We start from the raw sequence: 71701 nt of genomic DNA on the forward strand, positions 1-71701 counted from the left end.
TAACTCTCTGATGATGAAAGTGAGGACGACTGATCAGACACGTCTCAGGACTCCAGAACTGGTGGAAAGCTGTTTGGTGCCTATTAAAATCAGTTACATTTTTAAGTGGATTTCATTGTAAACTGAGCTGCGCGCTTTTTTAGGGTGTTTTGAAAGCATCTCTTGCTATAATACTGGATATCAAGCTAGAAAATGGAAACAGAGTCTTGTTACGGTGGTGTTATGGATGACAGCGTAAGCAGTAGCTTATAATGTTAAATATTTACTTTGTGATAGTTTTGAGGAAAAGCTCAGGAATTTGCAGCAAGCAACAATGGATCACTGAAGTGCATTTAAAGTACATACAAAATGTATGGCAAATTTTAGGGGAGATTGCTGGATTGTGACTTTAGATAATCTCAAAGGAAATTTGGACATTGTTTAGATTATTTTGCTTTTTACTAACTTAATTTTTAAAAGACTGAATAAAAATACTGGGAAATTTCACAGAAGGGCAAACGCTTTTTCTCTTTTTCACACACAAAACCACCAACCAAGGTCCTTTAAAAATGCTCTACTAATGAAATATATGATGTTTGAAGTATGGAATGAGTAAGTGTCCCACATGAAGATTGTATCTGGCTCCTGCAAGGTAGATTCTTCTAACACAGAAAGCAGAGATTTTCTAGGCCTTTTTTGTTTAATTTCTCTAAGGAAAATGGTGGTAAATATGACATTCAGGCACAAGTACCTTGTGCTCTTCAACAAGTTATCATTGTATGAAGTTTGTTACAGAGAAAAGCATACAAATAAATGTACGAGTTTCACCAACAGGCAGGTACTTTGTTAAAAAAGGGAAATACTAAGAGTAAAGAAGCAGGAAGGATGGAATAAAAACTGGTGCACACTGGAAAGGCAAAAAACATGAATGGGGAAAGATGAATGGTTGTAAAAATAGGTTATGTAACTGAAACAAATTCATGTGCGTTAGAAATGCCATTGATTATCTCTATGGCCAAAAACCATTCCTGATCCTGTGTGTACTTTTAAAGTCTGACTGTTGCTTTTAGTTCTCCTGGCAGGATCCAGCTAAATGGGATATAGCAATAGAGATGGAAAGGAAGAACTGATTTCCTTTCATTTTTTGGCCAAACTGAAATACTGAAAACTTTTTCTCAGGAATAGAATTTTTTTTGTTGAATCCATCAGGGGTTTGGATGCTGGTTTTAATCTTCTAAAGAATCAAAAGGCAAGATTCAGCTACCACCTGGGACACTCAGTTTGGGTCTCTCTCTCTTAGGTGTCCACATGGGCTTTAGGGGCCTTCCTCAATCCAGTGCCCCTACACAAGTGCCTGGCACCATTTGAGAGGCACTGGGTCATCTCCACATGGCTGGTGGTTACCGTGTGGGACCTACTGAAGTCCCGTGGCCTGCTGGAGGCAGCTGGAAGCTAGACAGACACCCAAGGCACCTATGGTGATACTGGATGCCTGTGCAGCTGACATGAGCCTCAGGTCAACCCAGTCAGTGGAGCCTGGTGGTCCAGCTCACCCTAACATAGACACTTACTCACTGTTCAGCTAAGCAGCAGTACAAGCTCTACCAAATGTACTAGCTAGATATCTGCTGAACATGAAGGAATTTATACACCTAGAGCACACACACACACCCATTACACATTTAGGTGTCTCAATCTTACGTCAAAATGTCATTTCCAAATGAAAAATTGCAATGATGTAATTAGATGAAATGAAGGTCAAATATTTTTTAATTTTAAAAAGTCTTGATTTTTTTTTTCTGAATCAAATTGGATAAATTTTATTTTAATGTGAGTAAATGAACTGCTGATGGCAACTCAGATGTTAATTTTAGGTAACAAAATGGTAGATTTTTGCCTCCACTAACAGAAATGCTTTCTTTTTTAATCCTTTATTTCAGTAGCTTAATTTTAAATCAAACATTTTGTTTCTCAGCCTTTTCATTCATATCCAAATGAGCTGGAGACATAGCTCTAAGGCATTGGCATATTATCTGAGATAGCTTATTTCCAAAACAGACTTCTTGATAAGTAGCTTGCACATGTATGGAAAAATTACACATGTACTTGGAAAGAATGTCAGGAGTGACATACAGACTGACAGCTTCGAGAACTGGGTGTCTTTCAGTGGGAAAGTCAATAAACATCTCATGCATGTAGCATGCATGTTTTTGTGGTTAAAGTAACTTTTTTTTTTTCTCAAGAAAGTCGATTTTTTTGAAAGAGGAAAACATGCTACTTTGTGTATGTGTGTGTAGGGTGCTCACCGTGGATGAGAAAAAATCTACTAGCAAAGCACATTTATTTCATCTATAATCACTTTTTTTTGGTAATAATACATGTTACTGAGGTAGCTGACAAATGTATCTAAAAGAAGAATGCATACTCACTTGCAGTTTCATTTTACATGCATGCACACAAGGAAATCTGTCTAGCTTTATCGTAACGTAACTCCTGTGGTTGCTTACACATTTCCATTCCAGGCTCCTCTTTTCATGAAAGGAACAACTCACACTTCTCAAAAACGTTTGTCTTTCTATTTGCAAGTGCCTTGAATTTGGGCTTTCAAACAAATAAAGACTATTGGAAGTATTTCTTGTTTGCTGGCTGAGTTTTATGGGGAGAACGAGAAAATAACTTCACCATAGTAAGTTCACTCACAGTTTTTTGAGTAGAGCTGGCACGAAAGAATCAAAATGTATGGAGAGAGACATAAGCCCCACTGGAGTGGAATATCTTATACTATGCCAGTGAAAACTGGGCTTGATTTCATTAGTTATAAGCTTCTGAAAATCTGCTGCTTGGCAGGCCCACAAGGCACTGGCATGTGGCACGACATTGCTGGACAGAGAGGTGTCCAGTCTAAGTGTGTAGTGGGCTGGTGAGGTGGCAGAGGAGGTGACTGTCCCCCAGTACACAGGTCACCAGGTCATTGGTGATGCTGTCCCTGCTGCAGGCGCATTTAGTACAAGGATGTGATGCCAAAAATTTCCTTTTTAAAAAGGTATTTTTAGACCAATTAATTGAACTCTGGCACTTACAAAGGACCCATTAACATGGCCCAAAGGCCAAATCCCGCAGCAGAATAAGGAACTGATGCCTGCTCATGCCAGGCTAGCACTCTCACTCTGACTAAAGTTTCCTCTCTTCTTTTTTTCTCCCCCATAAGTAAGCTTCCTCCTACCCTCCTGTGGCAGAACCTTTGTCCCACCTTTTCCCCCTTTTGGGGTGGGGCTAAACTTAATGGCTTTAGGATGTACTCAAGGTATGACAGCTGACCTGCAGATCTAGAGAATATCCTTTATAGGCATTGTCACCACTGTAACTGTGGAATTAAAGCTACGTGCAAGTGGAACAACAGTAAGTTTGCAACAATAATATGGTTTTCTGTAGCCTGTTCTGGACTGACTCTACACAATACGTGCTTGCTTAGTACCTTGTATTGTGGCACTACGGTAACTATAATTCTGGCAGCCTCCTTCATAAAGGTGTGCTGTTCAATGATCTCTGCGGAGAAGGAGTGATCTCTCTCTTGGATTAAATTGTCCATTGGGCTAAGTAGTGGCTTTTGTTTCTTCAGACTCACTCTATGTCCTCTAACTTTGTACCCTCAAAATGACTTTGGGGCAAATCCCACCACTTACAACTAGTGCTACTTTGGTGAAGCTGAAAGGGAAACATTTTGAAATGTGAATAATCCATAATTTAAAGGGGAATGTAAATGACACACTGAAAGGACACCTGGAAGAAAGATGATGTTGCAGGAGTGATATTAGAGCAGGTCGTATAGAGTCAAGCACAGACTGAAGCACTCAGAAGAAAAGGACCCAAAGGGGCTGTCCCACAAAACAGTTGGATACAGCTACCAGGAGTCCGGCAGGTACCGTGAGTGGAGGATATATGACATTGGAAGAGAACAGGATAGGATCTTGAACTAAAAAGCAATGTGGTGCTTCACTTTGCTCTACATCTGGCAGTTCAGCTCTTTGCCCGGAAGTGTCATGTCAAATTTGTTTTCACCTTCCTACTGAAACATCATGGTTTTCCGCGCTTTAAATTGTTCTTTAAAAAACCTCAAGGGCTGGCTGTATTCTCTGACTCATCTTCTGCATAAGTAGAAAAAACAAGCAGGGAGAGATAGAAGTAGAGGGAAAAGATCAAGGGGCCCAAAAGGAAGACAGAATGTTACTTCTCAAGACATTTTAATCACACTTATATGTTTGTATGTCACTTTTTTTTCTACTGAGTCTGTTGTTTTTTCTGGAAGAATCACATGGTCTTTTGAGAACATGGTAACTAAAGAAGACTTCTGTCTTGCATTGTGGCCGTATTTATGATGACAGTATAAGGTAACTGCTTTCAAAGCCTCTTAAATTTGCTTGGTATAAATGTAGATTGCTAGGCCTGTGAGACAGGACTATAACCACACTTAAAAACAGGTCAGCAGAGAAGATACTTGGGGAGGTGATTTTCCAGGGATATAAGTTAGCTCTATTTAAAACAGGTTGTGGAAAAGCCTCATTTTGAAAGTATGATTCAGATACGCTTGCACACATGCTTTCACTTCTTAAAGCAGTGAGATAATGAGGCTTAAAGTGGATTTATCATTGCTCAATAGCCAGCATTTCACAATCTGAAATAAAATTACCCAAGGCTGCCATAGTGCACACTCTGTTGCATGCACCTCCTAGGTGAAAGGCAAGCCGTTGAAATGATTTGAAAGTACAGCAAAATTGCATCAGCCAGGTGAGAGGCTGCTGGAGATGAGTCTCAGCCCTGAGTCAGCAGAGAGTGGCGTGGTACCGGCCGTGCTGGAAGTGGTGCAGAGCCTCCCTGCCTCAGCAGGAGCCTTGGGAAGTGTTCTGGCTGAGAAAGCTCTCCTGACACCTACTCCCTCTACAGTTCTTTCCACATTTCCACAAATGATGCAGCTGCCTGCCTTTGGGGGAACCTTCCCTAGGGTGCCCTGAATGATGGGCATGTGGTTTGTCCAGCATTTACAGGGATCGTGCAAAATGGATATGGGAAGACAGGAGAAAAACGGATGTGTGCATGACCTTGTTCCAAACATGTCCATTAAGGCACATAATGTGACAAATTAATGTTCTGGAAAGACTAAAGACCTTAGAACTGGAGACAGTACAAATGCTATGCTGATCGATGTGGACTGTTGCATGACCCAAATTTTGTATTTTGCAAAGCAGGTTTCTCTGACTTGCTTAGCACATCTGCTTGGTGGATTATAGGATAAGTAGACAAGGGAGAAGTGACCATAATTTTTACTTATAAGACCACAAGGGATCAAAACCAACTACTCTTACAGTAGTGTGAATAAAACTGTAATCCTCAGCTCCTTGCCCTTTACTGTCCTGAATAGGAATATCCACATCGGCCTGGTTTATCCTTTCACGGCACTGCGTCAGAGAGCAAAAGTCTCCATCCAACAAGTCAGGTGCAGTATTTGCTGATGGAAAGAAGACAGCTGCTCTATGCTCATTGCTCCAAGGGGAATGTAATCTGTGAAAGAAGAATGTACATCTGGGGATCTCGGCATTTCAAGAGGCATCAAAGTCAAGAATTCTGAATGCTGCTCTCTTAGAAAAGACATAATACCTCCTCAGAGAGCTCTTTTTTCATTCTCTCCTTCTACTCCACAGGACAGGGACAAGCCCTTTTGGTGTGACTTACATAAATGTACGTGTGTGAAAATTCAACCCTTTTAGAAATTTTGTTTCTTCAGAAACCCGAGTGGCTGTTCGGACTAGTGATGAGTTATTGAACACTTCTTTCTTTTGTTCAGCCTTTTACTGATTTTGCTAGATGTGCTGCAATAAACACGCCTCTGACCATGTGAGATAGCAAAATGGGGTGATGACAGTGCTGGATTGTGAATGGAGGAGTCCAGCCACAATGTCACCAACCTACAGAATGCAGTCTTCAATAGTGACATGAAAGATGCTTTGTGAACCAATAGAAAAGATGAGAAGGGACCAGATGGGTACAAAAGCTGACTCTAGCTATATATCCCAGCGTTGTCTACATGGGGAGATGTCATCACAGTGAGCATTACGGCCTCAAACGATTCCTTAAAGCCACAAAGCCTGCAACTGTTCATTTTTTGCATATTTCTCCCACATCAGTGGAAAATATATATTGAGGCGAACAAACACCATTTAAACTAGAATTGTTAATACAAGTATCTTTTTATTTTTTTAACTGCTTGAATGGTTAGGACATGCTTTAAGTGGTTATGTCCACCCTGGTTTTATGTACTTAGACTCCTTTGTCTCCTCTCCACATTCAGAGGCCTGCAAATTTGCTGGTATTGGTTTGCATATGTTGGTGTGGTGTAATTTGTACCATTTCCGGACTAAGTGCTGAAATTCTGTCTCATTACTTCTAATGGATGTGCTGTCTTTTAATTAAAGGCAAATGCAATGCAAACTGCAGTAATAAAATAGATGATAGACTAAGTCCCTAGCACCTAATCTTCATGCAGTAGGCAGCACAAGCATATGGTTGTTCATCTCATCTCCTCCTGGCGTTGCGGTGTCCTGAAGACTCGAATTTATTCAGGTGTAACTTTTAAAAGATTTGAATATTTCTTGTTTCTGCTGGCTTTTTGACCACCTCTGAGAAGTCCCTAGGAAAAGAGCCAGGAGAAGGCTGCCATTTTCTGAGCAATGAATTCAGCCCATTCTCACATGTCACCCTATGATGGGAAGGATCATGGGTCCTGATGGCGGAAGGCTGGTGGGAAAGGCTTGCTGGTTGTGCTAGACCAGTTGTTTGGCACTAAAGAGCAGTCCTCTCCCATCACTATGGGAGCTTTGGGAAAGAGAGCAGGAAGAGCTGGTCCGGATTAACCAGCTTGTCAAGCCAGATCTAGTCAATGGTTTGAGGTTTGACACCTCTGTACTAAGTAAATTAGTATTACACCCAGTTTAGGCTGTATTTAGGAGGTAAGTGATCTTAGAAACACTATAAATGGAGATGTTTCACGATATATTGGCGCTTAATTGATGCATATTTTTGAGTTTATGGCAAATTATCAGTACCAAAAAATTTATGCCAATCCTCATCCTGCCTTTGTGAGCCTTATCACAATCAATCCCACTAAAATTGTCCCCATTTTTTACAACATTCTGGCTTGAAAAATATTCAAGTCACACTACATAGCTGGAAGTCTGGATATCTTCATGTTATCTTTATCGCTCTGTAATAACACCTTGCTCTTTTGTGTAGTTCTTCTTTTGGTCTTTAGTGCTATATTAGAATTTTATCACTGTTACTCTTTTATAGGTAGGGAAGAGGTATAGGGAATGTTAGTTAAAGTGACATTCCCAGAAGCTGGTTTCAGTGCTATGAAGAGAAGGTAGGTTTTTACAGAGTTTTTTTATTCTCTAGTACCACCACTTCAATTACAGCAGAACTTATGAACTTGATGTTGAATTTACAGGAGGACTGATATATAATATGTGTTGTGCAAGTTAGATCAGAAATTAGCTGCTTTTTGGCTTGCAAAGTTTAGGAATTGAAGAAAACTGCTATTGCAAGACCTGGGAAAAAGTACTGTTTGGGTGGAACTTGAGAAACGTGCTTATTTCTTTTTGTGACAAAACTGACGATGCTCAAGAAGATGTGACTGAGTGTCTAGGTTCCTTTATCTAGACACAATTTACAGCTGTAGGTTTGCAAGGTGGAGAACCCTCATCCAAAACCAGACACTGTCATCCCAGGCCATGGAGTATAAACACCAAGAAGAAAGCCTTGTCTTGGTAACATTTGGTGAACCATTTTGTTTTGCAGATGGTTGATTGATTGACAGGACTTTTGAGATTACTTAGGATTTTGAAACAGTAACAGTAGCTGCCCAGAGACGGTTTAATGGACAGAACTAGAACATGGCATCATACAGATGCCATGTTCTTCTATTTGGGATATTTTTAGAGAGGAATAAGTTTCTTCTCTTCTCTAAAATGTGTTCAGAAGAGTGTCACTGGAATGTGGCTTTTCCCGCAGATTATTTAACAGGACTTGACCTGTGAATAGAAAGTACTATTACGTTCTTTGCAAAAGCTGTATTGAAAAACAACAAAGGCAGCAACTTTCTCCAGAACTGAACTATTATCTTAGTTCTTCACCCTACAGGGTTGTCAAACCCACTAGTATGCCTGGTTGTCTGGAGTATAGCGGATCCTTAGTAAAAAACTCAAAATGTATCAGGCAAGTGTGTACCTACTTAGAGGAGAATGCATGAGAAGAATGCATGAAAATAATGCGAAAGGGTTCTTCAAGTGGTTTTTTAAGAACAGGTCAGCGTAATATGATGATGTAATTCTACAAAAGTATAATTTTGACCACATTACAGGGTTGTGTTAGTCAAACTACATGTTTCTGTGTTGATCCTGTTAACAAGCATGAAGAGAAAAAAAGCAATTTGTCATTTTCAGTGAGGCAGCTTTTACTGGTCTGTGAAGGATGGAGGCTGAGTTATCCCTGCTGGGCTGCCTGATCCCTACAGTTTCGTCCAAAGTTCAGTTCAGTTTGTGGATCGAGTGGAAGTAAGACATAAACAAAGCAAAATTTAAAAAATGGAACCCAATACTAGTGAGTTAGAGGGGAGGGGGGAAAGAGGCAGCAGGTGAACTTGGGAGCGATTTCTCTCTAAATGTTTATAAAATCTCAGTTTAATCCTGAAAGCTTAGGCTGAGAAGTACTGAGAACAGAACTTTGTCTGGGTAAACTGATGTTTCCAGGGGTTTTGGTAATGGGTTTTACAGGTTTCATTTAATTGCTCTCTGTCTGGGAAAGCAGCCATGAATTTGTGACTGATTGGAAATCCAGATGCAAAGTTGAGCCATTTTTTGCAGCTGGGCTCCAGTGAATGTAGTGAACAGTTAAGGGAAAGTACAAAGTGTTCCTGAGGGAATATTTGGGGAGGGAGGAGTGTAGACTGTTTCCATTTTGACGAGAAAGAATGTCACTAGGAATTAAAAACCTCTTACTTACAATGAAATATAGAATTGTTTCTGAAGAGATTTACCATGTTCTTTTTTATAAAGAAAGACAAAAAACTGCGTTTGTCTCAGGAAAGGAAATTAATGTGGGCACATTTACTACAATGTTATTAGTTGCCTTTCTTGCTTTCAAAGTGCTCTAGCACATCCAGGTGGAGACGTCTTTTTGGACATCCTGCAGGAAGGACTACTCTTACAACGTCATCTGATGAACAGAGCAGCATGGCACCAAAGCAAAGAAAGAGCAAAGGGTGGCAGTCTGCTCCTCTGCCTATTAATAGGCCAGGCCTGCCTCCTCAGGCCTCTTTTGTAGTTAGGTATGCTTTTAATATATATGAACAAAGAACTCTCAAGTAAGAGAATAGAGCCCAGGAAAGGAAGATATTAAAATCGTTATGGCAAAAAGAATGATGCCTTAATGTATGATCCAATTCTGTCCTAAAGAACATAGTGGGGGTTTTTAATGTAAAAAACATTTTACATTAAAATGTGTATACATTAAAATTTAGATTGATGTAGTTTTTGCTTGCCACTTTTTATCTTTTTCTTCTAGAGGTTCTTCTTCCCTCACTGTGAGGGTGGTGAGGCACTGGCCCAGGTTGCCCAGAGAAGCTGTGGCTGACCCCTCCCTGGCAGTGTTCAAGGCCAGGCTGGATGGGGCTTGGGGCAACCTGGTCTAGTGGAAGGTGTCCCTGCCCATGGTAGAGGGGTGGGAACTAGATGGTCCTTAACCCTTCCAATCCAAACCATTCTGTGACTCTATGATATGATTGTTCAGTGAGTAATTTCTCTGACCTTCACAGCAAACCATGCCACACCACGTGCTGATCCCTTAAACAAAATGGCAGAGACACATCCTGGGATCTTCAAGTCTGTTCAGATGGATTAGTTTAAAGATTATGGGCTGCTGTAATCTTGTACAAGAAACAGAAATGTATCGTTGAAACGTGAGAGCCTTTGCTAATATCTACAGAGTTCAACAAACTATGTAATTTTGCAAGTCCTTCGGTGTTTTGTCATGTTTTCTAGTACCCCCATTTTGTATCTATTATGCTGAAATATTTTAAATGCCCCTTGTGCTTCTGCTGCAAATGGATAACCTAAATAGGGTAGTTAAGGGATAACTGCTCTTGGGAGGGGAAGCAAAAACCTAGCCCTCACTTGCAACAGGAGCAGAAGCAGAAATCCCTGCTCACCATTCCTCTGCACCCTCTGCCCTTTCTGCTCCTTCAGCTTCCCTCTCTTCACCTTGCAATAAGGTGCACCCTGGGTCATGGTCTGGAACTTTCCTCTCTATTGTAATGGTGGTGCCAACAGAGGAGGGAGCATTGGGGTAATCGGAGGAGCAGAGGTTCATCGCCCTCAGGACAAGGAGGATTTGACAGCTAGCGGATGGGGACATTGCGTGCAATGATGGAAAGAGGCATTAGTGTCCATGGAAGGGGGATGCAGGAGGTGACTGTAGAGCTTGGGAAAGCCTGGGAAAGCAGGAGAGAATCTTCTTCTTGCCCCAAATTCTATTCTACTTCTAGAAATGTCTAAAATAGTGCTACCTCTCCCCATTTGTCCATGTCTCTCTGCAACTTCCCCCCTATTGACCCCTCCCCATGCCTACCTTGTCTAAAATGTTCTCTGCCATGACTGCAAAGTGTAATTTGGCACACCAGGAGTTCTGAGACCAATGCTGAGGCTTGACTCTGTCTGTGTGACTGAGGAGCCTCAAGCAGGCTGGGGCAGTGTCCCATCAGCAACCATCTCTCTGAGCACTTCTGTTGCTTCATGGAGTATGTGGAGCTGCTACAGGTATGTACTGTCTGTAGTGGCATCCATGTGAGACAATTTGGAGAGACTGGGACATCAGTTGTAAAACAAAAATTTAAGTCCTGTGGAGATAATTAAGAACTTTATGATTGCCTTATCAAGCTAACATACAAGCAAATCACCTCAGTTTGTGGTAAAAACATTAAAGGTCATCTGCCTACATTTTGCCTGTCATAGGAAGCATGTAATCAGAGCAGCTACTGTCTCCTTCAGGGTCTCTGTAGATTACAGAGATCAATGTCCAAATACTGACCAGGTAAAACTTTCTCTCCTATAAAGCAACAAACAAGGTACAACCTGGAAGTTAATGGTGCTTCTGTAAAATAGTTCCAGCTATGTTATGTTCCTCCTGCTCCTGCCTTGCCCCTTTAACTAACAAATCCTCAGAGAATTGCACCAAATTTCTTTACCAACTACCTCAGCATGAGTTAAAGGGTGGATGGATGCGTCTCTGAAAGGCTGACACCAAGGAGGAGGTCCCTACTAAAACACAGTCACAATTATGACAACTATGTGTCATATTATATTTGCAAAATACTGTTAAAATATGGCAAGGTTTTATTGCAGGAAAAGGGACAAAGAGTCAGAAATAGTTGCTGCATTCTGTTAATGACAAAGTGTCTTCGTTCCCACATACAGCATTGCTATAGTTAGTAAGAAATCTAACAATAAGAGATTCCCATAGCAATAGAGTTTACTTTACAATAACATTTTATTACTGCAACAGCAGAGAAAATACTCGATGAATTGAGACCCACTACCAATAAGAACTGTCATAGGCATTAACCTTTGTAACTGATTTTAGTCATCTGTGACCTGATTATGAAAATGCTAGACTTTTGCAATGCACTTCAAGATAGTGGGCTGGGCACAAGAATGCTACTATAAGTTGATGATTATATTTTACCCTACCTCTTGTAACCCTTGGCCTATTTGAAGCAAATATCAGATGACCTTTTCTGTTTTGTTTCATCAGCAAAGAAGACTGTATATTTTATCGAGCCTTTAATAAGCAGCTTCATGCCCCAGCTGCGATTCAGGAGGGTGGATCAAAATGATATTCAAGGTGGAAATGTATTTCATCTAATTGCAGGCAAAGAAATGGCCTGTGTGAGTTCAGCACAGTCACTGAGGCTCCCTCTATGGGCAATGGACAAGAATCCCACCAACCCTAAGCAGCTGTTTGCAAATGAGATCAATTGTCCTCCAGCGATTTCTGGTTTTCCCTGTTTGTTAGAGAGAGAGCACAAACGACTAGGTTATACCTAGACAACTTCCACCAAGGCTGACAAGGTCAGGAAAAATTAAGTCCACTGGGTAAAGAATAAAGATGAACTGAGATCTAACAGCGTGCTCTCTCTGTACGGAGTACCGAGCAGTGCTACTTAAATGGCCTGTCAAAATTCCTCACTGATGAAAAGTAGTCTAAAACTGAGACAAATCATATAAAACTGGAACTGAGGAAAAGTCAAGCACTTGAAGCAGACATAGCTCTGGCTTGGACAACCCTTTGACAGGAGGCACATACCCCAAAGGAAGGCAACTACATCATGCTGCTCTTTAGTAACCAGGTTTTGGTGGCACTTGAACGGAACTGGTACGTGGGTATGAAGCCTAATATTTTTTCTATGTACATTTTTGGTACCTTTTTTTAAAAAAAAAATGTACAGCACTCTTCATCTGTCTGATAAAGGGGTAGCCTGGCTTTCATTTTTGTTTTTCCTGAAAGAGATAATATGCTTCATGTATTCACGGTGTTCTTCAGGAACTAAAGAGGTGATTGATTCCTGCTGCATTTCCACGGCATGCCCATGCAGTCCTAGTCCCCATGCCAGGACACCCACCAACCTTCTTACTGCTCTCTTGCTGCAAGTCAGAAGCGTTTCATCCTTGGTGATGTCCTCAAGCTGAGGAGCATTGCATCTCTCCATGCTTCATACCGCCACACCCACTGGGCTTTCCCTGAAGTCTTCTCAAGGGGGTTACCAATACAGCATAATACTCCTACAGCATTGGAATGGCCTAATGGAGAATAGGGGGAAATAGTTATGATTACATCATGGCTCCAAGCTATCTGAATCTTGCAAATCTGGAAAGCAAATGTTGAACTCAGGAAAACCTCCATGTCGCCCATTGTTAAGAGAAAGCCTGGGAGAAAAAATGAACAAATACAATGCACGTTTGCCTAAATATTGTTGACCTGTTCAGAATAAATGTTCTAAAAATGCTCTCATGGAAGAATAGTGAATATAATAGACACATTTTTGTTGGGACACATTCATTAGCATGGGGAACTGTCCGTTTCCTGATTATTTCCTCTTTTACAAGTACATATTAAACCTTTCCAAGCATGTTTGCTTTGTTGCCATTTGACCTGTTCATTGAGGAGAAGCGATTTAGGTTTCATGTTTGCAGGGCATGTATGAAGGCTTACATCAATGAATCACTGGGAATCATGTGTCATTCAGTCTTCATAATAAATTAAAATATGGAACTACTAACTTCCTATGTAACGACACACATGCTGATTTTTAGGTTCGCTCTTGATCTTGCACAATACATCAAAAGAGACAACTTTTCTATATTTAACATCCAGATTTTTTTTCTTGTGCAGAAGAAGTTCATAGAAGATTTCAATAGGAATTGAGGACCCTGACATTTTCTTCAGCTAGGGATACTTTCAGATGCTTTTGCAAGCACCCTCAGCTAGAAGAATCTGGCCGCATGCTTCCTGATGGGCATGGCATATCAGGCTGTATCTTCTACAACTTTCCTGCTGACCACTGCTCTTACTTTTCAGTGGTGATGCCTGTGAATCAGTGCTTCAGGCACGTCCCACTCAGCTCTCCCATCATTACCGAGATAAAAAAGTGCCACAGGCAACTGTCCATCAAGCTCACCTCAGCTACTCACTGGTTCTTCCACTCCCTGCCTCATGTCCTGGTTTGCTCTTTATCCTCCATCCACGAGTTTTCTTCTTCTTCCACACCCTTTTGCAGAATGTGACTATTGGTTCTACTGTGGGCCTGGAGGATCTGAAGTTGAGCAGCTAAAATGAGCTTCCTCAGGCTCCTCCCTGTCCCTCTAGACTACTTTCTACATTGTCCCGTCTCTGGGACGTTTTTACTTGGTCTGAAATTTTCTTCCTTGCTCTTGTGGTTCATAGTATCTCACAGAGGAGATGTGCCCTGCCCAGGCCCCATGACTGCTCTTTGTCAAGGCTCATTGTAGGACTTTTCTGTGTCTCCGTTCCTTGCCTATGTCTTTTTAGCTCTTCCTTAGTTTCCTTCTGAAAAGAGGATCCTAAAGTGTACTTTCCATTCTCTCCTGGTCTCTCCTCTTTGTTTCTGCCCAGGCTTTTCTCTTAAAACTCCCATATATGTTTCCCACCCTGGCCAAATATTTTCTCTAGTAAACAGGAATTCAGTATAGTCAAATATCCAATCTGCAGAAATTGTCTTACAATAAAGTTTTACCTCCTTCCAGGAATCAAAAAAGCAACCATTTTGTATTGTACTGACGAGTTGCTGATCTGTTGATAGGGTGAGCTGTTTCTGATGAGTGGCTCAAAAAATTTATTAAAAAAATAATTTGGAAGACAGTATTGTGAAAAGAAAATTGTCTCTTTAAGGACTGCATCTTCTTTTAGGTAAAATTGCTTCATCATCCTTCTTTTCTTTTTCATGAGTTTTTCCAAGGCCTATATCCATCAAGTGTAACTGAGCTGCCTCCAACAGTGAATTTCTCTTGTTTCACATTTCAGGATGAGGTTATAGCTCTGAAACGTTTCTGTCAAATAGTCTCATGATAATTATTTTCTCTTCCAGCTATAAAATTGCATGATACTGATTATTTTCACTGAGGTAGGAATTCAGAGGTGTGGACCCCTTCTCCTTATAGATTTTTAAGAACAGATCATGGAAGGTCTCACAGGAAGGGATGGATCAAGTGCTCATTACTATTCCTACTTGTCTACAATAACACGGTGTAAGCTGAGAGTGAAAGTGGTTTCTGTGAGTCTCAAGGAACCCAGAGTAGGCCATTACCAATATAACTGGTGACACCACTGTCACTCTGACTTGAGATTACCTGGTGCATAAAATGTGCATCATCAGGCATTTGCTGTATTATTTCCTTTAGACTGGTGAGTGCTGTGAAGCCACTCCAAAAAACTCCAGGGAATGTAAGTATCTGTGGTGGAAGTCCTTGTGCATAAATTGAGCCTTATCTGCATTCCAGCGTTCCTGCTTTGATACACTTTTTCTCCTCACTTGCAGGTATGCTGCTCCATTGTTGTTAAATTCAAATACACTAATCTTGCTGTGCATTGGTGTTGCTCAGGACTTCCTCCTGCCTGAGAAACCTCTCCAGCCACTTTCAGAGTGCCTGCTGTAACTTTGAAGTCACAGTAAGTCAGAGGAACCTGCTGGTAGGGAAATGTCGCTCTCTGTTCCCTTTTCCTTTACATCAGGTGTTGGATTTGTACCTCCCGCAAACCAGCACAAGGGTGCTGAGGCCAGAGAAATGGTCTGTTCAACTCCAGTTGAGTTCTTGTTCCTGAGGGCAACTGGTCATAGAGAGACATTCAAGTGATTCTGTGTCTTTTGCCTTCTTGTACATCCCCTCAGTCCAACCTTCCTACAAATACAGAAAAATAGCCTACTAAAATTTAACGGAATATTTGTTCATGTTCTCTTTCCCAGCTTCCTGCCATTCCAGACAGCTTGTAATTCATCTAAAATTTACAGGGGGAAAGCTTTATTAAGTCTTTGTTAAACTAGTTGATACAGGTGGAAAAATCGGGTAATATGTCAGGCTCAGAATCGCTTTAGTTCAGTTGAAATCACTGTGTTCCACCTACACAGACATAAGATATGATTTTTGGTTGTTCGTTTCCACCCTCTTACTGGTGGATAAGGCTGTATGAGCCTGAAATCTGGAAGGAAACAAAAACTCACTGCTGTTGATCATTCAAGCTGCCAGCTTCAATCACTCATCTTCTGGGAAGGATTGTGAGTCTGTCCGCATAGAAAAAGCCACTGCCTTTCAGACTGGGTCTCATTCAGGGATCTCGGGTTCACACAGAAAAGTTGTTTGAGACAAACACATTTCCAAAGCTGAGCCCTGGGATATATGTGACACAGTCAAGTCTCCCAAGACTGTTTTTTGAGGGAATCCATATACCTGCCACTGACAGCCCTTTGCTTATTAACTGACACTAATTGCTGTAAAGTTGCGCTGACTTTCTCAGTACTGTGATGTCTTAGTGACATTAGGCAAGAACAGCCTGTACGAGTCTATTACCACATACTCGGCAAGCATTACCAGGCAAGAAAAAAGGACAATCCTTCAAGTACTAGGAGAAAGGTTGTCCTAGTTCTTTGGAAATCTTTTTTGTTTCTTCTTTGACCTAGCAGAGACCTAAAACTGCCCAGTGGTTTCTCCAAGGTTTTGCAACCATGAGGCAGAGTCTGGCAGAATCTCAAGTGTGGAACAAGTAAGGGCAGCTTTCTGAATTCACTTGATAAAAGTGTTTGGAAACAAGATAACAAAAGAAATGAGCCAGCAGTAACTCTATTCACTCCTGGTAAACAAAGGGTCAGGGCTGTGGCCTTCAGTGGGAAGGTGAGCTTGGAGCACTGCTCTGTGAGACAGAGGCGAGGTTACAGTGGGGCAGACCGAGGCACATCTGGACTTCCAAGCAGAGAAGAAAAAGAACAGCAAAGGGCAGAGCACTATTGTGATATTGCTGGCTCCTCCTGTTCACAGCACGTGATGCAGAACGGCATGAGGGAAGTGCTGCAGCCCTGATATCAAACGTCTTCTCCTGCGTGTGGAGCCGGCAAGTGATCTCTCTGCTGTCCTTGCACAAAACTGCGGCTCTGCTTTACTTTTGCCACATGAAGACATCCCTGCCATCAATTCACAGTGGGCCCTGTCCTGTCGAGTTAACAGACTGCCTGGTACTGATACACAGAAATCTCTTGAACAGAGGGATTTTTTTTAAAGGGTTGGGAGGGGGATATCCTGTACTCCATTCTTTTTCTCTACAGCACCTCTGGCCCCCTCCTTCCACTTCCACACCCTGAGCTCAAGTTTGTAAACCTTTTGAACTATTTTAAAAAATGTACAGCTTGTCCTCTAAGACATAGGAAATTACATTTGATGGTCTATTGTATAAGAATTTCCATATTTAGAGAAAAATCAACAGATACAATCTCTGATTTCCTTTTCCCTATACTCATATTTGACTCTTCTTGCATTGCTTGGTTTGGCTGCTGCCATGTTGTAGCAGAAGCAGATGTCATCAATTAGAAGATGGATTTAAAACTAATGAGAGCTATGTTCAAAGCGCCTGCCTGCTCATCCAGCTACTGTGTACTTGCCCTGGGCTGGGTTCTCTGCCCCAGCTCACATCTGGTGTTTTTGATGCTTTGTAGTGCTCTTAAAGGTATTTCAGAGATAAGCTTCTACTCAGCCTGTGCAAAAATATGTCACATACAAGGAAATCTTAAGTCCCTGGTCTACAAATTTTGAAGCAGTCTTTCCAGGACTCAGAGAAACAGAGATCTGTGACGAAAAACGTAAGAAACAGAGGTCTGTGACGAAAAACGTAAAAAACAGAGGTCAGACCAGATCAGTTACGTAGTTAAACTCTAAAAAAGGATTTCTAAACATACAATTTGTGTTTCTTGTGGTTAACTATTCAGTATAATCATGGTATAAGTTTTCTCAGTGAAAGTAAACTCAGCAACAATACTGATTAAGGAAGGAACTCACTAGCAGGAGCTCAATAATTTCGTAGTAGCAAAATCCATTTCTAGAAAGGCAGGAGAGGAATACAACCAAGCAAAACAAAACCAGAAAGTTATGCTTAAAAATTAATGCAGTAAATTAAGCTTTCTGATTTAAAAGGAAATTCCTCAAGAACTTTAAAAGTATGATTCTGGCTAATTTTAAAGCCAAGGAACTAGAAAATAACTGCTAAACGCAATAAATAAGTAAAAAAATTTTCTCTGAAATGAAGACAACAGCTACAATTTATCATTTGCCCTCGAGAAAAGACTTTAGCCCTTTGTCAATTTAAACGAGAAGAGTCTTTCTCATTCTTGGTTTTCAAGCTGTGAAATGGACTCCCTTTGAAACAAAAGACACTTGCAAAGATCCAGCTTCTACTCCGACAACAGCACAGGCTTTAACCTAGCCTTTCCCAAAATAAACACACATTTCTGTATCTATTGCACATGTAAATTTATTCCTTGGGTGGCATTTGTGAGAAAATACATCTCACACGGCTGATGCTGGCCACCTCTTCAGGCACAAATTGAAGGCTCCTGCACTTTGGTATCCAAAGTGACCTAGGTGTCCAGCTCAGATCGGCAGGAATTCCAGTGTGGTTAAAAGTAATCTTTCATGAAGTATTGTTTAAGAAATCTGAGGGTTTGAGTCCACAGGAAACAAAATAAGTCCTTTTCAAAGAAAATGACTTAATTTTTTCTTGTGTTTTGTTTTGGTGTACTGGATTTTTATTGCAAAATGAGGGACATCATTATAAATGAAAGAGTTAATGCTTTTTGCTTTTCACCTTCCCACTAATTTAAACACTTATGGAAGTCTTCAGTATTTAGAAAGCACACATTAAATTTGCGAACTGGCTAACCTTTTGTGTAATATAACAGTTTATAATATGTATGTTCAGCTAACTTAACCGTATCTTCCATTGCCAGCCTTCTGGCTCTTTTTCACGAGTCTACAAAGAATATTTTGCACTGCGAAATACCCATATAGCTACAATGTTTGTATTCACATGGAGAAAATTATAAGCACATGAAAGTAAAGCACATTCCTCATGATCTTTATGCTGCTTGAAGATTAAGAATACAATAGATTAAAAGAATCGAGGAACAAACTGGTCTCTGGGGAGCATTCACAATATTTGTGTAAGTCTATGCTGCTTTAGTATACGAATCACAAATAAAACCCTAATAGAAATGTTTGAAATATTTTCCAAACACTCTTATTATATGGCCTCACCCCCTTTGGCTTTTGTATTTCAGCAGTAGGGCTGATAGGAAAAAGTTTCTGCTGTGCATTTTTGTAAAAAATTAAAAATTAAAAAAACCCAGAGTGTAGTCTGTGCACAGTAAGTCAGTTCAAGCTGCATGGTTTTACAAAAGCTAGGAAAACATTCCCAGAAAGTTGCTGTTTCCAAATAAATGAATTCCCAAAACAAAAATGTAGTCCTTTTTGGCAGGATTTATGCAGCTTGACTTCTTGTAGATGATCTCAAGGCTCTAGTAAATGCATAGGGCTAGATTAAATAAGTTCAGTGTAGTTCAGTTGATTGGTGTGATCTGAAAAGCTTGACTGATAACTGCTTCCATCAAGAAATCACAACCACCTTGTTATCTGAAGCAAAAACTGTTACCAAAATATGAATCATTTTGAAAGAAAAGACTAAATTTTTAGATCTTGTTAAAATACAGTGGCCAAATGGTAGATGTTAAAAACTCATCTATTGGGTGCCAGCTGAAAGGCAATAAAAGCAGCACTAACACAAAATCACAGGTGACACTTCAGAAAGAGTTCCTAATTTATGGTAATTTTGCTATGATACCAGCTTGAAAACTGTCTTTATTCTTTTGGTATTAAATATTATTTCAGAAATAAATATGTGAAATTAGGCGTCTGCTTCTTTTTTATGGACCACACAACTTTGTCTTGCTCTGACTGTATGTCTCTATTCTCACTGAGTTTCAACAGCAACCTAAGTTCAAGGCATATTTGGCAAACACTACCAGTCTTCCAGTTATCAGAAAGAAGCCAAAAGCCCAGAGCCGAATGCAAATCCGTGCCGAGCAGAATTTGACTGTCAAGCGTGCGTTGCCGTAACTGCTGCTTTCTGCAAAGTCAGATTATTTGGATTGACACAAATAAACCTTCAAGAATATTTTGTTGTGTGTGGCTGAAACCTGTAAATTAATTTCCATGATGCTGGAAAAATGAAATTTATCTGAGGTGATTGAGTATGCAGAAAATATTTGCCCTGAAAGAAAATTCCTGGTTTATTCATGCCTACCTGCCCCTGTGTGAGTATTGTGAAAGTGTGTGTTCTCCTGCCTCACCTTTAAAATCTTTTGGATGATTTTAAGTCATCCTCACCCAGAACCCAGGCAACATCAGGTGATCTAAGGTCTAAATGTTATTCCCTGTGAAAGTTCAGAAATCAATTAGTTCATCTGGCCACAAGATTGGGCACAGTACTCTCCTTGGACACGGTATTGGTGCCTTCAGCCTGACTCAAAAGGTTCTTTGATTATTAGGCTTCACAGCCTGTTAACATCAGTGGACATAAGTGAATCACAGCTCTCTGTGCCCACTGGTGTCCTTTGAATCAGAATCTGCCCACGTATGAATTCAGTTTTTGGTCAGCACTGCTTTGATGATTTCTGCATCAAGCTCCATTCTGCGGTGTAGACAGCCCTGTGTTAGCTAATACAAAGAGAACTTGCGAAACGGCCATCATGAAACGAAGGCAGCATTATAATCAGCTGTTGTTAGCAATAAAGACCTAATTAGACTCTAGTCCCATGCGTGGTGCCAAACCCAAACAATCTCTTATGCATGCGTTTTTATTGTGCGGCATATTTAATTGAATCCTTCAAAGCAATCTAGGATTCACATCCAGATGATTACAACCCCAATCTCCTTAAGAGCTAAATCCTCAAATGCTGTGGCCAGGAGGAAACTTCAAAGCAGGACTGCTGGCAGCTTTACCTCCTGTGCATGCTCAAGGAGCAGCAGGTCTGCAATGTCCCAGCGGGATGTGCCTGGGGAGCAACCTCATCATGTCAGGGAGCATGGTGCGTGCACCTTGGCAAAAGCTTCCCTCCATCCAGCCATAGACACTCCCACAGGATCCTCATACTCCTGGCAAATATTATCCCTGGGAGTGCAGTAATGCTGCTGCGCCTGCAAGCAAGCAGAGGAGAGGCGCACGTCAGTGCCACACTTCTTGAAATGTGCAACGTACATCTATTTTTTTTTCCTTGATGACAAGGAAAAAAGAGGGGAAAAATGTATTTTTTTTACAGAAGAGGTGTGCATTCCAATCCCACCTTCTTGACAATCTGTATCTATGCAACAGGTAGTATCTATCCCAGTAAATTAAACAGGGCCGGAACACAGGCCCAAGGCCTCATGTAGGATTGTCCGTGCTGTCAAGCAGCAACAGTGTTGTCCTAGCCTAGCCGGCACTTTTCACATCGTGGAGGTAGCATGGGCCATGAGCAATCCCCACGTAGCAGATTGGATGTTGTCTCCTAGTTTGGGGGAATAGGGGTGCTGAAGTCTGTGCACGCTAGCCCACATCATTTGCCTCACTGCCAGAGAGCAGTCGCTGGCCCCTGTTACCTATCGGTACAGATGCGACCCTTGAGATGTGTTTAACAGTGCTGGAGCGCTCCTGTTCACAAAACTTTTGTTCAGACTTAAACAAGTAATTGGTGGACGGATATCTAGAGATGTTTTTACTGTGAAAAATTGTGTCCAAACCACTAACAGTGACAACTGTTTAAAAAGCCAACTAAGCAAATAAAACTTTTGACCCATAGGATGGCTAAATACAACAAAGATTGCTTTAAATGACTGTAATGTGTATCGGACCAGATTGATTCGTGTGTTAGGAATAAAGACATTGCCACGTTTTGTTAGACCAACAGGCAATCTTTTCTCATGATGCCAGAGGAGTAAGAAGGGTCTGAAGGCTCTCAAAGGATGCTTCTGTTTTGTGAGGTTATTGGACACAGATCTATGAACTCTACTTTACTGGTGTTTTTCTTCCAGTATTCTTTAGGAAATGCTAAAGGCAGAGCAATATGTCTAACGGGAAATGAGACTTCTGCAAAACTTTGCTCTCAAGCAATTTTTTAGAAAGCAAGAGCATAGGGGCCTGTATTAAATGTATAAACAAAGCATTTCAAGTGATGAGCCAAAATATCAATCCAGGGAACAAATACATTAGGTAGAATTAGTCATGGATTTGACAAGGGAATTTGAAATGAGGCATAGGTGCCGAAAGGACAGGTTTCACAAACGAGCACGCCCGCCATTGCCATGACCTGAACGGTTTGTCGGGAGCCTGACCTCAGCAGTGGGAAAAGTGAACACGCTCGATGACCCTGTCTTCTTCTGGCAGAAGTCAAGTACCTCCCTTCTGCTTTGGGCAGGGATTTCCTTTGTTGCTGGATATGCTTCAGCCCTGAATGGGTAATCATGACATTTTCTAATAATTACAGCCAGCTTACATCTCACTGAAGTTACAGGACAGGGCTGTTCAGTGCATTTTCACGAGTTTAAAGAAATATAACAAACAAGTCATATTAGAAAGAAGTTCACTGAAAGATGACAGCAAGATACCTTCCAAAATTGTTTTCTAGGATTATTTGTGCCCTTTTCATTAAAAAGCAAATGCAATTATTTCACATCTCCTTGTTCCAGAGAGGGAGGGGAGGAAGCTTCTTTTAGCTAGCCTGGCTAGGCAGTCTGGTAGCATATTAGAGAAGGTGCTTGTGTGGAAGGAGAATTTCAGAAATTAAAATGGTTTTGCTAAAGTCCACAGGGAAATTGAAATATGACATTCAAAAACATGCCCCCACCCCCCTCTTTTAAAGATGATTTCCCATTAAGATTCATATACTATTCTGGGAATTTAACCAGGAATTTTGTCTCTGATTCAAGAAGACAAGACCACATTCTCAATAATTAGCTCACTAAGCTCAGAAGAGGCCATGCTCATTCCTTCGTTGCACATGGCTGGTATGTTTACATCCACCACAGGTGTTTCCGACCTATCAGGCTTTCCACTTTGCAGATACACAAGTTGAAAAACGTGAGTGATCTGTGTGCTGTTCTTCCCACCACCTTAGTGAAGAACAAAAGGTGAGCTCTTTCTTCAGTACAGGTTTTTATTTCTCCCTAACAGTATTTATCAAGTTAGTTGCACGAAAACTGAGCTAACTGTAGCATTTGCTGTACAGCACTGCTGTGTTTGTTCGGTGTGGTTGAGAATCCTGTAGTTTCCATTAACTTTGCAACATCAGGAAGTTTACTAAAATACCAGGAAGAGCTGAAACAGTTCTATTAGGTGAGCTTTCCTGAACATTAGGGTGGAGAGGAGGACAAAATGTTAGAAATGAGCCTAACATCAGAACCCCCATTTTACAGAAGGATATAGCGAGGCATAGACAGATTGTCTAATCATTTGATCTTTTAAGCTGCTGTCCTTCTTTAGCTTGTAAAAAAATAACCAAGGTCAGATGTGATACAGGCTTACAAAGTGATCTGTAGTCTGGGGAAGATGAAGCGAGATTGGTTGTTTTCCTCCTTTCATCTTTTGCAGAACTCAAGACCTTCAGGAAGCTAACAGGCAGGCAGTGAAGAAGAAGAAAATGACCATGGTTTTCATGCAGTCACTAAAATTTGCTATAAGATGGAAACAGAGATCCCAGAATGGTGGGGAGGCCATATGTATAAAACAATTCAAAAAGCAGCTAGATTAATTTGGGGAGGGAAGCATCCAGACTCTTCAATTTAAGAATGTGCCTGTGAGCTCCAGTTCCAGCAGTGCCTCATCTGAGGATACCTGGAGGCTGGGAGGATGTATGAAGGAAGGGACCACTTGGCACATGCCCTGCTTACTCTCGTGTGCTTTCCTCTGCATCCACAGGCAGCCACTGCTGCAGATCAGGTCCTAAATACACTTTCAATCTGATCCAGCACAGCAGTTCTCATCTTGTTATCTGTAGGTAAGCAATGCTTAGACGCAGATTTTTTTTTCAATGCATCTTAATCTCAAAAGTGCTTTCACATCCCTAGTAAGCAATGTCAGGGAGCATTTGCTGTTCAGCATTTGTGAAAGTGCTGATCTATAATCAGATACTAATCTGTTCCTTTGCTGCCTGGGAAAAAAAAAAAAAAAAAAACACAACAAACTTGCAGTAAATTCAAAGCTGTCTCATGAGAGCTGCAAAGATCAAATGCTTTTTGTTTCCCCTTTTCGCCCACAATAGCCTGCTTCACAAACTAGCTGCAGTAGGCAGCGGCGCAGCAAGTGAATTCCAAATCACTCTGGGCTTTGTTTGACCTAGCAGTCAATATAAGACAGAGACACAACTGCATTATAACTTCCTTCCCACAACACAGCATTGTTTGGAAGCTGCCCAAAGAATATTACACCACCAGCTACATTCTTAGCCCAGTGGGTATCAGTAGCCCAGAAGATTGGTTCCCTCTTTTGTTAGAGAACTTCCCATTTTGTACCCAGTGCCTTAAGTTCTGCTGTCTTTCTAGTACCATCAGAGTCAGTAAAAATAAAGATAGCCTTATAAACAGACAAATTTGATGTTGGGGAATAAAAATGTTCTCAATAGGAACTTTATAACATGTTTACTGACTGTTAATGAAGTGGTAGCCACTACTTTAAATGTTATGTTTGCCTATTTAACTTTTTCTCCCTCCTTCCTTCCCTTGCACCGATTTTTGTCCTCAAAACCAATATATTTAGTATTGTCTTTCAAGTAGTAGAACCAATACGAGTACATAGTCCCTGAAAATATGGCATCTACCATGAGTTTACATGACAGGTTATATGTTTTAATTAACCATATCGGTGGAAACCATTGTTCACAGAGGCAAGAGCATTATAAACTCTTCCTGTTACTCTAAGAAAAGGCAACAAGGGCACAAAGTCCAGGATACTAATTCCACTTTCAAGGTTAGGTACATGCTGAAATGCTTCACTGTTTCAGAGCTTAAGACTGTAAGATATAATATTGAATCCTAGCTATCAAGGAAGATAATTTGGGATAATTCATGAAAATTTAATTGTGTAATAAATCCTAGCTACTAACCAGATTAGGTATTAAAATTCTGACATGAACCTGTCTTTATCTAAGGCCAAACAGCCTTTGGGCCTGATCCAAAGCCCACTGAGGACAGCAGGATTCTTCCCATTGACTTCAATGGGCTTCCAACCAGGCTGTTTGCCGTTATCTATTTATAGGTAATTTTTGTTGCATTTTGCTGTATTTTTACAGTATCTGAACAGTTGCTAATTAACCACATGGGGGTCTAGCGCAGAGTATTTACCAAGAGAGCAAAACGCCACCAGCACAGCTCAGGGCAGGAAGCCCATGCTTGTTGCTGACGACAGCTTCCCTGGGGCAAGGCGCCAGGCTCACTCTGGCAGGTCCAAATCCCTGCAAAAGGAGGCAGGAGTGGGGTCCTGCCTGGCCAGGACAAGCCGTCAAACCGCTCAGGAAATAGCTTTCAGTCCTGGCTCCACTTACCAAGGGTTTCTATGATGATGTCCAACTTTAACTTCCAGCCTGGACAGTGGTCCTGAGAGAGCAGGTGGCAGGCTTGCTGGCTTCCTTTGCTTTCCAGAGCTGTTGCTTGCACCCCACCCTGTGCAAAGCACAGCCTGGAAAAGGAAGACGGTTTCATTAATATCCCAGTGTCCTTGCTTCAGGCTTCCTTGCCTTTCCCCGTCTGGGGAGCTGTAGCCATTGTTGGTGCTCCCGGTTCCCTCTGGGCACAGGGGCTTGCAATACCTTGTGAAATAGGTCTGGGCTGGCTGTGGTCTCTGAGGCCCCATGGCCATGGGGCTGGGTACAGGGAGCACAGGATGGTGCGGATCCCAGAGACAATCCAGTAGCTGCAGGTGAGGACCAGCGCAGGGCCTCTGGCAGGACCGGGTAGTGGTGCAAGGTGAGATACCTCTGTGTGAAGTGATCCCAGGTGGCTTGCAGACAGGTGCGGAGACTTAGAAGGTCTCCCTGTACTCCAAAATGCGAAATTAATCCACAAAGATCCAGATGAGATAAAGATGGGAGATGAAAAGTAAGTTTTTCATACTGAAATGTCACTTGAACTTAAGTAAAAAACTGTAATTATATAAGTTCTTTAACAAAGACATGGCATCTTTGGTGATCGCAGCAATTCTTGCTTTGCAACTCAAAAGTGACAACACAAGTCTGTACAAGAACACTGCCATCGATATCGGATTTGGAGAGTCATTTTTATATATCCTGCCTAGTCTTTACAGAAGACCATAAAAGTACAGCATAAATCAAGATGAATTTCTGTCCATGAAGATTTATTAACCAGGTTTAAACAGAATGGGTATTTAATAACCAACACCACAGATATGAAACAATACTGGGTATCTCCTACCTGCATGCAAAGCAGTTTCACTACCTAGCAGATTTACAGGTCTCTTTGGGTACATGGGTTTGGATGCTGGCATTTACCCAGGGAAGCCAGTGCCACTGTCTGCTGACTCTAGCCACATTTCATTGCTCCCAGGAAAGCATAGCCTCATTAGCTGGCATTTTTGGGATCAGAAATTCAGCACAGAGCTTCCTAGGGACTAGAGAAAAGGTGAGACTGTGGCCTTGTGGATGCTTGAATGAAGCATAAACTGATGATTCAGGGCTCTCTAATTTTAAAAGGAGGTGTCCTGACTACCAGTCACTTGGCAGCCATGACAGAGTGTGGCAGGTTGGTGCCTGATGGGGTTTTGGTAGCGGGGAGGGGGCTCCAGGGGCGGCTCCTGCGAGAGGCTTCGAGCAGCGCCCCCGGCTCCAATCTCTGACCCGCCTCGGGCCAAGGCCAGGCCAGCGGGCACCTGGGCGAAGGACTCGAGGGAAGAGCGACAGAGCCGGCGGGGCGAGCTCTCGGTTGGCGGCTCTGTGCTGGCGAGCGGAGGAGAGGAGGGGACGGGAGAGACCCAGCCCTGCGGACCCCCGGGTCAGGGAGGGGCGGAGGGGCCGGTGCCGGAGCGAAGGTTCCCCTGCGGCCCGCGGCGGGGTGGCGGCGGAGCCCCTGCGGCCCGCGGAGCTCAGCGGCGGCCCAGCCGTTGGCCTGCAGCCCGCGGAGGGCCCCGGGCCGGAGCAGGGAGCGGGCCCGGAGCAGGCCGTGGCTCCGAGGCAGCCCGCGCTGGAGCAGGCCCTGGCCGGGAGGGCGGCGGCCCCGGGAGGGACCCGCGGTGGGGCAGGGGAGGGCTGCGAGGGCCCCTCTCCCTGAGGGGGAAGGAGCAGCGGAGACACTGTGTGCCGGGCATGTCTGTGGTTGTAGATTTGATCAGCAGATCACAGCGCCTTCTTAAAGCTGGAAGATCTCGCTTTCTTCTTCTTACAATGTGTGAAAAGCGATGTTTGTGTTGTGCCCTTCCTTTAGATTCGTAGAAAAGAAAACAACTTATCTTCTGCCAGATGCACATTGAGAACGGTTGGAAGATGTCAGTGCCGTTACTCTTGTAGATATTGGTTATAGACACAAGAAAAGAAAGTCCCTGAAAGTCTCTATGTACTAAGCGGAGGCACTATTTCTACAAGGACATTTCTTAACTTCCGAAGGCTCAATTTGGCAGCTAGTACCATTCTTTTCGACATTTTAAAACACCGTATGGATAACCTATACAGTTCTCTCTTAATAAAGCCGAGATGACTCAAGGCACAGAACGAAAGCTATAGACTTTGCACTTCTAGCCTGCCAGCTGGAATCCATCCCAGGTGTCTTGTTCTCATCAGCAGCTCTCGGGAGGTCCGTGTAGAAGCAGAGTGAGCTGAAGGCCATTTTCTACTTCCCATACCACCTACTCCCATGCCAGACTTTGCTTTATCTGCTATGTCTTTCCAGGGGTGGCCATAGGGATTAGATATCTCACTGAGCATTAGGCATACTCATCCTAATAATAGGCCAGGTGTAACTTATGCTTGGAGAAAAAAATGCATGGGGAAATTTGTCCCGCTCTGCACTGTATCCACCCCAAGTAAGTCAGGCTGTCGCACAGATGACTAAGAATAGCAGTAGCACACAGTCAGAGCGATGACTCAGAAAGTGTTTTTTAAGCTGAAAAAACCCCTCAGAGTTGTCACTCAGGATTACAGGTGCATGAGGATGGCAGCATTAAAATTTGGCCTTTTGTTTTTTGTTCTTTTAATTATCTGTCAACCTACACATTTCTTCATGCTCATCTACCACACATTTCTTTTTAGAAGTAAGTTCAGTGCCCTCCTGCCCTCAACAACCGTTCAATAACAAATGACATGGAAGAAGAAAATGAAGCTATGTCTTAACATTGTTTTTTAGGCCACTCATGTAGTTTGAAGAGTTTAAGAATATATAAATGATATACTACCCCTTCCTTCTCCATCAGTCTGTCTGTTTCACATTACAGGTTTTCTGTATGCCCCTGTTGCAACTGGCAGTGTGGAAAATGGACACCACAAATATTGTTACAAGTTCCAGGTACCTTCTGAGCAGAGGCTGAAAAAAAAAATGTTTTAGATATCATTTGATTGTCACGGTCTTGGAGTGTCTGCCTGTCCCGTTACAGGTAGTAATTGTGGGAGACAGAGTTACAAACTTTCTCAGAATACTAAAAATTCTCCCATTTCTCAGCAGCAATGCCGGGTTTTCTGCACAGAAATGAATCACGTCACTAGTGATGGAAAGCACTACTTCTTAATGAATATAAATTTTGCTAATCAGCCACCAAAAATTTCAACAGACATCTGCTGTAATACAGTTTATTGACTTCAAAGGCTTTGTAAGTCGTGTTCGGTTAACTTCATCTTCCCCCAAACAAGTTTAAAGTAAAAGAATAAGTATGGTCAACAGAGGTCCGTGGCTTAGGATGCATGTGACTTTTTAACATAAACCTTAATCCTGAGCACTGAAGCATTCACATGATTATTTAATACATATTTAAAATACCAAGAAAAGTACATGACTTTGTAAGATCACTGATCTACTATTTTCCTCTCACGTACAAATGAAAAAAAAAGGTATTTTATACAGGCAGCTACTTTGCCTGATCTTCTGGGGCACTGTTCTCTGTTGATTGGAAGTGAATTGCATAATCTGTGATTTATTTTCTGCCAAAATGTTTTTTTCTGATTTCACCCAATACCTATTCTCTAAGCATGCGTTAAACTGGAGAGTGCAAACCAGCTCAGAGCTTTCCTAGAGAACCAGCTATAAAATAATGGGAATGTGAAAGCAAAATATTTAACATGATGGGTTGCATTAGCACATGAATCAAGTTGAGGCTTTTTTACATGCTTTGTGACCTTCGGTTCAGGGACCGAAATTCTTGAAAGGGTGGCAGTGAAGATGAAGGGAGGTGCCAATGGCTTCCACACAGTGAAAGGACAGTGACACTATACACCCAAGGGTGGCACCTGGCTACTGTCCATGGGGCAGCCAGCCTTGCTAGCTGCAGGTGCCATCTCCCTGGGCACCTGTGGAAAGAGAAGTGCACAACAAACAAAAAAATCTACGAATGTAGGAGTCATCTCCCAATACAGACCAAATTCCTGTCCTAATAGAGAAGGTTAACCTAGCCACAAGAGACAGTTTCTAGGGTCAGGGTGTCTGTGCCACTTCTCACTAGGGCCTGACCTGAGGAGATTTTTATCCCAGACAGGTATTCTAAGGAACAGTGATATAACCATGTCTATGGGATACCTGACTTTGAAAATTCTTGTCTTTCCATGGCAAGCTACCTCAGCTGTGTTCAGTCCCATTGGTGCAAAAGTGTTTGGGAACAAGCACTACATATGCAGTCTGGTCAAAAACATGCAGGCTGACCTCATTCATGGCTTTTTTAATGTTGTTCTTCTACATCTGAAAGCTATTGTTGATTTCTACGATTTAATCTAATTCTTTCACTTCCTTTCCCCAACTGTTGTGTTTCAGCGAGTATTTGTGAATCTAAATTACATGTTGCTGAACCTTGCAAATACACTCTCAATGCATACTGTTTAAAAATTCACACAGACACACAGTAAATAGAGATAAAGGAGAACTCCCCTACATTTGTTATACTTGGTAAGCACATTTGATCTTTAAACACAGGTTGGGGATTCAGGATCTTCTGGAAGATTTGGCTGGAAATCATAGACAAAACATTAACTTCAAAGGTAGATGCTGTGTTTTCCTTTTTTGAATTCAGTGAGACTCATGTGGACCTTCAGTGCTGTCACATGACCTTCTAGTTACATATTATATATAATAGTATTTTTTGTCTGGTTTTTGTGTTTGTAGAGTCAGTCAGCTTTCTTTGCACATATTTTTTTCAATTCAATTTAACTATGTTACTTTGCTCCTCTGTTCTTAAAACTGCCTTTCCTGGAGCAGTGTTAACATTGAAAAGTCTCAGTTGAATTTAAAAAAAAAATCGCAACAACAAGATTACCAGCAAACTATTAGCAGAGGGAGCTTGAAAATGTGATTATTTGCAATGTAAGGACCAGAAGACAAAAGTAAAAGGGTCCAAAAAGTGCTGTGTTTTTGGACAGTATCAGGGTTCCATGTGTTTGGGGCTGATGACAATGAAATGGTGAGGCCTAGTTAAGAGTTTCTGAGAGATGGGATTCTTGTGCAGTGGCATGCAACATGTGCTAGATCTGCACTTTAGGAAATCTCCCTTCCTCTATGGTAGCATCATGTCTGTAGTTAACCTCTTCTGTTTCTGTACTACATAAAAGGCAGCTAGCTGTGTTAAAACATCCGGGTGGAGAACAATATTCCAGTTTCCTCCAACAACATGTCGTCTCAGAAGTCTTTTAAAATAGTTTATAAAAATTCCAGTAGACACAGCAAAACAATAAGGTGATAACTTAAGAAAATCATCAAAAGCAAACTAGGAAATGAAGCTTTTAGAAAAAAGCTGGGTATGAATGAAGACTGTCTATGCACTCGCTTTTTTTCATGTAAAGAGGAGGAAAATGTTCCGTAGTTGGATAAGATGGACCTATGCAGAGACCTGGTCAAGTTACCACTAGTGTTGCCTGCTATTAGTAACAGCACGCGGCAGCTTCATGTCCACCAGTTGATGTGTCACGCGCCTTGTCTTCATTTCTTCTACGAGTGACAGCAAATGTTTGTCAGAAAACTCATGGATGATTAACTTGTGCAATAACAGATTAAGTTAGCCTCCACCACCTCCAAAATACATTTTGATGGCCTCTGTCTATAGGTAATATTCTATAAAGTACTCCTCTTTCTCCTGCACTAACATTGCAGCATTCAGAGATGTTTCAACAGCAGATCGCCACAGTCAAGAGACCAGTAAATAGCACAGGTGGGAGATCTTTTCTGAGACTCATTGCAACAGAGTCTGGATTTCGTAGTGGGTACTCTAGAGGAAAGGGATGCCATCCAGAGGGACCCTGAGAGGCCCCAGGTGAACCTCATGAGATTCAACAAGGCCAAGTGCAAGGTCCTGCATCTGAGTCAGGGCAACCTCGGTATCAATACAGGCTGGGGGATTCATTGACTGACAGCAGCCCTGCAGAGAAGGAGACTTGGGAATACTGGTGGATGAAATACGGGATATGAGTCACCAATGTGCAATATTTCCTGGCTATGAACGTTACATAGAGTTGCTGTTCCACCATTCATCCATCTTGAGTATCATGCTTAATATGGGAATAAATAATACATGTCTTGGATTTCACCTGTTGGGCTGGATTTCCTACTATTGTTTGTTACAGGTGACTATGTACACTCAACAACCATACTGAAGACCAATGTTGTCCGAGATGTTTTTTGGCCCAGTATACCTACAGAGCCAGAATTCAGAGCACATCTTTCTGTTTGGTTTAATAGTGGAAAAAGAGAAAATAATCTTTTCTTTTCGTGGAAAGACTTTTCTTCCTTCTCTTTGAAATCAGCCTCAACTTTTTTATGTGACTAAGAGCTAACTGCTTAAGTAGAGTGTCTTGGGAGACATTGTCATGCTGACTGAGGTGAAAAAGAACAGCAATGAGCTTTCTGTGTGTTCAAACTGCAAACAAGTCAGTGCAAGATACTCCGACCATGGGTTCTTTACAAAATGACAGATACAAGTTGATTTTCCCCTCCACATCTTGACACATGGCTCCTTTCACCTGTCTGCCACAGCTACCATTCACTTGTGGTGACCAAATCATCCTGTTCTAGTTTCCACCAGCATGAATGTGACTAGACTGTCCTCGGTGAGTCTTCGGTTGTGAAAATGACACAGTAAAAAGCCATTTGCCTTGCCATGGATGCAAAAACTCAAATCAGATACGCTCGAGAAGATGACAGATGTCGGTGGAGGAGAGGACATGTTGTCTTTCAAATCTACCATCTGCTTTTTTCAAAATGAGCATCACTTCCCAAGTGCTGTGGTTAGCAGCTAGCAGTGGTTGCTCCTTACATTTTTGGATATTCATCAACTTAGATAACTGTAGTTTGGTTATGCTGGCCAGGGAGTGGACATGAACCCCAATGGAAACAAGTTCTGATAATAAGCATGGAATTTTTTTTCAGTCCGTGGAAATTGCTTGTATTTACTTCAGAATCTCTCTCAACTACAACCAGTGAATCCAAAAGGAGCAACTCAGTTTTACTTCTTTTTCTCCATTACTGTTTAGCTACCATACAACAGTAAATCTGCATTCTTAGAGACATGTGTGATACTCCAGCTCCTTGTACCGTAAGCTCCTTGGAGCAGAAACTGTTCTCAGTGTCAGCAGAGCCTAACACAAAGCGTGCTAGTCCTGGCTTCATTGTATTGTTGCAACTGCATTGCAAACATCATTCACTTTTAGCCAGAAGATCTGATAATGAATGATTCTGCTTTCATATTACTAGCAAACAAGATAACCCTGTCAGACAAAGCATCTTTTTCAGGAATGTTCTCTTAAATTATCATTGTGTATTTATTTGTTATTAGTGAATGTGCTAGCCATGTCCAGGAGAGCAAATATGAATACATTTAGAGAAAAAACATCACACATTTTAGTAGAGAAGAGCATCTTTCCTATAGAAGTTATAGATGAAGTTCCAGAAGGGGTGAAAAACTGCCTTACAGTCTATGAACTGATATTGAATAAATAAGAAAAAGAAAAGCAGGTTTGTATCAATTAATATTGTAGGTTATAACAATTAACAATAAATCCTGTTGAGTATCTTTACTTTTCCACAGACTGTTATTGACCCCACTTTTATGAAACTCTGTAGGCTTTTTGTAAGACCAAAGACTAGGCAGATGTCATACAGAGGTGTCAGAAGGAAAGGCTAAAGATGTGTGGTGATGTACTCTTGCTATGCCATCAGATTCACCTCTTCCCCATAAAGCACTGCAGAGGAGTCAATCACACTATTGCATTTTAAGATAAGGGAGTGCTTGGATTACCTAAGGAAAGCAAACTTACTTTCTCTTCCTACCTCACATTTAGATGCTAAATGGGATACTTAATTTTTTCTGTCTTTCGGCCATATTCTCTCTTCCTCACCTGAGAGACTTCTCATAAATTTGCAAGATCAGAAGTTATAGCCTATGAATGGGTTTGTAAACAGTAGGAGCACATGTGTGTGTGGTTTTGTGTTATGAAAAGGATGTATGTGGAAAGGCATGCAAATTACAAAGGACAGTGTCATAGTTTATAAGTTATTTCCTTTAAGGACTACTTCTATTCAAATCCAGATGGTGCCTGGAGAATTTTCTGCTACTGAAAAAAGAGTTCCCTTCCTCTTGGCTGTGGTACATCCTTGCACCACACCTGGGAGTGACGCTGGTCACATTCTGACTGCCTGGCTTTGGATCTGAATGTTCCACCCTGTTATCGGAATGTGGATGCTCAGCTCAAGTCTCTTTTCTCTGGGACATAAGCAGCATGCTGTTGTTGAACTCTGACATCCTTTCTATGTTTCACCCTTTCCCCATCTGCTGAAAGTACTCTCTGCAGATTTAACCAAGAGAAGGGGAAGAAAAAACAGACTGCTCAGGAGATTACTGAGTAATTTCCTGATTTAATAAATAAAGCTTGAGAATCTTGTTGCTATTCTGTGATTCTATTTTGCGAGCAGAAAAACTGCAGTATTTTTAGAAACAAATTAGGAACAAAGATTCAAAGTTAGTTTTGCTTCCAGCATTTTGAGCTGCTTATATACCCTGAGCAAAGGAGTGAGTGTGTTGTGCCAATATATTTCAGGTGCAAGTAAGTTCAGTCTCCTATTTCATATGACAAATCAGTTAGAATATATAAGTAGTAGAAGGAAATCAGGAGTGCTGTTCATGCTCTGAGTAATCTACTCTTTTGCTGTATTCTTGTTCATATTGCCTGTTTTTCCTAATGTACTGAGCTGTTGACCTATAAGAACATGTAGTTGGGATGCTGAGGAGAAATGCACTGAATGGTGAGTCTCCTAGCAAGCACTGAAGAGGTGAGGTTAGTCTCAGCTGGGCAGTTTGAGTGGTGGACAACAGTAGTCACAGGAGCTTGGTCCTGTGTCACTGGCTGTGACTAAATCGTGTGTATTAATGGATAATCCTGTGTGTGTGCATGCGTAGATCTGCATATAATGCACATCTGACCTATCCAAGGAGTTAGGTGTGTCATCATATTCTTCTGTGCCCTTGACTACTCTCCCTTCCCTGGATCCCTTCTCCCTAGTAATTTCACACTTCCATTTAAAGCATGGTTTTTAGGCCTCATTGCTTTTCTCTGAACTCTCTCCATTGGTCCATTGCACTGCATTGCTCAGAACTAGGCATGTTAGCATGTGTCCTGGAGGCTTTACTAGTGACAAGTAGAGCATGCAGATGACCACAGCTCACTGACTAATCTCCTGGCTGTGCATCCCAATATGAGGCTTGCCTTTTTTTGGTAATGCTGCATTTACCACTCATATTCAGTCTGTGATCCACTATGAACTCCCAGCGTTTGCTCTAGTTCTTGCTTGTTCTCCATTGAGTATTTGTGCTCCTGCTGATATTGCCTAGTGCATTTTTCCCTCTTAAATGTCCCCCTGGGTGTTTCAAACTATTTCCTGAGTTTATTGAGATCATTTGAATTTCAACCCTGCCCTCCGATGTGCTTCCATTTCCTCTCATCTCTGTGCAGTCTATAAATAACATCACGGTTAATTACTGAGGAGATTCAGTAGGACTGGACCAGGACAAGCCCACTTGATACATCTGTCCACTTTGACAGTGAACCATTGACAGTCCAAGTATGGGTTTTGTGTCAGTTTGTACCCCTTCTCTGTAGCAGCATCTTAATCTGGCCTAAATTTATAGCATTGTCCTGGTTTGGACTAAACTAGAACTAATTCTGTTTTAGTGCTTTAACTTTTCAGTTAAGTCTCCTCTAACTAACAGCAATTTCTGAAATCAGCAGCCTGTTTTTCCAGACAGTGACTGCTTCTAGCAGCGATAAGGCCTGATGTTTATAGTTCGTACCAAGGAATGGGGTGCAGAGAGGCCCTTGCTTATACTTGTTCTTATAGCGACCAAGGTCACTGCTAAATCTTGTACTCCGTGTTGGGGTGCTGGGAGTGAAAAGGGTCGCAAGCACAAAAAACGTCGCACCTGCAGGGAGGAGCGAACCGGACAGGTGACCCAAACCTGACCAACAGAGTGTTCCATCCCATATATGTCATATTCAGTATAAAGCTGAGAGATCATGAGGGTCTCGCTCTCTTGCTCTCTTCTTCGATGGCTGACATCTGAGGAGGACTCTGTCTGTTCTTCTGTCGTCGATCGCGATCCGTGCATCCCTGAATCCAGTGCCTGAGTCCAGCTCCTGCATCCCATCCCTGCCTGCTGCCGAGTCCAGCCTGGGACTGCCCCAGTGCCAGCCCTGCAGCATCAGTGGTGACGTATTGTCATCAGGATGGGGGGAGTTGGATTCAGTATTGGTGTTGTATCTATTTGTATATATTTGTACATATTGTATATATATCATTATTTCCTTACTCTTATTATTATCTTTTCTTTTATTGTCATTGTTTCATTAAAGCTGTTTTAGCTTTCTTTTTCCAAACCGTAAAGTCTCTCTCCCTTGTTGTCTCTCCTTTTCCCTTTTGGGAGGGGAGAGGAGTTAATAGAGAGTGTTTATCATTTGTTAGTGGCTGGCCCAGCCTCAACCTGTGACAAGCATGTTGGTGAACATGCCTTAGGTCTTATTGCCAAAGCCTTACAGAAATCAACTACTGCTCTTCTTCCATCCACAAGACTTGTCACCCTATGTAAAAGAAAATGAGTCTTGGTTTGAAATTACTTATTCAGATAGGCCCACACTCTTTAAAAAAATAAGAGGGAATATAATCTTAAAATTATTTCTCTTCCTTGACACAAGTTTTCCAAAGTCATTAGCTTAGGCTATAATGCTTGCCTCTCTATTTCATAACACGCCCTCTGCCCAACTGGAGACAGAGCCAGGACAAACTGGGATGGTGTTTCTTGCTTACATCAAAATCCCCAGAAAGAGGAAGCAGCAGGGACAGTTGGTTCCTGTGCTCCTGGCCAGAGGGCTCAGATCCTAACTGGAAAGTGCAAACGTTTATGGACCCAACTTTTCATAATCTGACAGCTCTATCTCTCTCTTGTTAATTTAGATGAAAACATTTGTGTTCACTGGGTAATTAGGGGCCTTGAATGTTACATATTACAGTGTCAAGTTGCTTTGTAGTCTTATTTTTCCACTGTTCATAAAGGGAGGATGTTTGTCAAGGAATTACTGTTCCTTTTAAATGAATATGCCTACAAAAATTTGTAAGAGTCAGTAGGCTGTAAAACTCTAAACACTATGTGGTACAAGATACAAGAAGGTGGCACGATGCCATACGAAGCTGTGACCTTCTGCTAGGAGGTTCTCTATATAAGGAAACAGAGGGCTCCACCTCCACTGCCTCACAGATTTTTTCATATCAAGCGTGCAGAACTTCCAAGTAAAACATGCATATGTATTTTAAATTTCAGCTCTGGGAATTTGTGCTAGGATCTAAGAGATAGGTGAATTTATTATTGGTGTGTATAAGTATTGTACATTAGCTAGATACATTAAATATCTCTCCTTTCTGGTATTTATATCTACAGATTTCCCAAAGAAGCCCTAAATTCTGTCAGACTTGATACAGGCTGTCCTTTAGCTGACATGTCCCACAGTTCCACTGTAGGTGTCTCCTCCTGTAGCTTTAACCATGACACTGTGTTTATATGCTTGAAGGACAAGATCAATTCTCTCAGTGTTTTTGACCCCATTGCTAATAGAGGTGCCTCATCTAAGGAAGTCTTATCCACAAGGGAGTGTGCCAGGGAGTGTGTTCACTTGGAAGCAAATAGAAAACTCTTTTTCCCTGCCTTACATTTCTCGTAAATAGTATGATCGATATTGGTGATCACATTATAGCAAATAATATACAAAATACATTCATCACTTTCAATTAATACTCCACTGAAGACCTGAAAATAGATCCAGCTCTAATCCATTCACTCCACCTTTCCTAATCCCAGAATCAAAATCTATTTAAATATTGATTTGCTGCTCAAAACGTAAAAAGAGCACAGTCTCCTTTTTGAAAACACTGTATGAGCGGTGACTAACACAGGTTTCGCTCTGTGTAGAGTCTCAGGAACTGCATTATTCCCAATGTTGTTGTGCCCTTTAGTACAAATAACATCATTTTCTTGTGTTTCCCATCCGCAGCACTATGGCCAATAGCAATCACAATGTTTTGCATTGAAGTGGCAAGGATATGCTCTAATTGCTTCCCTAACAAAGACCTTGATGACATCTAAATTCCAGGATTTCTGAAGGTAATTTTTTCATGGCGTTAGCCTATTTGTTTCTGACTGATAACCTCTTCAGCACTAACCTTTCACTCCTTTGTATCCCAGACATCAATGGAACATCTTTAATCCGAAATGAAAAGTAGGGAAGGTAACAACGGCTTAAATGGCACAGCTGAACAATTTCTGTACAGCACGGTGTTTATCAACAAAACAAGTTGTTTCTCTGAAAAAATGCGATAAGTGGTGAGGACTTCCTATGAAGTGCGATTGCTTTAATAACACAGCCTAATCCACCTCCCCAAATCTTTGCCATTTCTAGGACTGCTCAGCTGTATGTTTGCTGCCTAATGAAACTGTCCCAACAGGCGACAAGTTTTTTGTGTGAAATGGCAGCAAAGGCCACATGCTGGGCCCTGGATGGGTATGGATTCACTTTGCAGGAATACAGTTGCCCCCAAAATGGACTTACCTCAAACCACCAAGGGCAGTTCAAACTTACTACCTAAGATATCAGTGGAGACAAAGATTCCCTTGCAGGACAGTCAGTGCCTTCACCTCTTCTGTCTGCTCTGCTCCGTGTGGAAAAGACCAGAGTGCTGGGTACAGCATCCCAGCTTTAGCTGTGCGTCACCAGGAGACTCTTTTTATTACAAATTGCCAGATTCTGCCGAGTCACAAGGCAATAATTAAGGTACCTGGAGTCCAGATGCAGCTTTTATGTGATTTCAGTGCTCCCTGTGGGAGCACCACGGCTGAGGCGGGCTCTTGTCATGCCGGCTTGCTTCCTCTGTCCCAGAAGACATCAGGCAGGGCCGAGGGAGGCAATGCTGGCAGGTCTGTAGCAACCAGAGGAGGAACACCCTGTGCAGGCATTTCCCATGGCCCTGGGAGATGCAGGCGAAACAAAGTGTGGCAGAGCCTTACAGCACTCGCAGAAAGAGTGTCCGATGGGGTAAGCGTGTGAGTGTGGCCCTCTGAAATCATCCAGGATTTCATTACCTGGGGTGGGCACTAGATCAAGCTGATTGCTTTAATGCTGTTTCTATGCCAGCATCAGGCTACATATATTTCTACATTAAGTGCATACACAAACCAGGGAAATGGCAAATCCACTTGTTTGTCAACATGAAAGCACAGTCCAAGACACAGGCATTGAACCTCAGTCTAGATGTTTGTCTTGTAAGTATCTGGCCCATGTAAATAGTTTAGGAAAGAGGAAAAACTAATTTACCCTAAGACATAAACCAGACTTTGAAACTACACAATTCATATTCCCCCAAAATTCTCCTGGAAACTCCAAGGATTGCTTAAGAGACACCAGTATCCCAAAGGGCTCCGTTTCTGTGCTGCTTTGTACCACCTGCCTTATTGTTTTTGCCTTCAACACTATCAGTTCTGTTGCACTTTTCCTGTTTTGGAAAGTCTCCAGCTTTCATGACATTTTTAAGTGACTATTGTATAGAGTATAAATGCCAAATACTAGGCTTCTAATAGTATATCTGCACTGAGTTAGGAACTTAAAAACCCAAAGCTATCGTTGTTTTAATCCCAAATCTCTGGAAAAATAAATACAATTAAAAGTTACATAAGGAGAAGAGGAGAGAGATGGGTTATGTCACAGAAAAGGAGAAGTCACTAAATAAGTAAGTGAGAACCAGGTGAGCAGTCCTTTGTTTTTTTTATTTCGTTACTGTTTCCGGATCTGGAAAGAACACAGTTTGTACCAAAGTGAATGTTTATTTCCTTTTCTCAAGGAAATAAAAAGCCGAAAACTGGTATTTTATTGAAGAGGAAAATTTTCCATTTAACCTCAGAGAAGAATTTACAGGTTGCAGCAGGAAAAGCAAAGGAAATACAGAGCTCATTTGCTGCGGTAACTACTCCTTTGCTGTGGCTCAGGGGTGGGGTACGAGCTCTGCTTGAAAGGCTCCGGACAGCTTCCACCTTCCCAGAGCCAGGCCAGGGCAGGCAGCTCCAGCAGCCTCACTGGGGCCCTGTTGCACTGCAAGGGAAGGGAATGAAGAAGTTACAGAGCAAAAATCCAGACTCATATGTCAGTTTCAGGCCACAGCAGATTCTGAGCTGTAGGAACCGTGTTTTCAGCTTTTTGTTAAAAGAGTGTAGGAGGATAAACTGGGAGCTCATGTACAACAACAGTTCACATTGTATGACTGTTCTTACGGAAGCCTGGTGGATGATCTTCACTTCTTTATGCGATTACAATCTGCTTGCATGAGATGATACAAGGGGTAGCATGCTGCCTCCATTCCTTGTCACAATCACTAGGGATTTGAGGTCACAGAAACTCTAATGCTCACAGAGGTGAGGTTTAACGGTAAGGCTAAAGATGGGGAATTTGCCCCTCCATCTAGGCTAGAGACCAGGATAAACTCTCCCTTAAAACTGCTGTCCATAAATCTCACAGCCTTCTCTCACAGCCCATATTTTCTAGGATTCATCCTGTTTGCCTTCTGCAGCTGCTTCCGGTGAGTCTGCATCTACATAAAAGTGTACCCAAAGCTGGACCCAGTCTCTAGCTTTTCCAGTGATGGGTAGAGAAGAAAGGTGGCCTTTACGTTTTCCATTCATGTATGATATCCGTCTCTTAACTATCTACTTGGCCATACCAATTTAGATTCTGACGCTCAGGGTCTCTCTTAGTATTGAGAATTTGTGTTCTTGACTGTCAAACCAGTAGGCAAAGGTTCACATCAGCACTGCAGCTCCTAACAAGCCAAAATAAACACACATGTCTCTCACAGTTGTTTTAACCCCACAGAGAAGTCAGGGAGAGCTGCATGTGATGGCATGGAGGCAGTGATAAGGGGTGAACTACTCTGCGTCCTGTGGTTGGCATGCATGTCGTGGTGTCACTGAACTGTCACTGAACAGAGGCAAAAGTTAACAAGCTGCTACAGTGCTTTTTGATTAAATAGATTTCCAGAAGTCTAGATTTGGTTTGGTTTTCCCTTAGTTAAAAGCAGAGTAAGTGCAATGGGAGGAATGAACAGCTTAGCTACTCAGCTGGGCTTGGTAGCAAACTCTACCCGATGAAATCTCTTTCGTGTGCTTACCATTAAACATGTGCTTAAACATGTGCTTAAATGCTGGGCTGGATTGCTGAGCACTTTCCAAAATTAAGCCCTCCAGCCTTAAGAATTCTGGAGTACATTCACACCTGCTCCGCACTTGGTTTCACAGGTCAAGAGCTTTTCTGGCAGAGAAGCATGGAATATATTCTGATAATTTTTTCCTCCAGTAGCTGTTCCCTTCCAAATAAATGTCAGGATATAAAAAGTGGTACTGAAAGAAATATAAACATTTTGGGATGAGAATGAAACAATGATGTGGTAAAACCATAAGGCTGAAATAATACGTCATAGTGAAAGTCAAAAATTGTGGTAGTAAAGATGATTTTCCCTATAGGAACTATTCAGCAACAAAATCTTTTACAGGAAAGGAGTATTGAATCCATGAGATGGTAATTTTTATACACATCAAGGCAGCAGTGTTAATGCTCTGTCAGAGACAGATCAGTTGTGTTTCACCAATTTACTCAGAAAGAGTCTAACCACTTATACAGACAGGAACAGCAGAAAAGATGGGACCATCCAAGAAAGAAAACTTAAATCATTCATGTGGAGACAAACATGCTGTTTTATGTGTTGAGAAGCTTTTATTGGATCACCACAATACTTTGGATTAGTTACACTATGGCTGTGAAATATCAAATTACAGTGTAGTCATTTTCCCAATAAAAGGAAATAAGAAAATAAAGAAGCACAGTGCATGAGGCTTTGGCCACTGAACTAAGCCGAGTTTTAAGAGCCAGTCCCAGTCCAGTGCAGAGACGGAATTTCTTCACGCTTTTTCATAAACTCTAGTGCAGACAACTCCTTTCATGGCACATTCCTAAGGCACAACGGACAAGATTAATATAAACCTTTTGCTGAGAGCAGGTGTGTCTGCAGCAGTAACCTCTGAAGTCAGTGAAAATCCAGATGTCATGTTTAACATCTTTACATGTTTACATACTTTTTAGAGCAAACTGCAAAGCTATTGTTATATTGCAAACGAAGTTTTTTTCTATTTTAACATCTTTCGACTTATTTAAGTGGCATATAATGACACTTAAATTGCAAAATTAGGCTCAGCTTCCAGAAACAAATTTGCCTTCCTTGGTGTTATTGCTGGCTTGACAGAAGTATCAGCCCCACCTAGTTTATTACACCATGGCCCACGAACACTTCCAGTTTCACAAAGGTTTTTTGTGGAAGCAGAAGTGACCTGGATAGTTCAGAGGTCAGGCTTCTGGCCTAAAAAAACTGCACTTATGAGTCACAAAATATTTCTCCTGACCCTCTCACCCCAGTGGCCTTCAGCAGCTCCTGGTGACTCACAGCCACGGGATGGATGCGACAGAGACGACAGGACATTAAAAAAGACCTCAGTGGTCCACGAAAGACGAGGCCTCCTCCACAAACCTGTTGGAGGCAAGGGTCAGGATGCCAATGGAAGAGGGACTCTACCTCCCTGCTTTTCAAAGATGGTTTAATAATTAGAAAAAAAATTACAAAGAAATGCAGCCATGAGGAAATGTGAAAGCAAATCACTCTTCCAAATGTGTGAGAGCTTAAAACAAAATGCAGTCAGAACAGGCTGTCCATAAAGGTGTAATGTTGCTGATTTCAAACAAGTTGCCAAAATTAGTTCGACTCTACTCTCTAAAAACTTTAATGAACAAGGTACCTGCTTTCATTCGAAAGAAACATCTTAATTTCAGTAGTGACCCTTACAACTCGGGTCCTTAAAATGTCTTGTCACCCTGGCTTGGCCAACCTATGGCTTTCACATGGCTGCTGGAGGAAGGCAGGTTGGATTGGGGGTGAGGGAAAGCCAGCATTCCCACACCTGAGGGGAAGACCCCATTTTCTTCAGAGGAGCTATCAGGACCTGCCAGTCACCACTGCAGGCAGCCTTGGGCACAGAGGTGCTGACTTTCACACAATAAACCTCAAGAATGTGCTTAGTGTGCTCGGCATGCTCATGTGGAAAAAGCAAACAAAAATGTGTGAACTGATGGGCTTTAGTGGAAATAGATCAATGAAAAGGTGTAAAATCAGTTTCCTAAGGTGTCCTCCTTTATTCCAAAGGCAGGAAAAAGCAAAGAGCCATTCCAGGGACAGCAGTACCCAATTTGCAAACTTTTATTTGCATTTCACAGGTTTCTGCTGTTTGAAAACCTCATTTCTTTTAAGAGTAATAATAATCTTGAGAGCAGTAAGTATGCTGTCAATTTATGGCAGCTCTGCTGATACAGTCATTTTAAAGACAATTTGCTTTATGGAACAATATCTATTTCCTCCCAGCTTGTTTCCTAAGCTTGGTTCCCTTTTTCTCCCTCTTAATTTATCTCACAAGCCAGAGATAAAGCCAAATTTGACAATCTATTTACACAGAAGCGAACTGAATGAGTGCTGTGTCCTTCTGACGTACAAGGAGCATGAACTTACCACCACCATTTTCCCATCAACCAGTCTTCTCTTTATCGTGGTCTCTTTGCCGTTCCACTTCTGCACTTGCACCAGTGCCCCTTTCTCCAAGGTTATGACACTCTGCAAAGGCCAAGAGAAGTAGTCCAAGTTTTGCAGATTAGAGTAGCAATTCATTTTACATTCAGCAAGATCCACATTCTCGGCTAATGACACGCTTAGTAGTATTAGTTTCATCCCCATTCTATTTCTTCTTTCAGGGCTTTATTCGAGTAGTTTGGAAAACTCATAGTGCACTAAGGGGGTAGGAAAAACTCCTCCTGGTGCTCTTCTGGGACATCAAGACCACTCGGAGATCATCAGCCCCCTTACCTTGACTTTCCGGTCATCTGCTGTCGTTTCATCAAACTGCTGGCCCAGTTTGAAAGAGATGGTTGTATTTTTGAAGGTGCTCTCTGTTCTGATGGTTACTATGTCCCCTTTCATACTGATGATGACATCAGGCTTTGCCAGGCCACCTAGCTTCCGGGTAGCTAAGCCCACTCCTAGGAATCAGAAATAAACTATCATTACATTCTAGCAAGTGAGAAAATCAGCATCCTTTCATAAATCTTTAGTGGGAGAATAAGGAACAGCTGCTTCTTGAATACTCTAATGCCTGATTCAGATGAGACATTGATTCTTCAAATGTGGAAGCACTGTGTTCAGAGGCTGAGGCAGCCCCAGTTGATAGAAGGAACCTTCAGCAGGAAATAAAGATATACATGGGTATACACTTGCGTACATTTAGCTAAGAAGAAACATAGATGGTTATAAATCTGCATGAATTTGTGTAGAGATCAAACGGGTAGAAAAATTCAGAGGCAAGGTCTATTTCTCATAAAAGCTTGCAAAAATCCTTTTTTTAAAAAAAGTTATTGACAAATCTGAGAATCCACACTTTTGTTAACCAGCTGCATGGAAGAAACTGAATACGGAACTGCCAGTGTGCTGGTGCTTGTTCTTTAAAACATATTGGAGATCGGGCAGTTCCTAGGTTGCTACTAACATCCCTTAAGGATCCTTACATCTAAAGCTCAGTGACAAGTTTGAAATATAAAAAACGCTGAAGTGTAAGAGTGAAGAGCTGCAGAGATCTTCAGGGAAAATCCCATGTCAAAAGCCTTTTGTACTGCCTGGTGCTTTACACTCCAGTTCATTGCCTACAAGTTGTGAGGTCTGGGGCGAGTTAGAATGAAAGCCACTGGCAATATATCACTGTTTCATAAAAGCAGAAAGGGGACAGCTGTAGTTATTGCTTTTGTTGGTGCTATGCTATGCTCAGATGAAAAGATCCATATAAAAGGGTATAAAGTTATCTGTAAAGTATAACACAATTTGCAGTAATTATTCTATACTAAACAATTCTGTTCAGATCTTCAGAAGAGTATCTGTAGCTGGACCTTCATCCCGCCTTTATGCTAGTTAATTAACTGCAGTTCTTTTGTTACTCAGTTTAACATTTCAAATAAATGGAATCAGTGTCTCAGTGAATCATTTCTATAGCAAAAGCAATGCTGTAGCTCTCTGTCTGTGCACTTGCAATATAGGAATGAAGCCAGCATTAAAATGAAAAACAATGCCTAATTTATTACATTCCCAGCATTCTTCAGTAACAGATAGATTCATTCATAGGATTTAGACCTCTGAAACCGAAGTGCCATGAGACATCAGCTCCATTATATGTTGTAAATTACCACAAGTCACGAGTTTAATGGTGCAGTGAAGAAGAGAAACATTAAAAAGTGCTGCATCTCCATATAGTCTTCTCATTACAGAAAAAAAAATTAGATAGGTCAGTTCAGTTAGACAGAAGTAAATTTATTACAGCAATTCAGCACCTACCTTTGTTTTTCAATTTTAGATGATAAAAGAAAGAAATTAAATTATGCTAGAGAAGTGATTAAAGTGCTTTTGTGGCCAGGAAGAAGGCACCATCATAAGACGAAGAAGAGACATTCCCAAACAAAACTTATTAAAAAAAAAAAAAGGAAAACATTTCTCACCCAATTCTTTCATATAGTCATCAAAATTTTCACTGGAGATGAGTTTCCAGGTTCCCACAAACCGGTTACACATCGTCTAGGCTTTGCAAGGCAGTGGTCCTGCAGAGAGAGGCAGTGGCCACAGCAGCTCTTGGTGGGAGTCAGAGAGATTGTGTGCCCCACCCAGACCCCGCTGGCCTCCTTTTAAAGATGCCCAGTCCCTGTGGCGGTCAGGCCTGGCCAATAGGAGAGGCAGTGCCAGGGCAAGACAATGCGCACCTTGTCCCAGGCGGCCGTCTCGGTACCAAGGCTCCGGGTGACGCCTGCCTCGGCTTCCTCCCAGAATAGATCAGGACACTGAGGGGTGTGTGGGGATGGGGACGTGAGGTTAACACTGCATCTGCAGAGCAGCCAGGGGACACTGCGGTGGGGTCTCAGCAACACGGAGCCACCAAGCACAAAAGCAGTGCATCCATATGAAACCCAGCTCTGACTGTCCTCCCAACACCACACTCCAGCTATTGCCGTAGAGAAGAGAAGAGAAGAGAAGAGAAGAGAAGAGAAGAGAAGAGAAGAGAAGAGAAGAGAAGAGAAGAGAAGAGAAGAGAAGAGAAGAGAAGAGAAGAGAAGAGAAGAGAAGAGAAGAGAAGAGAAGAGAAGAGAAGAGAAGAGAAGAGAAGAGGAGAGGACTAGTTCAGCTGGAAGGGACATACAACGATCATCTAATCCAACGGCCTGACCACTACAGGGCTGACCAAAAGTTAAAGCATGTTGTTAAGGGCATCGTCCAAACACCTCTTAAACACTGACAGGCTTGGGGCATTGCCCACCTCTCTAGCAAGCCTGTTCCTGTGTTCAACCACTCTCTCAGTAAAGAAATGCTTCCTAATGTCCAGTCTAAACCTCCCCTACTGCAGCTTTGAGCCATTCCCACGTGTCCTGTCTCTGGGTATCAGAGAGAAGAACTCAACACCTCCCTCTCCATGTCCCCTCCTCAGGACGCTGTGGGGAGCATTACCACTACAGTCACCTGTGTCAGTCAGGCAAATCAAAGCCATGTCAATTTTGGGGAGGAAGCTGTCAAGAAGCTGCTGTACCTAGTGAGGTTTTGTTTTGTTTTGTTTTTTAATTTCATGATCCATCCTGGAAAGGGTCTGCGTGTTTCATCATTTAAAGGAAGAACTGAATTACACTGTTCTGTTTTCTCCCTTTGCATCAGATCAATGATCCCAAGCTATGAGTTCTATCCTGCACTTACTCCAGGCAACACCACAAAGAGAAGCAGCGGCCAAACCTCACTGCCTCCCTTCTTCCACAACAGGACGTGTTCAGATCAGTGCATCAGTGTAGATCAGCTCTTGTGCTTGGCAGATGGATGGCATGAACAGAGGCTGAGTCATTAAAGGACTTGCAAGGTCATTTATAAGGACTTTTCAGATCTGCATTGTAAGGGTGGAGGGGTACTGGGATTATAGGTTGTCGGACCAAGTTTCTTGTGGTTAGGATAGAAAGAGTTAGATGGAGCCGACACTGGTCAAAGGAGGGTGAGGTTTGGGTCTTGTCTTGAAAGCTGTCATGTGTGAGAAGGGGAACATGCTTAAACAGGGAAACGATACAGCCTGAGCAGTGAAAATACTGTACTCTTTGGATTATACTGTAGTTGTAGGGAAATGACAATGTCTTAAGTCACAAATTTTGATTGTTTTTGCAAAATGTTTTTATCCCATCAGCTGTAACATCAACAATGGTAAGTTGAACAGAACTTCCCATTCCTGCTCAGCTCTAATTACAGCACAGTGTAGGGAGGGAAAGTCTAGAGTGATGGAAATGAAAACAAAGTTAAGAACTCTTTCTCCCCCACAATAGGAAGCAGATGCTCTATCTGTAATATGTAGATAAATGTCAGACTTTGAAGGTGTTGTCCACACAAAGCTCTTCTAAAGCAGAGATGCATTCTATCCCATTTTGTGTAAAGAATAGCTAACACTTTTCCCCAATCTCTGGAAATGAGAAAGCTCCTCCTAAATTAAACTATCCATTATTTCTCAAGGAATAATATAAAAATGTTCTACCATCGCTCCCCAGGTGTTCTTTGTTCTTTCATTTAATGCTCTTATCCACACAAAGGCACTTTAACAAGACAAGGCTGATGCCTTTGGGAAATAAAAGATGACTGGGATGTTGTAAAATCAGGGCCAGAGAAATTCAAGAAGAGCAAATTAGTCAGAATAGAATAGCTATACTGCAGTACCAGTAACCTTAAGAACAAAAGTGACAGAGAATTATTTATACAGACAAAACCCCAGTCTTAAGCAGTCTCGAACAATGTTGACATTGCTACCATTTATCTCTTTGTCACTAAGAAAAATCAGCACTTTCATTTAAAGGACTTACAGTCTAGAAGGAAGAAAAGCAGGGAATTATATCTCAGTAGAAATAATATTGGTGGAAACCAATCTTTTCTTCAAGTTTAAATGAAAAAAAGTGTCAGGGATTGTGAGTACATGTGATAAGAGGGAACCTTGATTCTTCTTACTGCTGCAAGTTGGAGTAAAACACGATTTGAAATCAATACACTTAGTGATTGTGAAGCAGAGCTAAAGATAAAAATTGATAAAAACTGAGCTAAAAATGTAAAGAGACTATTTAAAGAAATATGGAAATTAAATTTATGTTAATTTCTTTAAAGGAAATTCAGTGCCAAAAAAAGTCTCAATTAAATTCCTAGGAGAGTAATGAAGAAAACGGAACTAAAAGCAGAGACCAGAGGCCAAATGTCTACCTCGCTGTGAGGACACCAATGATGTTTTAACACCGACTCTACGGAGCCAAGGGATCCACTCCAAAGATGAAGCCAGAAGTCTGCCTCTTCCCAACTGGAGAGTGCAAGAGCCTTTTGTCTCCTTAGCTGGGGCATCCCGCAAGACCAGACCAGGATGGCTGGGGCCGAGGGAATGGGTGGCAGCTCTGGGCAGACGGCAGAGCTGGGCACACACCGGGCTGGACTGGCCAGGGCACAAAATGACTCCGAGTTCCTTCCAGTGGAAACAAAGAGTTAAAAGAAAAACAGAAAAATAATGGAAAGGTCAAAGCTCAGAATAAGCCTTGCTTCATCTTTCTCCTGAGCTGCTAAAAATCTGTAGGTGTGAGTTCCCTTTCCCTCTTGTCATCCAAGAAACCTGTAAAGGGGTAGTGAACAGATATGATAATGGGCAGAGATCTCCCAATAAGCGTGCCGCCCACAGGGTTTGTAGGGATTCAGTGAGATCCTCCTTTCTCAGAGAGGAATGCTATGGGATGGTTTCTGATTTTTGGAGAATAGTTCAGCACTACAGAAAAGAGAGACGGACCTGTGGTACTCTGTGGGCAGGGACAAGACACTTGTCTGTGGACGATGAGATATATTTAACTATGGGCTGATCCTTAATGTCTGTATATGGTTTATTTAAGTCGATGTTGCTGCTTCTTATGATCATCTCTACCATGTAGGTTTTCTGCCACTAAACTGTAGTTTTATCCAGGCTTTCATAAATAATTTTGTTTCTTGTTAAGTGCTAAGCAGATTTAGTGTTGCATATGTGGGGTACTCTACTCTGAAGCATACCTCCTTCCCCTATGCAGTTGCTGTTCTTTAAGCTGGTGAGGTTTCACAACCAATGAAACCAAGGTTACAGCAGGGGAGCTGTTTGTTCGCAGCTTTTTAAACGTTTTCTACAGAATTTACTGATAGACTTTTGGAACTGCTCTGAAATGACTCCTTAGCTCATCCTTCTCCAGTTCTATTAATAGTGCAGAAACTTGGGAACAGTTTGAGTCATGCAGAGGAAAGTTCAAGTGTATGAGGCCTCTGCTGCTGGTGGTAGGGACTCAGCACTGTCACCTCTGACAGCTGACCTCAGGAATGTCAGGAATACGTGGAATTTGGTTCACAGATCTTAATCCCAAAGCTTGAGATATGCTCGGTTCCCCATTTTGCAGTTACTGCATACATATTCAGACTCTTCTTGTCCAGGTTTTCTCTAGACTTCTGGGTTTTTTTTTTGTCCTCAGTTTGAGTCCTCCCAGGTGTAGAAATCAGGGCTCCTGTGGATGTGAAGTTTTGAAATAGGAGGGCAGGCCTAAGGGCAGTAGAAGAACGTAGTTTCAGAATAAGAAGTGTTGAAAAACAGGGTGTCCAAAGGGGCTTTGCATCTAAAGAGGCTCACGTTCCCAAGACTGATCTAACCCAACAAGCTAGGACAAAATGCATATAGGAAATAAAGGACGACGTACCACTAGCAAACTTTTACAGGCTTCTAGTAAGCCTGAGAGTACTTTTTAAGATATGATGCTTAATTCAAGGCTTTTCATCTACTCTAGGGCAAAAAGAAAGTGACAGTAAAAAAATAATCACAGCTGAGAGCTATAGCAGCTGTAATTTCACACTTCAGGTGGAAAAGGACAAGATCAAACCACTTTAGATGATCCTTGGGTTTAAATTGTTGGCATTCTGGTGAGATGGAGGTGCCTGGTTCCCTGCTCACGCTGGAAGCCAACGCTGGGCATCCACAATGATCTGCCCCCTCCTTGTACCAGGAACAACGCCCTTTGCTCAAAGCCAAGAGCAGCCCTGTTATTCTTCTTGCTGGGCAGAGACTCACAGCACTCACCAGAGGATTTTTTTGTGTCCATGTCTACATCTATCACTGTCACACAGTGAGTGCTGCTCACTGGATTGTCTCTGTCCTGCTTTTGGCTGGGATGGAGTTAATTTTCTTCCTAGCAGCCGGTAGGGTGCTGTGTTTTGGATTTAGTGTGAGAATAACGCGGATAACACAGGGTCAGTCATTTCTGAGCAGCCCTTGTCCCATGTTCAGGACTTCTCAGGTGCCCGTGCTCTGCCAGTGAGCAGAGGCACAAGGCCAGGGAGGGAGCATGGCCAGGGCAGCTGACCTGAACTGGCCAGAGGGATATTCCACACCATGGCATGTCATGCCTGGGGTATAAACTGGGGGGAGCTGGCTGGAGGGGACCGATCGCTGCTGGGGCATCGGTCAGTGGGTGGTGAGTAACTGCATTGTGCATCACTTGTCTTGTCTTGAGCTTTATTTCTCTCTCCTTTTGTTATCTTCCTTCTCATTACAATTTTTGTTGTTGTTGTTGTTATTGAACTGCTCTTATCTCAACCCACAAGTTTTACTCTTTTTTCTGATTCTCTCCCCCACCCCAATGGGAGGAGGGGGGGAGTGAGCGAGCTGCTGCATGGTGCTTAGTTGCTGGCTGGGCTGAAACCACGACAGTCTCCGATCCTCTTTCCACAGTGGGAGGGGTCACAGTTACCGAGTGTGGTACTAGCTCTCACATGATGCTTTCCCACACAGCAGCCCTTCCCGTGCTTCATCCCTCCCCAGCCCCTTTCTGACAAACCAGCACAAGCACGGGTTGTAGAAAGCTGAACATTTTATTGAATAGCCACAACAAATTAGACTAGCTGTGTGTAACTGTTTTGGGATATATCTGTAAAAAGTACAGTTCTCTTTAAAACGGATTTGTGGAGTTTTTCTCCTTTGGTTAAGTGTTTTTTCTCCAGCTTTAAGCTTTAGTCCTGTGTGAAGATGGCTTCCTCATGCTTTTTCATAAACTCTTTTGCAGGTAACGTTATTCATGGTGCATTCCTGGAAAGAAAGGCACATTTAATTAGCTTTTAACTCTTGCTAAATGTCTGTTAGTCAGAAGCTAGAGAACTACTTATCCATTGGGAGCCAGCGTAAGAAAAAAATTGCATTTCTCCTCCTCCCAAAACCAATTGCCAAAACAGTGAAACAAGTTTGAGAGCTTCAGAAACAGCAGTCTGAAATACAAGCACTGGACTGAGAGAACATCAAAGGGCTTATCCAGCAATACCCAGGAGATTTCTAAACAAGGCTCCTAGGACTTCTGTGGAGGGTGATTGGACCGTGGGGCTGGGCATTAGTCTTTTTTCCTTTCACCTTTTGCAGCTGTGGCTTGTCCTCCTCACACACCTGTGCACAGTGCGTGCACACACACACACACACACACACACACACACACAGGGTCCGAGGCAGCTTTCAGACTTGCAGCTGCCAGTGTCAGCCTCTGCCTGTTAGGCTCTGTCCTCATCTGTTTTTCTGTTACATCAAACTCTGTTTTGTTCAATCTTTCTTAATGAAGTTGTTATTAAAAACTATTTCTATTTGTCCTCCTCTGGACTCTGTCCAAAGAAATTTAAATATTAAATTTATGGACATACTATTTTTCTCTAGGGGAGGGCAGAAGTCCTCAGACATTCAGTGTATGTGTATCATTTTGCAGCACGTGGGAATCTCAGCTGCCTTTTACGAGCACAGTTTTAGTCCCCTCCCAGATTCTCCAAAGTGTCTTTCCTAAAACTGGAGGGCAGTGCTGGGAAGCCCCAAACTGCAGGTGAGCCTCACTGGCACCAAGTCAAGCACAATATTCTGACCAGATAACATCAACTGACAGAGCTCAGTCACAGGTTTCTTTCTTTTTTGCTTTAACATCCTATTATTGACACAGTTGTTGGTAATCCACAATACAGTTCCCACAGATGGCTGTTGAGTTTCTACTGGAGATGAACAGGAGTGTTTCACATCAGCACAGAGCAGATGCACTTAACATGGACTTTGCTAATGCTTCCTCTGTACCGTCCAGGACTTAAATGTTCTGATACATAAAAATTTCCCTCATCCGAGAGACTTCTCGCCAAGTGCACAGAGGCCCTTTCAGATGCCTTCACTACCCGTGTTTGAATCCAGTGTAATACATCTGCCAAACATGAGTTCTGCACAATGAATTCAGTGATTGAGTAACTAAAATGAACTCACCACCACCAGGTTCCCATCCACTACTCTTCTCTTTATGATAGTTTCTTTTCCGTCCCACTTCTGCACCTGGTTCAGTGTGCCGTTGTCTAGGGTCATCACGTTCTGCCAATGGAAAAAAAGCAAAGCATGGCCGTTTTGTCAGGGTGCTCTGGGCTGAAGAGATGACTGTCTCCCTGTCCAAACAGCACTGAAGTACAAAGCGTCCATAGCGCTCTTACCTTTGAAGGCAGCATTTCTACACAGGACGTCAAAGCCACAGCTCCATCCTCCTGCTCCCACACCCTTTTTGAGAGTGGAAAGTGTCAGTTTTGGACTCACCTTTGTTTTTCTGTCATCTGCTGTGGTCTCGTCAAACTCTTCACCCAGCTTGAAAGAGATTTCTGTGTTTTTGAAGGTACTTTCTGATTTGATCGTTATCACATCACCATTGATGCTGATAGTTACATTGGGCTTGGCCACACCAGCCATTTTCCTGGTAGCAAACCCCACACCTGTAAATAAGACAGGGCACTATGGAATTTTCATCTTTACTCAATGTTTTTCTCTTGTTTGTTGGAAAAAAAAAAACAAAACAAACAACTTCAGTGCTGATTTCCCTATTACTTTCTGAATTTTTTATTAATTCTATGTGGCAGAGGTTGCTTTGTAATATCTCACTAGCCTGGTATGGTTATAGACCAAGCTGGGTTGGATGATGCAAGGAAATTCTCTGCTCTGTCATTGTCAGAATAGTAAAAACAATATTTTGAAGACTGAGACAAGATTTTAATGTCAGATATTTGCACATGCACTTGTTTGAAATAACTGCTGTGGTTTGTACACTAACTTTATGCTAACTGTATCTTAAACTGAATAAGCAGAAATATATGACAGTTTCTAAGCCACAAAAACAAACAAATGAGGGAATAAAAAGGAAAGCACTTTTATATCTCTCAGTGGCTAGCTGAATAAAAGGAAATGATTAAGAAACAGCTGGCAATGGTCACGTCCTGAGTAAAATCTGGGGTAAAGATTAAGAGTGCAAGAGTCTCACTGAAAGCTGTCTGAATGCTGCCTAAGTTTCAGTGAGTATTTTACCCCTAATCTCCACATAAACCCTCAGCTTTTCAGCATGTATGGATCAAATCAGTGCAAGTTACCCCATACTTTCCCCCCACTAAAGGAAACTAGAAACCTTTTAAAGCCCAATTTTGATTCTAAGCAAGCAGTCTACACCTTTAGAGAACAGTGTTATCCCTCAAATCTTTTGCAAGTACCTGCAATTTACTCCATGCAATTTAGTCACTGGAGGCAGCTACAGAGTTTCATTCAGTATAATAGCCATGACAGCTTATCCGTCTCCTAGTCCAGTAGCAATATAAAGAAGTTTAGGTGTGCTGCTTTTAGACATAGAGAAGCTTGCCACATTCTAGCATTACACCGCTTCATGTTGCCAAGGATAAAAGCTAATCAACACAACATACTGCAGTGAGGTGTTTTGCTTCCATTTGTAACACTACTAAGTAGGCAGGCATAGGCTCGGCTTACCTGAAACCATTCCTCCCAATCAAAGTTTTTCTACATTACAGGAATTTGACACCATTAATTCAAACAGCTAAGTTCTCCAGTTTATGACCTTCTGATCAAAATCTTTGGACTAAAACCCCTTAGTAAACAGCATAGCCAGAAAAAGCAAGTAAGGAACAAAGCTCAAAATCAGCATTCCTTCCCTGTCCCAGCTACAACAACTCCGAACAACATTTCTCACCCAGCTCTTTCATATAGTCCTCAAAGTTTTCACTAGAAAGGAGCTTCCAGGTGCCCACAAACTGGTCACACATTTTGTCAGGCTAGAGAGAAGTCTTCCACAGGATCAGGGAGAAATGCAGGACAGCAGGATAGTATGAGCTCCAGCAGACCAGTAGTTATCTTTAAAGAGGAGCCTTGGCCACATGGTGCTCTAGGATGACCAATGAAAGGGAGTCCCAGTGCTCAGTGTTTTCCTTCCTCCCCTACCCCTCCTTTGCCAGTAGGTCATAGTGTTATTACTCATATGCCCTTACTAGCACAAAGATCACTGTCTTGTTTTTATTTAATTATTTTTGTCACTCAAGAACACTTTGCCTTAAAGGCAAATAATTAAATCATATTGTCTTTCAGAAGAAAAAAGTAGGCTCAGCCCGCAGTGGGTTATACTCTCTCCTGTACTCTTTTCTTTCATTTCAGTCTGCCATATCAATTGGACACAGCTAAATTCCTAGACTGTAAGACCTGAAAGGCTCGTTGGGATAATTTAGTTTGCTTTCTGCACCCCCGCATTCACAGTTTTTCTCCAGAGAGCCACAGGATTACAGGAAGAAGTGGATTTGGGGCAGAAAGAGAGAGTGCTGGTGGTTGTAGAAGGGTAAGGCAATAAAATTGCTTCCTTGATTGGGATCTCCTTGTCATTACACCACCTGAATCAGTTGACCAACAGGTCTGTATTCTTTCAGCTCTCGTCCTCTCACCATTCACTGCTGTGAAAAGCCTTGCTCTAGCTCCTTGGTCACTTCCCCATAGGTGTTGGGGGTTGCTGTGGACTCCCAAAGCCATCTCTTAACCAGGATGAACCACCCCAGTCTCACAGCCTCTCCTTGAGAGGCAAGTGCTCCAGCTCCCTGAGCATCTTGAGGGCCCTCTGCTGAACTCACTCCAAAACTGGATGTAGTGCTCTGGGTACAGCCTAATGAGTGCTGAGGAAAGGGGAAGAACCGCTTCTATCAACCTGCTGGCTGTGCTCCTGTTCATACAGCCTGGGATGCTTTTGGCCTTTCTGCCGCCAGGGCTCAGCTCACTGCCCACCAGACTGTTTCTGCAGAGATTCTCCTTAGCCAAGCTGCCCCCAGCCTGGCTTATTGTGAGGGCTGAATATGTTTGTATGTGTATAATTAGATAACCTTTTGTGCCTTTAAGACTGCAAAGTGTGGGGAAAACTATTATTTTTTACCTTTTTTTTTTTTTTTTTTTTTTTTTTTTTTTTTTTTTTGTAGGTAATCTTTTGGTTTGGTTTGGTTTGGTTTGGGTTTTTTTTTTTGCATATTTACTGGCTTTAGCTAACCCCAAACCAAATAAAATAATATTCTAGTTATTGAAGTCACTGATGTCTTTCCTGATGGTTTTCCCAGAGTATCACATGCTCAGGTCCTCTTTAAAAGGAAACTCTGAGGGACCCCTGAAGTTGTGTCATTATCTTGGGGTTGTTTACTTACGACTGTTTGCTTAAGAAATGCTGCAGCATGTACAAGCAGTTTGTAGGAACTTGACAACTCAAATCCAGTAATTCCATAACGGGTACTTGAAAGTGTCAGGTGAGGATTGCTGCGGTGCCCCAGATGGAAAGGATGTGATCTGGCTGAACTCAGGTCTTGTACTTCGCTTTTCTTGCCTTTTGGGAACTACTCTGTATGTGGCTTGCTACAATTAGCATTCATGCCTTTGCAGGGGAAATAGGGCTTTTATAGTAAAAATTATAGCCCGAGAGAGGGGATTGGCTTTCCTCTGTTGTTAAGAGCTGTCTGCAATGCTTGTGCTACTGGAAGAGTTTTTTGTGAGAGAGGTGGAATACCTGTTCCATGTAAATCAGTTTGGAGCAGACAAGCGCAGCCTCCCTAGGCAGTCAATTACTCACACTTATTTAAAGTGAATCTGAGCTATTTGTAGATGTCTTGCAAACATGCTGACTCAAAAATGCAAGAAGAAAGCCAGCTTGTGGGTTGACTTGCTTGTTTACTTCAAAGCAAGCAGCTATCTGGGAACAGGCTCATGGCTCTCGCTTGCCTACCAATGGTGGCCTTTCCCTCAGGAGAGACTTCCAGTGACAAGAGATAAACTTGTGGCATTGATGTCATCTCATACAAATCCCACCTGCTCTCTGAGGCAAAGGCCTCAAGTCATACAGCCCTGCCGATAAAGACTGAAGTGCTTAACGGTCATGAAGAAATCAGTGGGCTTCTGAGCCTGGAAGCTTAGGCAGACCTGGGATTTGTGTCACCCGCAGAAGCACCTTGCCAGCAAAAGTGGGCGACCTGGCTAGACAGCCCTGTGGTCATAAGCACTGATGGGATCTAATACCATCAAAAGCAAGGGAATCTCCAAAAGTGTAGATATCTCCTTCAAAATAAGAGGGAATTTTTAAGAAGCCACAGCAGGTAAGAGGTAAACCAAGAAAGGGAAGGTGGTGAGGGTCCAGCAGTGTATTTGGCGTACACAGTTGTCTCCACAGTTCTGCTACTCTTTGAATCAAAAACTGGGATAAAAAGGTAAAAAGACATCCGTTCTCAATTCGACACCTGATGCCATAGCAGACTGTTAGCCTGTCAACAACAACTTCTATTGAAAACTTTCTTAAAAGGAATACAATAATGGCAATATCCATAGTAAGAAAAAATATACGTTCTTGGAAAAATTATTAAAAATAGGGATTTTCCACCAAGCAGGGAAGGAACCGTGGCTTCGCTGCAAGCTTCCTGCTCAGGCACAGCAATATCTATTGAGAAGACAGGCTATAGTAGCTCTTATGCCAGGAAGGAGGGACCGTGTCACACTGTCCGGCACTGCTGCAACTTAGACGGAGCAAAAGATTTTCTTAATAGTTGCTTGGGCAGATACTGGAGGGGGAATCTGTTCTAAGAGCCCAGGGTAGAAGTTAGCCACCTTCAAGAAATGTGAGCTAATGCTGGAGAGCAGACAGGAACAGGTAAAAGGGTGCCCATCTCTGCTCACTACTTTCACTTCTGATTAATGTTTGAGACAGGTGAATTGCCTCGGACTTCTGCTTAGCCAGGAAAAGGTGTAAATAAAGCTTCAGTAGTCACGATGTAAGGCACTGACTTTACGAAATACTGGCTTCAGTTGGTTTGAAAGTTCAAGAGGCCAATGGGTTTTCCATGAGTTTTTTCTGTCTCCTGGGGAAGGAGGTGAGCAGGAGACACAAGCAAGTCCTTTTCCTGTGCTCAGCAGAACAGTCCCCAGCAGCAAATGGAGGCTCCCCCACTCATGGCTGTGGCATCAGGCCTTACTCAGGCCTGAGGGTGCTATTGCAAATGGTCACTTTGCTGCTGAAGGAGTCAAATTTTGCTAGCAGCGACAACAGATCTGTTGTTTCCTGGAATGGCTACCGGCACCACTCTACCCAGTTACATTTCTGTACTGTGACACTGGGAGACCTCGGGCTGGTGGGCCCCAGGACTCGATTTTTACTTTTAGTGCTTCTGGGTTCTTGTATTTCCTCCTGCTTTAGCCCAACCAGTGAGTGCTCCACATTGTTAAATAGGTTTCCAGTATCTGAAAGCAGGACTGTGAAAACTGAAACATCTAACGCCAAGTCTGTGGTAATGCTAAGAACAGAAATGAAATCTCATAACTGCAAGGCGTAGTAAGATCAAGTCCAAAACATAACCTGGCGGTTGACACCAGTAACTTGCAATTAAAATGCTCATGATTATATTTTCTGAACTTGCTTTAAAGATGAAATAAAAATGCAGATATGGCTGGAGGGAATGGCAAGCCTCTGGACCCATGCCTTCCCTGGGTTCTCGTGAGAGTAGTGTTGACAGCTGAGATTCTGGCTTTCCTCAGTAGATGGCCTGGCAATAATGTATGCTCTCAAACATTCGTGCCTCATGCCAGGAGACTGCTGTTCCTGAGGAAAACACTGGCTCCTCATATACTGCTCTAACGTGTATGTGTTCCCTCATTCCTGGAGCAAGTGAGTGGGCAGCGTGAATCCCATCACGCAATACTGTGAATTGCGGGGAGTGAGTCAAAAGGAGTATCAGAAAAGCAGGGAAGGAGGAGTATTTGCAGATCAGAGCTTTTTTATTGCGATGAGGAGAAACGCAGGTATGCTCGCTCCTACAGGCATGCAGGCGATAGGTTTCCAGAACATAACGTGGGCATTTCTGTATGAGAACATTCAGAATGTCAGAGCTCTACCTCGGATACGCTGTGTTCAGCAAATGCCATGGTGAGATTAACGATAAATCTAATTTAATGACTTCTGAAGGGTTGTACAAGAGAAGGTCTCGTTTGGCTGGCTATAACACAGGCACCGCAGGTGTTTCATGCTTCTAACTACCCACCGATTTCTTTTGTCTAAAGAACAATTTTGAAGTTGTCTAAAGTTTCTGATGCTCAAATCTGTCTAACTTTTTTCATGTCCTGTACAAGTCTGGCATCTAACATCAGGGCATTTCCTCTTGAGTGTGTACAATGAAAGTCAGCCTTTCTGAGTCTTATTTTGTCTTGTCCGTGGACTTCATTTCCCTGGGCTTGCCTCAGAGCAAATAAATCCTGCCAGTTCTTCCCTCCCTCCCAAAAAAATAAAATGAAGAGGTGCTTTTCTTTTCTTACTTCTTTATCCCTAAACTTCTCTCTAAATTTAAGTGTTGCAGCAGATTTGCAAATGAAGAAAGTAATTAAGTCTTGCTGAACCTGCACTTTGACTAAATATACAATTTTTTTCTATCCTTGTTTTTGCATCCCTTCACTCTGTGTGTTGCAGGGCATTGCTAGCAATGCCTCAAGCTGACAGCTTGCTCTGAAACCTTCGGAAATCTCCACTTGCATTTGCCAGAAAGCTATCTGTTATTACAGAGGCGTTTGGATCGGATCCAAAGACCTACTGGCCCATGTAAAGGAAAGGAAAAAAATCCGAGTATGAAATGCTCTGAGTTCAGATCCAAAGCCTCACTGAAAGCAGCCCTCTCCCTCCACGCGTGGCCGTGTAGCAGGTGGGTGGGAAAGCTGGCAGCTCCCCCAGCCCCCTGCAGTGCTCCGCAGCTGACTGCTGCCCTCGGGTGCTGGGAGCTGGAGGGAAGGAGAAGGAGCTGGTTTGCCACCAGCTGCCGCCCAGCAGTGCACATCACCTGGGCCAGTGACCTTCTACAGCTGCCTCCTCTGCAGCATCACTGCTGAATTTCACTCCTGCCGTTCCTGCTCTGGAGAGCTGTCTTGCCAGGAACGAGTCAACATTGCTTATGTTCCACATGTAAAACTCCTGTCTCCCATCAGGGAGTGCCTATAGAGTACATTGCTTAATGTCGGGTAGCAAACCAGCTCCTTGCTCGGGGTGCTGTGGAGGGGCTGGAGGCACAGGGCAGCTCGTACAGGGAGGACAGAGTTTGCCATCACATGTGCTGCAACGCTCCCAGCAAGCATCTTCAGCAGACTTGGGCAAGGCATGTGTCCCTATGGCTCTTGGTGCCCAAATCCCTAACTGCAGCCAAGCCTTAGTTTTGGCATACAGAGTCTCTAAGCTTCTAGCGACAATAATAACACCTAATTGAACCCTAAAATGGACCCTGTGGCCCAAAAATTACTTTAAAATCCTCTTTGCCTTCTACTTTTTCCCCTCTGGAGGATCTCATCACAGCTGGTAGTCACGGGAAGTTGTGTGTCTCTAGTGGAGACAACGTCATCTTTCAGACAAAATGATCATCTTCAGCTGTCCTCAGCACTGGTAGCTGTTTCATTGATGTACCATTCTTGTGCTTTTAAAGGAGGTTTCTACTTATTGCACCATCTTCCCAAACTCCTCAAACTATTAAAGACAAAATTGTTGCTTCAGCTTGTAACTGCTCAGACTGCTGTTTTTAAACTATTAGAAGAAATAAACAGACCTGGAGGTCTTGTCCCACACTAACACCAGCTATTTGTATTTGTGTGCTAGCTATCGTAACGGTGGCGTGGCGTGGCTTTGTGGCAGTGCCATGCAGGGGTTAGAGCTTCAGTGTCCCTCTGAGCTGAAGCACTCGAGGCCACTTGCAGAAGCATCGCTGCCTCCTTTTCCCTACAGCAAGGGCTCTCTCTCTTGAACTCCTTTATTTGTTTCAGAGCATCTGGTGGTGTTTCTATAAACTGCACTGAGTTCTGCCGTTCCTCTTCGGGTGGGTTGTTGCAAACACTTGGTGGGGTGTTTGTTCCATCATGAGAGTACAGCTGCTTTTGCTGCCCTAACAGGGGCTCTTTATACATCCTTTAGTATCATGAAATGGCTGGTGGAATTGCCAATGCAGTGTATGTGAGGGGACCACAACACAACTTCCCAGGCAAGAACTGAAGGAATCAGGCAGCAAGCATGGCATGAAGCTAGACACATGTTCCTTTTCAACAGGTGGTGTTTCTTCTTCAGCCCCTGCAGGTATGGCTTACTCCTTCTGTCATGTCATTTTAGTCTTGCTGTCAAATTTAAGCTGAACTTAATTGCTTTTGTGATCTGATATAGCTTTAAGTCGTACATATCCCTGTTCTAACAGTACTTTCTGCATTAGTTTGTTTAAAGTGAACTTCTGGCAAGGCAATACTAACTTGCTGGAATTATACTGAAGTATCTTAAAATCCCTTCTGTCATTTATAATTCACTGCCTGACTTATCGCTTCTTCAAACCGCTCACCACAATTAAGGCATGACTGCGCCCTCCTTTCTGTACACAGAGCTTCTGTGAAGAAGTCCTCTGCAGTCGCAGCACCTCACATTCTTCCCCTGCCTCTGTAAGTGGAACAAATAAAATCAACAGCATCAAAAGTACAAGAAGTGAAGGGCAGAAATGCTGCTTTCGACTGCTGAGAATGACTCCCTGGGTCACAGGGGCTGAGCTGGGGATGTTGGGTGTTTCACAAACATCTAGCACAGTTCTGTTGTACAGAAATGGGCTTGGTAGAAGAAAACAGTTTACTGTTGCATTGCACTGTTGTTCACCCAGTTTCCAGTTAGTGCCTATGACTTGTTTAACCTATAAACACATGCTTGTAACTAAATACATGATAAGGTGATGCCTGGCTCTCTGGAGTGACTGAACCATGTTTGGTGTATACCCAGAAAAAGCTGTGTTTCCTTCCAGCTCTTTTCAGTTCCCTATCCTTAAGGACAAAAACCTGGAGCCTGATGTGTCCTTGCCTCAGCATCCTGCAAAGCCTGTTACGAAAGTGTTATGTTTATCTGAATTTTCAGCTTTCCACCTGTATTCTATAAAATACTTTGAAGTGTGAATACCAAGAGTAGAGGTTCTCAGAAAATATGGCATTGAGACAGTTGTAAATAATTTTCAGGCCCACGTATGAAAAGTTTTGACAAAGATGACTGGTGTTTCATGTGTCACTTTACCGCTGGAGAACTAGGCCCTGGTTATCTAGCAGACCACGGGTTAAGCTGGGAGTGAAAAACAAAACCACATTACTTTTTTTCCTGGAATTAGTCTAGTATTTATGTATTCAACTTGTGCCCAGGGCTGCCCACGGCTCATCTTGAATGGGAGGAGTAGAGTGCCTCTTGTCCAGAAGAGCTGATACTTCAGGTGCGCTTGTGTGAAGTGGGGTGCACAGATTTGAATTCCCTCGGGCTGAAGAGGCTACTGACGCTGAATCTCCTGATACTCAGACAGTGGGAGAGAGGGAAGTTTCATTCAACTGTTTTGGTTGCTTTACTAGCGAGACAGTTGTCTGCATCTGCATGGAGCAAAAGCATGTTCATGGCTGGCAAAGCTTCATGGAGGTTCCCACACAGGGAGAGGGCTTCAGAGAGATGTTTCATGAAGGACATGATGCCGCAGCGGACCACTGTACCTTGAATGAGCTGCTGCCATCCCTGGGCAGATTCCACATATTGCAGCAGTGAATGATGCAGTATCAGTAACTATGATGGCAGCCATAGGTGTTATGAAAATAAGCTTGTAGAAAGGAGTCTTGCTGTGGTGAGCGTGGTGATTTAAAGCCATACCTGATCCCTGAAACAGCAATAGAATATCATCAAATATCTGAATTAAATATCTGCTGTTAATAAGATATACAACGCAGGAAAGCTTTTTAAGGCTCAGGCATTTGTTCTCATCAGCAATAAAAGAACTTGGCTGCAACCACAATGTTGGAGTACCGAGCAGTCTTTGGGGCAGAGAGGTTTATTTGCCCGTTCCTGCAAGTAACTCTAGTAGGATGATGATCACACACTACCTGCTGCTAGACATAAGGTGGGCAAGCTGGGACAATACTGAAGCTACTGGATCTCCCAGAGCACACTGACGTGACTAGCAAAGCTCCTACAATCTCTCTGACCTTGTAGGGTAAGTGGTGAGACACAGCTGACAAGTGCTTGGGAGCGCTTAGCTAAAACTAAATCTAGACTAGTCCAGGACAACCTATCAGCTCGTTCTTGGATGAACATGGCTCTCTCTTCTGGTTTCAAGGGCAAGCTGATCTGTCTGCTGCCTCACCTTCCCTTTTATCTTCAAATTTGATTGTGCTGTTAAAAGTAACATCTCCAAAGAGCAAAAGCTATGTTGCACATCGAGAGAAATCATTAATTCTGATGCTTGAACTAAATCTGCTTGTTAGTTTTATTATTTGGATTACTATTATCCAAAATCCTAATGACTTAAATCACTGTGGTTTTAGCTTATTGGCTGGATAGCCAAATTTTCAATCTGCAGCAAAAGGGTCATCTGTGCTTGGGCAGCCAGGGCTGAATTAATACCCGACACAACTTCTGCAGAAAGCGTGCCCCTCACACTTCTAAACTTGCTCGGTTTCTGCTGTGTGTTAAGCTACACTAGTAACGAGCCTCTTTGGAGAGAAGAAAATGCACAAGATGATCTCTCTTCTCCTTTTCTTCCTCCTTCCCCTCCAAGTTGACAGACAAAAACCTTCTCTTTTGAAAAAAAGGGCAGTTGGTGCACTTGAGATGTGTCTGTCTGTGATCTTGTGACCTGCTTTACCATATGAATGATGCCAAGAACCAGAGAGCCACTGCTTGGAGAGAAAAGTGCTCTCTTTCTCTTAAACTAGGACTTATTAATGCCATCAAGATGAATGGAAAGGCACACGCTGCCTCCGAATAGCCACTTCAGTGAGTCTGCTGAAAACTGAGCTAAATCCTCTGTCATTCAAGTTTGTGGAAAGGCAAAGGCAAAACAGAAGAGAATTGTTGCTCTCTTTATTCCTTTCTGTGTAAATTAGTAACTTTTCATGCTAGGAAGTTGCTTACACTTCCTACTCTCCAAACTCAAGCTCTTGCACTTTGGGAGGCTTTGACTTCCCTGCCTCTCCTAAGGCCCAGCTGTTCAACTCCCCCTTTCAAGTACTGTGACATTTTTTTCTCCCTCTACATGCCTACGAATGGGGAACCTATATTGGGGAACACATAAAGGTGGGAAAAGGCAAGAAAAAGCTCATGGACATTCTCTTTTTTTTTTCTTAACAGGGTAGTAAAGTTAAGCTCTTTACTAATTTGATACAAAATTTTGGTTTACATCAAATATCTTTATTCCTTTTCCTGACTTATATAGCACTTTTTAGTATGAGGGAGAAAGCAGCAACTTCACTTCTCAGGAAAACCTGAAAATCAGGTTAGGTTTCTGGGCCAATGAGAGTAAAAGAAAAGTCACAGCTCAGTAAGGAATGAAGCAGGTATGTGGTGGAAGGTGTTCACAGCTACAGGGACCAAGCAAATTGCCCATCCCTTCTTCTGTTCCCTGAAAGAACTATTCCTAAAGCACAAGGAAGAGATTTCTCACTCCTTACCTTTTGTAACATAACAATTTTCAGGGATTATCTGGGGATTTACTTCAAAGCAGTGTTTTGTTTCTGGCACCTGGAAGAGGTGAGCTGTTTGCATGTGTTTAACATTCTTACTGGAAACTGTGTTTTGATACTGCTGCAATAAAGCAGCATATACAAAAGATTGTCATTAGCACAAATTAAACTCCAAACTCAATCCCTAAGAGCATCTGGACTTTTTAAGTAATCTATTTTTCAAAACGCTGAAATAAATGTCACTGTAAGTCATCTATTTCTATACATCCCAGTCTCCAAGTAGTAGCATGGACCTGTAAACCAGAAGGTGTTCTCGGCTTGGATCTTCAACTTCAGTTGTGATAATTAAAGGCAGGTAACTTTAATTCAGTCATCAGGCTGTAATTTGCTGAGCTGCAGTAAGGGTAATTCAGCAGCTTTCTGCAGCCACCAAGAGAGCAATCGTGTCCTTGTGGCTCCTGCCTAGGTCAAATACAGGGTTTAATTCTCTAATTGTTGGTTATGGCAAGCTGAATCATTTTATACTTTCTGGCTGCTGCGGCTTGGCTGATATCCTGGATGGGACTGTCCTGAATAAATGTGATGTCTAGAAAATAGATACCTACACCGAAGCAAGTCACCTTGGGTTCCCCTTTATACTTAACAGAGGTCCAATGGTGGATCACAGAGTACAAGTGCTCTCATTTTAATGTCATTGCCTATGCTAGAATAATAGTTTTGTAAATAGTGTTAATATCTTGTAAAAACAAGCAAGAACACTCCTACATAAGCACTTCATGTAAAGTATCTTCATGTAAAAACTTAGATGAAATACATTCCACATGATGACAATGATGGTGAGAGTAGGATGCACTCAAGGCTTTTATCCATTTGCATGAACTGAACTTGAGCAGTTGAGAGATTATAAAATTATGGTTGTCCCTGTCTCTAGTAATTAGTGCTTTTCTCTTGAATTAGGATCTAAATGACTTGTAGATCATCAAGTGTACTTTTCCAATCATACCTGGAAACACTGATCAGCGTTCAGTCTTCCGTGTCTGAGATACAAAGCCGTGTATCATTTCCTTGATCTTCAAAGTCATCTTTGTCCTTGTAGTTCTAACATCCAGATGACATCTTGTCCCTAAGTAACTGCTGCTTTGTATGCCCGTAATCATCAGTGAGCTAACAAAATAAGTACGTGAAATAATCTCAACTCATGGTATTTCAGTTAGCTCCTTGCAATGGTGTTTCTGTTCTACTGTAACTACAGAAACATAGGTTTGGGTTCATATCACTTAATTTCAGCCATTCAGTAATTAATTAGTTAACTTAGCTAGATTAGTCCACTAAGCTCCAGGTCCTGATAAGGTGCAGGGAGACAGGCAGATCCAGGCCACGTATTAACAGCATATATTTTATGGCAGGACACACCTGGAAGTAAATTTCTCTTTCCATTGGCTGCAGAGAGAACACAAATGACTATCTTAAGGTTAAACCTCCTGCCTGAACAGATTTTGGTCTTGTAGAGTCAAGGAGCGATTATTCAACGCTCAGAAATGCCCATGTGCTCTCCTGGGGTTTCGTGCTGCAGATCATTAGCTTAATAGGTTTTGTGCAAAACCAGTGGGCAGTAGTCAGCACTGGCTCAGTCTAATACCTTTAGTAAAGGTGGAAATAGATATAAAATCCCTGCGGATGAAACCTGTGGAAGACACAAAGACTGGCAGAATGATAAATTTTGGCAGATTAAGGGCCTGTAATGCAGCATGAGCTGGACTTTGTAACAAACAAAATGTGTTGCCATATGCATATAAAATGGGATACTGGAAATTGGTAAATTTGCAAAGGATTTTGACCAAACCACAAAGTGTTAATGCCAGTCTAACAGTGTGACAAGCAGGGCTGATGTGACTCTTGAGAGCGTTAGAAGGAGTAGGGTATTTTTATGGTATTAAAAGGATGCTGGGTGCAGAGCATAGAGCTGCTGCATGTCTTATACAGGATCAAGAGAAGACTCCTTGAAGAGCTGCACAAATTTTCTGAGGGATGAAAAAATGTCAACATGGCTTGAGTTGCATATAGAAACAAAGACCGAGAAGGAGGCTGAACACAGTATAATTGTCTTGCCTACACTGCAGATACATGGCAAAAGGGTACTATTACATTTGCTATAGCTCCTTATTCCAAGGCAGAACAGCCTGTGTCTGAAAGCTGACAAATTGAAACTAGAATCAGGGTACCCACCCTGGGCGAGTAAGATTAATAAAGCCTGACAGAAATTCCCTGTGTCTTGTTTCCAAGTCAGTACCGGTTATTTTTCATCATCATCATGTTTCTGGAAGACATTTTTTAGTCAAATTAAAAGTATTTATTCCACTTGGAGGCACTACCATGTGATGTTGAATGATTTAGGAAATACAGAAATCTGGCCAGATTAATATCTTAACTTCTGTGAATCTAATGCAGAAAACACACCCCTCATGGTTTTCTTAAAATCCCTGGTCCTGTCTGTTCCTGAGTGTGAAATGTCTATTTCCATTTCGTTATTTTTTTCAGAAGTGTTTGGGTTTCAAAAATATTCTTGCTGCTAATCTGCATGTCTTTTCTTGTTGTTTGGGAAAGGTGGGCAATCTAGTGGAAACATTTCCTTCCTTGCTTTAAAGGCATTTTTTGTTTGCTGGTGATCACATGCCTTTCAGCACTGATTGTCATGCTGGGTTTGGCTAGCCTGCCCAGTTCCCTTGAGGATAAAACCACTCAAAAAAAAAAAGCCAAAAAACAAAAAGAAATTTTTAAAAATCCAAACTGTGTAATCTCTGCCAGAAACCTGAGCAAACTCTCGGGCAATTGAGTGTCTTGTAAAGAGAAAAGCAGCGCTGATGAGCAATGCAAACATTTCACAGAATGTGGTCTTGAAGAGCTCTTCGCACGTGTGGTGTTTCATTTCCTACTGAGGACAGGATGCCGTGTATCGTCTGTTAAAGTCAGTGGCTCTTATTTGCTAAGGAGGAAAGACATTTTCCATCATTGTTGGGTCACTGCCGTCCACTGCTGTCTTTTACAACTGCCTTAGAAACATGTGGTAAGATATCCTATAGACGTGTCGAACTGTCACACCGACCCTGCACTTGTGCACAGAATGCAGCTCACGAGGTGAGGTTAAAGGCTGATATTAAATCATCTTCTTAATATGAATTATTGCTAAGGGCAGTAGTGCATTGCCCTTTTCAGCTTTCCCGGTTGGATAAAATAGTCCTAGTAATGGAGCACCAAGTGGGGAACAGAACACAAACAAGGCTACATGCTTTTGACACATGTACTGGCTCTGTGAAAAAAAAAAAAAAAGGCACATAATTACACTGAAGGCTGTAGGGTTTCTGCCCAGCAGCTCCATTTACTGCCAAAGCTGCTCGTGACCAGGCAAGCTGAAATACAAGATTCAACTATCCCAGCATCAGGCCCGAAAACAAACCAAGGAGAGAGACAGACTGGGTCACTCCTGTAGCAGTACTCTTCCAGAGTCTGGAGATACTTCCTGCTGCTCTTTGAATTGATAACTGAAGAATGAAAATCATGTAACACCCCAGCTGGTTGAATCTTGTTATCCTCTCCTGAGATGCTGTTTCTAGGAGAAGGTGAATCTGCAGAACATATTGTTGCTGTACAGTATTGCCCTGCACCTTACAATCAGCCCACGCCATTTCATAGCGAAATGAGAAAGGATCATAAAAGCCTAGCATAACAGTCAATCTTGTGTCAGAGAAGCTAGAGTTTCACACAGGTTTGGTGCTCAGAAAAAAATAGCTGTAGAAGCCAAAAGTGCTGAGAAGCAGCAAAATACAGGCTGCTGCTAGTTCCTGGGGTGATATCAACTGAGTTATGGCCAGATTGCCTGTGTCAAAAGAAACAGGAAACTTTATGCTGAACTTGCCTCCCAGCTGCCTGGGTGGCCCAAGGCTGAAAAGGGCTAAAGACATGGACCTGGGAGTGTGGCCTGAAAAGGATGCTGTATGTGACCACTCTGCCTGCAGACTGGAGGGCGTTCAGGCCTACAAAGAAGGCCCTGCAGACCAGCAGCACGTTGTGCAAACAGCTGCAGCACACACTTGTGCCTACCTGGCCATGCACCTGCACAATCAAAACTTCCCCCAAGCTGACAGAGACTGAACTGAAAGACTGAAGGGAAACAACAGGAATTCCCAGAGCTGCTAAGAGACCGAGCAAGCTGAAAAAACTCCACCTGATCAATCTCATGCAAAATATTTGCAGCGTTTGTAGCTCTGTGCATTGCTGAAGAGCTGTTAGGATCCTGCTCCAGAGGCTGGCCTGCCACAGCTGTTTTTTATGTTGTCCAGCTTTGGCTTTTCAAAAGCGGAAAATGGGCCATAACACAAGGTATGTGTGTTCACACTATGGCAAATGCCCTGATGTCTCTTGTTTGGTGAAGTTTTTTCCTGAGCACTGCTGGCACATTCTGAGCTCTCTCTGGCTGGCCTGCTCAGTGCTGGGTAAAGATGCCTCACACAGAACAGGTTTGCAGTTATTTTTTATGCAAACGTCAATGATTTTGCAGTTCATAAAAACTGAGACAAAATGATCTCTTCAGACTTCGTACCTTACAAAGACAAGCATGAAGGAGGGACCATCACAAGAAAATCTTACCAGAAGTCCCCTAGGGTGGGTCTTTTGCACCTTTAGGAGAGCAAAGTTTCCAAGAAAGGTTAATGAGAAGCAGTTGTGCACTTCAGACAGGGCAGCTCAGTGTTCAGGGAACACCCATCAGAACCAGATAGATTTGGGGAATTGTTATTGAACAGGTACATCTCAGGGTAGAAAAGGTGTCTGAGACAAGCTGTAAATGTTTCGATATTAGATTGCAGGAGCATTGCAAAAGAGAAAAAAACTAAGAACAAACCCCCCAAGAGTAATTTACTTATTTCTAGCAACTACAGAAAAAGTGTCTCTGGTCTTATCTTATATGTCTTCTTCCAGATGTTGGCTCTTTTGAAAGTGTTCTTGGTATTTAAATGGATTTTCATTAAAATAGTGTTTCTTTGCTTTCTAGATGCAGAATTTCATCCTTTTGACTAGGGTCTGGAATTAATTTTTGTCATGGGAAACAAAAATGATCATTAAGATATTAAAACCTAGCTTATCTTTTAACACTATTTCTGTGATAAAGATACCATCTTGAGTTAGAAGACTGACAGATGGGTCATTAGTAAGTGGATGTAATAGCAGAGACTTGACACTCATTTCCAAGTGAAGCAGATCATGCATGCCATTTCCTCACAAAATAGGTTACTCCCTGCAGTTTAATTTCCAGTCTTTGCCCAGTCTGTTATTCCTTCTTTCCCTTCAGGATATTCTATGTCTTCATCGTTATTGCCTTCATATTCTTGCAAATAAGATAGTAAGTTATTTCATCCCTTCTCTCCTATTCTTATTTCTCTTATTTCTATTTTAAAATGGTGTTGATAAGAGAATTTTTAAAGATAATATCACATATATATACATTCACCATTCATATTTACATATACACTATACATATGTATGTGCATATGTGTGTGTATGTGTGTGAATGTAGTGAAATGCTCCTTCTGGATAAAACGAAACAACCGTTTCATCCAAAGAGGACTCATTTGCAGTCTGTCCCTAAGTGCCACTACGTATGTGACACATAGAAAACAGCATTTTCTAGTGTATGATGACATGCGCCACTCAGCCAACACTGACGGAAAAAAAGTGCCTCAGAAGCCACCCCCCAAACGCTTCACTGTCACATCTCAGTTTTCACCCCGCAGCATTTCACTTCTCCCGTTAATAGCTCAGGAGGTAAAACAGCCTCGCTGAGCCTGAAAAAAGCAGCAGCTAGAACCAAAGACAAGCACAGCTGGATCTGCTTCCCACTCCTCTGCTCTGCTCTCAAAGACACCAGAAGTCAAGTCGAGACAGGTGGTTGTGCAGTTTTGGAGGGAGGCTGGTGATGCTGGTATGGCTTCCCAGAGGCAATGGATGTTCAGTGCTCTGGTCCTCAGCAGTACATCAGCAATAGGCAGGAAACATCAAAGGGAGGGAGTGAAGGTCACCTTGGGAGAAAGGGATCCTTAGCAAATCTGAGTTTAAGATGTGGCAGATGAAGGCTTAAGGTTAGCTTACAGTGATGCTGAAGAAAAAAGTAGAGGGAGAAATGAGAGTTAATAAGAAGGTGAGGATTTGTGGTTTTGAGGAGTCGATTCCACAGTGACAAAAGACCATTTCTGGAGCCTCTGAAAGACAAAGGGATTGAAAAGTCCGGGGGAACTGAGGAGAAAGACTGGTTGCAGTTAAAAGGAGGCAAGGAGATCTGCTAGAAGCGGAGAACAGATGAGATTGCTTCTGGATGTTGGCAGCAAACAGAAAAGAAACTAACAGAAGCGTGAAGATCTCTGCTCAAACAGTCTGAGTGGTTGGGGGGAAACCTGCCAAACATAGCTTTGAATATTCAGAGAAGGAACAAGAGTTGGGAGTTACCCAGGCAGGCGTCAAGGACTTTTCTGCATCGTTGCTGGAGATGCTGTTGTCAAGGGCTGAAAGCTGTATATATGTTTAAATATTAACCAAACCACTGCCCCTGCCTTTTGCTAGTGATGTATGGTTTTGTTCTGGGTTTTGAGCCCACTTCTCTGTTACAGCATATGAGGGTTGGAGCTGAAGACCCTGCTGATGACACTGTTCATTGCAAAGTTGGGAGGCCATATCACAAAGCGGTTTTCAGTGTCTCAGCAGGTCCCACCAGGTTGTCTGGCCGTACCCTGCACTGTGTATCACAGTGCTTTTCAGTGCTGCCTTTTTGCAATAGACGGCAAGAAGGTGAGCAGAGCAACATCTGAGTAAGATTCCTATGGAAAAACTGAAGGAAAAATAGGTTTGCTGGGTAGAGGGGTGAGCTGAAAACCTTGTTTGTGCTTTCTGTTGCTTCAGTCCTTCTTTGGTGTTAGAAGCAGCAGCTCGTTCAGTGACCCTTTGCCATCATCATATGATTGTTTTTCCAACTGTTTTGCTTACTGTTGGTCATCCGGCACATAGCATTTTAAAATTGATTCATCTTAAACTCCTTCTGGATGCGGATAAAGGGATTGACCAATTAATTGTTCTAGATTTTGACAAAAACCTTCATGTTTTTGAAGTGGCTTATTCCAATAGGGAGGTAATGTATTTAATTAAACCAACTAAAATGGTTGAGAACAAAGACAAACACACTTCTACTCACATAAGACTTTTCTCTAGATCAGAAATGTATGTAATGGTCTGGGTTGGAAACAAAAAGATTTTCTCAAAGGAATTCCCTACTGCTGTCGAGCTGTTTTTATCACACTACCTTTTTTCCTCTGCGTATTGCATTCAGTTGTTTATAATCACACAGCACAGCTGAGAACTACTGTTTTCTTGGGGGTCACCTTGAGGTGTTTTTTAGACAGGCCAGACCTGTCACTGTGTAAAATCTGAGGTGATGTTGTGGGTGAACGTAGCCCACCATGTGGAGGTTTAGGAGGCCACGTTAGACCCATGCCTGGGGAGAGGGCGGGTGGGTGCCCTATTCTCAATCCACTGTGCAGTGTGAGGACACCCGCATGGGGCTTGTGCCCAAAGCAATAGGATGTGATGTAAGCAACAGGGAGTGATGTAAGCAATTGCAACTACTAAAACGGGTAACACTTCCTACTGAAAGATAGTTGCCCCATGACTCTCTGTGAAGGGAAACCCTGGTGCATTGAAGCTTAATCCCAATGAGATGCATCCTGCTACAGCTAATACTGGCCAGTCATTCAGGTTACCAGCATGTTACTTCTGGTGGGCAGCAATCCATGCCCTTACCGGTTCCCTAATCTGCTTTTCACTGAATCTCGCTCTAAACAGTTACTTAAGAGAGAAAGAGGTACTGGCTAAAGCAGGATTAAAATACTGATCCTCTCAATGGGCTGAGACTCAGGGAAATGAAGGTATCTCACAAACATGAAAGTCACTAAGGCTTAGTTTACTTCCGATGAATAGGATTAAAAAGAATTTGACAACCTGCTAAAGTTTTGCCTAAGGCTTTTCTCCTCAACACACTGCCCAACACATGTAACATAAAGACCTGCAGAAACCTATTGAAGAAATTCGAGAGCCTGAAGTTTTAAAATGAATCCTTGACCGGGGAGAGAGTGAGAGTCATGGACTTCATGTACAAAACCCACTGAATATCGCCCAGTGGTGGATAAAGCTTTGCGATGTCATGAAAACTTGTTATTCAATAAAACATTCTTTAAACAGTGGTTTTGTCATCCTTAGGGCATAACAGTCCAAATACTGCTTCCCA

At 42.3% G+C, this 71701-nt stretch overlaps 2 protein-coding genes across 2 annotated transcripts; both read right to left on the bottom strand.

Annotated features, from left to right (window-relative positions):
• Nucleotides 1-41337: 41337 nt before the first annotated feature.
• LOC104346225 (myelin P2 protein) lies at nucleotides 41338-45086 on the bottom strand. The gene is made up of 4 exons (XM_009950918.2): nucleotides 45014-45086; nucleotides 43341-43513; nucleotides 42990-43091; nucleotides 41338-41388 (listed from the first exon to the last, which is right to left on the bottom strand). Exons 1-4 carry the CDS (start codon nucleotides 45084-45086, stop codon nucleotides 41338-41340), a joined length of 399 nt encoding a protein of 132 aa, XP_009949220.1.
• Nucleotides 45087-50595: 5509 nt separating this feature from the next.
• Nucleotides 50596-53657, bottom strand: LOC104346224 (fatty acid-binding protein, adipocyte). Its single transcript, XM_009950917.2, has 4 exons — nucleotides 53585-53657; nucleotides 52156-52328; nucleotides 51838-51939; nucleotides 50596-50646 (listed from the first exon to the last, which is right to left on the bottom strand). Exons 1-4 carry the CDS (start codon nucleotides 53655-53657, stop codon nucleotides 50596-50598), a joined length of 399 nt encoding a protein of 132 aa, XP_009949219.1.
• Nucleotides 53658-71701: the final 18044 nt, after the last annotated feature.

Source organism: Leptosomus discolor, chromosome 5, assembly GCF_034619465.1.
Source record: "Leptosomus discolor isolate bLepDis1 chromosome 5, bLepDis1.hap2, whole genome shotgun sequence".
In the NCBI taxonomy this organism is placed as follows: Eukaryota; Metazoa; Chordata; class Aves; order Leptosomiformes; family Leptosomidae; genus Leptosomus; species Leptosomus discolor.

Bases quoted from the DNA above. Each gene is read 5' to 3' on its own strand.
- LOC104346225 (XM_009950918.2), bottom strand. From the start codon at position 45,086: ATGTGTAACCGGTTTGTGGGAACCTGGAAACTCATCTCCAGTGAAAAT. The intron at 43,514-45,013 runs GTGAGAAATGTT...TCTGATTCCTAG, and splicing joins TGACTATATGAAAGAATTGG to GAGTGGGCTTAGCTACCCGG. The intron at 43,092-43,340 runs GTAAGGGGGCTG...TGGCCTTTGCAG, and splicing joins CAGATGACCGGAAAGTCAAG to AGTGTCATAACCTTGGAGAA.
- LOC104346224 (XM_009950917.2), bottom strand. From the start codon at position 53,657: ATGTGTGACCAGTTTGTGGGCACCTGGAAGCTCCTTTCTAGTGAAAAC. The intron at 52,329-53,584 runs GTGAGAAATGTT...TCTTATTTACAG, and splicing joins GGACTATATGAAAGAGCTGG to GTGTGGGGTTTGCTACCAGG. The intron at 50,647-51,837 runs GTGAGTTCATTT...CTTTCTTTCCAG, and splicing joins TGGATGGGAACCTGGTGGTG to GAATGCACCATGAATAACGT.